We start from the raw sequence: 72,089 nt of genomic DNA on the forward strand, positions 1-72,089 counted from the left end.
AAGGAATTCAAAGAAGAAGTTCAGGTGTGGAACATCAAGAGGGATCGAACTTTCAGTTTCATTAAAAGTAATAAAACACTAGCCAGGGCCAAATGTACCCAAGTCAATAATGCTAAACAACCATGTGATTTGGAGATCTACGCATCTAAAATTGGTGACGAGGGTGGATATGTATAGATCAGAACGTTTAGATCTTGACACAAATGCCCTTATGCTCATAGAAATAGCTTTGTGAAGTCAGATTATATTGCTTCAAAGTATTTAGAAAGGTTTAGGATGAACCCTAAACTGGATGCTAAAAATTTCAACAAGCAAGTGATGCATGAAAATAGGTTTTTCCTGTCCAAAGTTCAAGGCTATTGGGAAAGAAAGAAAACATTGACAATAGTAAGGGGGTCAAATTCAAGTCAGTATGGTCAATTGCATGATTATGCAATTGAAATTCAAAGAAGCAACCCAGGAAGCATTGTTGTTATTAAACTGGAGGATAACTTTTGTTATCCAAATACTAGACAAGGCAGGCAGGTTTCAATGAATGTATGTCTGTTTCAGTGGGGTTAAAGAGGATTATATAAGAGCATGTAGGCCATGGTTTGGATGGAACCTTTTTAACGGAACAATATGTAAGGTTAATGCTTACAGTTGTTGGGATAGATCCAAATAATAGAATATATCCGATAGCATATGCTATGACATAGGGTGAGAATACAGATTCATGGTGCTGGTTTTTATCTCACTTAAAGTAAGACCTTAGAATTGTGGATGATTACAACTGGACCTGTAAGTAACCTGGGTAGTTTTGATATGATCGACTAAGTTTAGTTAGGTCCTGTATGTATTTGATCTTTGTGTTTAAGTGTGTAGGAACTTAGGAACACAAGAAGTTGAGCGGAAGACGCAGCTAGAGAAAAGGATGACACAAGAAGGGTGTTGACGGGCTCCGTGCATCTGAAGGAAGAAGTGCTACAGAAGAGTACACCAGCGGACGAGAAGGACGCACGCGGTGGTCCGAGGGACAAGAAGTTGGGAAGGAAGGCTGCTTAGGTGTTGGTTAATTTAAAATAGTATTGTTTAAGGAATCAATATTATTCTAAATTTAGAGTCTTGACCAAAGTTTTTTTTTTGTGATTCTTAGGATGACTTTCAACCCACTGACCATTATTCTGAAAGAGAATAGACTTACTGTTCCCAACTATATAGATTGGAAAAGAAACCTGAATATTGTCTTCACTGCTGAAAGCTATAAGTTTGTACTGTCAGAGGTATGCCCAAACACCTAATGGTGACTCTACCCCAGAGGAGATTGAGTATCATAAGAAATGGGTAAAAGCAGATGAGATGGCGCGGTGCTACATTTTAGCTTCGATGTCAAATGTATTGCAACATCAGCATCAAGATTTACCAACTGCTTATGATATAATGAACAATCTTAAAGAACTCTTTGGGCACCAGAGTCGGACTGCTAGGCAAGAGGCAATGAGAAAGTTAATGACAACCACCATGTCGGAGGGGACACCCGTAAGGGATCATATCCTCAAAATGATGGCTTATCTAAATGAAATACAAGTCCTTGGAGGTGAAATCGATGGGGAAACTCAGGTCGATATAATTCTCCAAACGCTACCCAGAAGTTTTGAGCAGTTCCGCCTGAACTATAACATGAATAAAAGGGAGTATACATTGGCGGAACTTCTGACAGAACTACAGGCAGCAGAAGGTATATTTTGTCACAGTTCTCAGATTCACTATGCTGAAAATGGTTCTACTTCTAAGTCAAAAGGCAAGAAGAAGAAGAACAGGTCTTTTCAGCAAAGAAGGTGAATAAACCTCAGGGTACAGGACAAAAAGCTGGAATGAAGAAGCCGAAGAGCAAATACTTCATCTGCAAGCAGTCAGGACATTGGAAGGTGGACTGTCCTCGTAGGAATCAGAACAATAAAGGTATATCTCATTCTCTAGTAGTTGAAACATGTTTAGCGGTGTTATCTACCAGCACCTGGTGTGTAGATACAGGAGTCACTGATCATGTCTGCAACTCTTTGCAGGGGTTCCAAGAAACCCGACGACTATTTGAAGGAGAAATAACCGTCTACATGGGTAATGCTACAAAGTGGCGGCTATTGCAGTGGGAGACGTCTACTTATCTTTTGATAGAAATAGATGTTTGGTTTTAAGAAATTGTCTTTATGTACCCAGTTTTAGAAAGAATTTAATTTCAGTTTCTAAACTGTATTTGGATGGATATTCTGTTTCTTTCAGTAACAATGTAGTTATAAAGAGAAATAGAGTTATTATCTGTTCTGGTGCATTGGTTGACAATTTATATACATTAAATCCAATTTCTCCCACAATGCAAAATATAGAAATTAATAACACATTTTATAACTCTAATAAGAGAAAAGAACCTTCGGAAATGAACCAAACGTATCTTTGGCATCTAAGGCTTAGTCATATTAACTTAAATAGGATTCAAAGGCTTATAGCCGATGGACTCTTAGGTTCATTAGAGTTGGAAAACTTTCCAACCTGTGAATCTTGCTTGGAAAGTAAAATGACCAAGAGACCTTTTAAGGTCAAGGGGTATAGAGCCAAAGATGCGTTAGAACTGGTTCATTATGATTTGTGTGGTTCTATGTCTATCCAGGCAAGAGGTGGTTATGAATACTTTGTCTCTTTTATAGATGACTATTCGAGATATGGGTACATTTACTTGATGCGCCGCAAGTCTGAATGCTTTGATAAATTCAAAGAGTACAAGGTTGATGTGGAGAAACGTCATGATAAAAGTATCAAGACACTACGGTTTGATCTGTTAGAGTGTATACTAAAAGTCTAGCTTTTGGTATAAACATTTATCTAGAAATAAGAATCACATTGGTCAAATGTCTACATTTATGATAAATGTAGTTGCTCAATTAATTTATATTGTAGATAACATGGTGTGTGGTGTCACATACAGAAGATCATGTTATCAGTTCTTTATAAATTATAAACAGTAGCTCACGACCAAGATGGAAAGGAACAAACCATTGGAAGGTCGTAGTGTAATTAGGTATTAGTTTATCTTAACTATATAATTACACTAGTACACTTAGAGTGTATTGAGTAGGACCATTTGAGGTCGTTCCTTTTATACTGACTTTATAAAGGAACAAAGACCTCAGTTATTATGGAAGTGTGTGCTCTTAATCCTAATATAATAACAATCACATATATTTGATATTTATTTCTTTAATTTATCAATGGGTGAGATTTAGTTCGATGAATCAATAAGCCCGATAAGTTGGGAAATGATATCACTTATAGTGTGTGTTGTTGATTATAGAAGGAAACTGTGTCCTAGTAATCTAGGTTGAGAATGTCCTCAAGAGGAGCTCATAAGGATTGTCATGTTAAACCCTGCAGGTGGACTTAGTCCGACATGACGATAAGGTTGAGTGATACTACTCTTGGACTAAGATATTAATTAAATGAGTTCTCAGTAACTCGCTTAATTAATGGACATTTGACATCTTAAACACAGGGAGACTAACACACTCATAATAAGAAGGAGCCCAAAATGTAATTTGGGATTGGTGCGGTAGTTCAATAATAGTTCTTTAGTGGAATGAATTATTATTGATGGAATTAAGTTGTGTGTTCGGGGCGAACACGGGATGCTTAATTTTATCGGGAGACCAAAACCAATTCCTCCTCTTGGTCCCTATCGTAGCCTCTTGTATATAGAGAGTTATACCCACTACATACCCACCTTCTTACCCAACCAATAGGGGCCGGCCAAGCTAAGCTTGAAGCTCAAGCTTAGGGTCGGCCAAGCCTAAAGGTTGGCCTTAAGGTGGCCGGCCAATAGCTTAGAGCCCAAGCTTAGGTGGCCGGCCACATCATATTAAAAAGGATTTTTTATTAAAATTATTTCTTATGTGGATATCATAGTTTTAAAAGAGAGTTTAAAAATTAAATCTTTCCTTTTAAAGCTTTCTACAAAAGATTAAGAAAAGATTTGAAATCTTTCCTTATTTGTAGATTGAAAGGAGATTTTATTTTTAAGAAAAACTTTCCTTTTTAACCATGATAATAATTTAAAAGAGAAGTTTAAAAATTAAATATTCTCTTCTACAAAAGATTAAGAAAAGATTTGATATCTTTCCTTATTTGTAGATTAAAAGAGATTTTAATTTTTTAGAGATAACTTTCTTTTTATCCACATGTTTAAAAGAAAGATTTTAATTTATTAAATTTCCTTTTTATTAACCACCATGAAGGGAAAAATTATTTGAGAAATTTTTATAAATTTCTGAAAGCAAATTAGGAAGTTTTAATTCTTGTGTGAATTAAAATTTCCTTGATTAAAGGGATTAAGGTGGCCGGCCATTACAAATAGAAAAGAAAATTTATTTTTAATTAAATAAAATTTCCTTTTTAATGGAAAAAGAATTAAGGAAGTTTTTTATTAAATTTTCCTTATTTGCCAAGACCAAGGATTATAAAAGAGGGGGTAGAGGAGGCTTCAAGGAGCAGAACTCTATTATTCTTCTCCTCTCTTTTCCTCCTTGGTGGCCGACCCTAGCTTCTTCCTCTTCTCTTCTTCTTATGGCCGGCGGTAACCTCTCTTGGAGCTCTTGATGGTGGCCGGTTCTAGCTAGGAGAAGAAGGAGAGAAAGGTGGTTTTGTTTCTTGCATCCCTTGGAGCTTGGTGGTGGTGGCCGGACCTCTACTTCTCTTGGAGAATTATGGTGGCCGAAACTTGCAAGGAAGAAGAAGGTGCTTGGTGGTTCTCATCTCGGAAGATCGTTGCCCACACAACGTCCGAGGTTAGAAGAGGAATACGGTAGAAGATCAAGAAGTCTTTTTAGAAGGTATAACTAGTAATTTTTCCTTTCCGCATCATGCTAGTTATTTATGGAAATAATACCAAATACGAGAGGCTTACGATTCTAGTATCTCGAATATGTTTTTCGAAGTTGTGTTCTTTTATTTTTCTTTTCCTTGTGATTTGATTGTTCTTTTTGGTTGACCTAAAGTTATTTTAGGAAATTAAATATTAACTTTCCATAAAAGGTTTTGTCTAGTCGGTGGTGGTTGTTCCTATATCCAAGAAGGCCATGTGTCTCGCCACGTCAGTACTCGGAACCAATTATGGAAATTAATATTTAATGGAATTAATAACTTAGGTGATTTGGATCAAACGTGTTAAGTTCCGCAGGAGATCCAAGTCTAAACCTTAAAGAACAAATAGATTAAGTTTTGGATCAAACGTGTTAAGTTCCGCAGGCGATCCAAAATTTAATTTAAAAGAACACATGGTAGCTAGGAAAAGGTTCAGACCTTTGTACAAAATTTTTGTACAGTGGAACCTCTAGGTTTTCCGAGTAGCAACCAACATGATCGTGGTGGCGAATACCTATTTGGAGAGTTTACGAATTACTTATCAGAGGCTGAGATTCAATCCCAATTGTTTGCACCTGGTACACCCCAACAGAATGATGTAGCAAAACGAAGGAATATGACTCTTATGGAAATGGTTAGATCGATGATGAGTTATTCAGAATTACCAAATTCATTTTGGGGATATGCTTTGGAAACAGCAGTGTACATTCTGAATATGCTACCTTCTAAAACAGTTCCTTCTACTCCTATGGAATTATGGAATGGACGTAAGCCTAGTCTAAATCATATCCAGATATGGGGTAGTCCAGTACATGTGCTGAAGGGAGATACTGATAAGTTGGAATCACGTATAGAAGTGTGTCTGTTTGTGGGATATCCTAAGGGAATGAAAGGTGGTTTGTTTTACAATCCTAAAAATCAGAAGATCATTGTTAGCACTAATGCTCGATTTTTAGAAGAAGATTATGTAATGAACCATAAGCCCATGAGTGAAATTGTTCTAGAAAAAATAAGAGATGACATGTCTACTTTAGTACCAACAGTACAAGATAAAGTACCACAAGAAACTGCAACACGTGTCACACATGATACACAACCACATACAGTGTCTCGTCGTAGTGGGAGGGTTGTAAGGTAACCTGAAAGATTCATGTTTTTGGGAGAGTCTTCAGACTTGATCCCGGGTAAACATAAACCTGATCCCCGAACATATGACCAAGCACTCCAAGATATAGATGCAGTATCTTGGCAAAAGGCAATGAATTCTGAAATAGAGTCTATGCACTCTAATAAGGTCTGGGAGCTTGTAGAACCACCTGATGGTGTAAAAGCCGTTGGATGCAAGTGGATCTACAAAAGGAAAAGAGGGACAGACGGGAAGGTAGAAACCTTCAAAGCAAGGCTTGTTGCGAAAGGGTATACTCAGAAAGAGAGAATTGATTATGAGGAGACTTTTTCGCCGGTAGCTATGTTTAAGTCTATCCGGATACTCTTATCCATTGCTGCTCATATGGATTATGAGATTTGATAAATGGATGTCAAGACAGCTTTCCTTAACGGAAGTCTTGAAGAAAACATCCATATGAAGCAACTAGAGGGATTCATTGAAAAAGGCAAAGAGCATCTAGTATGCAAGCTGAATTGGTCCATTTATGGACTGAAGCAAGCTTAAGATCTTGGAACATCCGGTTTAACGAAGTAATCCAGTCATATGGATTTATTCAGTGTCCGGATAAGTCTTGTGTATACAAGAAGTGTAATGGAAACGTGGTGGTATTTCTTGTACTATATGTAGATGACATTTTGTTAATTGGCAATAATGTCAAAGTGTTATTAGACGTAAGGGTATGGTTGTCCAAATAATTTGATATGAAGGACTTAGGAGAATGTGCACACATTCTTGGGATCAAAGTCATATGAGATCGCAAGAAAAAGATGTTGTACCTATCTTAAGCTTCATATATAGATACAATCCTTACTCGTTTTAGCATGCAGAACTCCAAGAAAGGTTTCTTACCTTTTAGGCATGGAGTAGCTTTATCTAAAGAGATGTCTCCGAAGACATCAAAAGAGATAGAGGACATGAAGGCAGTTCCTTATGCTTCGGCTGTGGGAAGCCTAATATATACAATGCTGTGTATGAGACCTGATATCTGTTTTACCGTGGGCATGGTTAGCAGATATCAGAGTAATCCTGGACAAGGACATTGGACTGCTGTAAAGCATATATTGAAGTACCTGAGAAGGACTAGAGATTATATGCTAGTTTACCAAGTAGACGATTTGCTCCCTGTGGGTTACACAGATTTAGATTTCCAATCAGATAGGGACAACAGTAAGTCTACATCAGGCTATGTGTTTACTTTAGGAGGTGAAGCCATTGCATGGAGGAGTGTTAAGCAGAAATGCGTTTCAGACTCAACCATGGAAGCTGAGTATGTGGCAGCCTCTGAGGCAGCCAAAGAAGCTGTATGGCTCAGGAACTTCCTAATGAACTTAGATGTGATTCCTGGTTTGCCCAAAATCATCACAATTTATTGTGATAATAGTGGTGCAGTTGCAAACTCAAAGGAACCACGAGCCCATAAGGCAAGTAAACATATAGAGTGCAAGTACCACCTGATACGAGACATCGTCAAACGAGGAGAAGTTGTTGTCGCCAATATTGCATCAGCAGATAGCCTGGCAGATCCTTTCACTAAGGCCCTTCCGGTAAAAGCTTTTGATCGGCATGTGGAGGGGATGTGAATCAGATGTATGGCAGCAGATATGACTGTTAGAGTGTATACTAAAAGCCTAGCTTTTGGTATAAATATTTATCTAGAAATAAGAATCACATTGGTCAAATGTCTACATTTGTGATAAATGTAGTTGTTCAATTAATTTATATTGTAGATAACATGGTGTGTGGTGTCACACACAGAGGATCATGTTATCAGTACCTTATAAATTATAAACAGTAGCTCACGACCAAGATGGAAAGGAACAAACCATTTGAAGGTCGTAGTGTAATTAGGTATTAGTTTATCTTAACTATATAATTACACTAGTACACTTAGAGTGTATTGAGTAGGACCATTAGAGGTCGTTTCTTTTATACTGACTTTATAAAGAAACAAAGACCTCAGTTATTATGGAAGTGTGTGCTCTTAATCCTAATATAATAACAAGCACATATATTTGATATTTATTTCTTTAATTTGTCAATGGGTGAGATTTAGTTCGATGAATCAATAAGCCCAATAAGTTGGGAAATGATATCACTTATAGTGTGTGTTGTTGATTATAGAAGGATATTGTGTCCTAGAGATACTAGGTTGAGAATGTCCCCAAGAGGAGCTCAAAAGGATTGTCATGTTAAACCCTGCAGGTGGTCCGACATGACGATGAAGTTGAGTGGTACTACTCTTGGAGCTAGATATTAATTAAGTGAGTTGTCAGTAACTTACTTAATTAGTGGACATTTGTTATCTTAAACACAGGGAGACTAACACACTCATAATAAGAAGGAGCCCAAAAATGTAATTTGGGATTGGTGCGGTAGTTCAATAATAATTCTCTAGTGGAATGAAATATTATTGATAAAATTAAGTTGTGTGTTCGGGGCGAACACGGGATGCTTAATTTTATCGGGAGACCAAAACCAATTCCTCCTCTCGGTCCCTATCGTAGCCTCTTAATTATAGAGTACTATACCCACCTATACCCACCTTCTTACCCATTCTATAGGGGGCCAGCCAAGCTAGCTTGGAGACCAAGCTAGGGTCGGCCATGTTTTGGTTCATGGGTTAAAACCCCTCTTACAAATGATTGATTTTGTATACGTCCACACTAACGTGGCATACAAAATTAACGGTGTTTGAGATAATTTTATTTGTCATAAAGTTACGTTGACAAGATAGTTAATGGGTAAAACCCTCCTCTTACAAATGTTGATTTTGTATACGTCCACACTAACGTGGCATGCAAAATTCACGGTGTTTTGAGGTGTTGGTAAATTTAAATAGTATTGTTAGAGGAATCAATATTATTTTAAATTTAGAAGTCTTGACCAAATATTTGATTAAAGATAGACCAACTATTAATTTTATTCGTCATAAAGTAAGGTTGACGAGATAATAAAATTAAATGATAAAATTTCCTCTTTGAATTTGTATACGTCCACACTAACGTGGCATACAAAATTCATGGAGATTTTTAAGGAGTTGGTCTTAACCAAATATTTTTGTGATTCTTAGGATGATGGTCAATCCCTAGCTGATATACTTTAGGATAGACTTAGTGGTCCCAATTATAATTGATTGGAAATAGGATTTGGACATTAAGGTAGACTGTCCTCTTAGAACTAAGAACAATATAGGTGTATTTTATTCATTAGTTGAAACATGTTTAGTGGTGTTATCTACCAGAACCTGGAGTGTAGATACAGATGCCATTAATCATGTCCGCAATTCATTGCAGGGTTCCAGGAAACCCGACAACTAAATGAAAATAAAAACACCGTCCACATGGGCACTGTTGTAAAAGTGGCAGCTGTTGCAGTGGGAGATGTTTATCTTTTGATAAAAATAAAACATGGATTTTTGAGTAATTGTCTTTACGCACCAAGTTTAGAAAGAACTAGTTTTCAGTTTCTAAACTATTCAAAGAACATGATATTCTGCCTCTTTTAATAACAAAGTTGTTATTAAAAAAAGAGGGAAGTTATCTGTTCTAGTACGTTGGTTGGCAATTTATAAATCCAATAACTCTCACGATGCAACAAATGGAAATTAGTAACACATCTTCTAACTTTAAGAGAAAGTAACATTCGGAAATGAACCAATTATATCTTTGGCATCTAAGGCTAGGTTATATTAACTTGAGTATGATTCATTGGTAGCTGATGAACTTTTTGGGTTCATTAGTAGTGGAAATCTTTCCAACCTACGAGTCTTACTTGGAAGGAAAAATAACCAAGAAGCTTTCAAGTCTAAGGGGTATGGAGTCAAAGATATGTTGAAATTGGTTCATTCTGATTTGTGTGATCCTATGACTATCCAAGCAAGAGGTTGTTTCAAATATTTCATCTATTTTATAGACAACTATTTGATATATGGATACATTTACTTGATGTGCCACAAGTCTAAGTGCTTTGATTAGTTCAAAGAGTATGAGGCTGATGTGGAGAAATGTCAAGGTAAAAGTATCAAGACACTACGGTGAGATCGTAGTGGCAAGTACCTCTTGGGAGAATTTAGGAGTCACTTATCAGAAGTAGGGATTCAATCCCAACTAACTACACCTAGGTATATCCCAATAGAATGGTGTAGAAAAAGGAAGGTATAGGACTCTTATGGAAATAAGTAGATTGATGATGAGTTATTTAGAAAATTACCAAATTCATTTTAAGGATATACTCTGGAAACGGAAGTGAACATAGTACCTTCCAAAGTCAGAACTCTCTACTCATATAGAATTGCTGAATAGGTGTAAGCCTATTTTGAAGCATATTCGGATTCGGGTAGTCCAGCACATATGCTGAAGAGAGACAATGATAAGTTGGACAGGAATTCACTTGTTTGTGGGTTATCCTAGAGAAATGAAAGTAGGTTTATAGTCTTAAAAATCAGAAGGTTATTGTTAGCATCAATGACCGATTTTTAGAAAAGGACTATGTAATAAACCTCATGCCCATAAGAAAATTTGTTCTTAAGGAAATAATAAAAGACATGTCTAATCTAGTACCAACTGTACAAGATGAGATACCACAAGGAAACTGCAACACGTATCACAAATGATACACAATTGCAGAAAGTGCCTCATCGTAGTGGGAGGGTTGTTAGGCAACCTAAAAAGATTTATGTTTTGGGAGAATTTTTGGACTCGATCCCTGGAGGACATGAACCTGATCTCCGGACATATGACGAAGCACTCCAAGATAAAGATGCAATATCTTGGCAAAGAGTAATGAATAATAGAATTAGAATATATGTATTCTAATAAAAACTGGAAGCTTATAGAACCACCAAATGGTATAAAAGCCTTTGGGTGTAAAAAGGTCTATATTAGGAAAAGAGGGATAGACAGGAAGGTAGAAATTTTCAAAGCAAGGCTAGATGAAAAAGGAAACTTTTTTACTGGTAGTCATGCTTAAGTCTATCCGGATTCTTTTATCTATTTGGCAAGTGGATGTCAAGACAACATTCCTTAATGGAAGTCTTGAAGAAAACATCCATATAAAGCAACCAGAAGGGTTCATTGCAAAGGGCTAAGAGCATCTTGTGTGCAAGCTCAATCAGTCTATGGACTGAGGCAAAGCTTCAAGGTCTTGGAACATCCGGTTTATCAAAGTAATCCAGACCTATGGATTTATTGAGTAAACGGATAAGTCTTGTGTATACAAAAGGTGTGATGGAAACGTGGTGGTATTTCTTGTACTATACGTAGATAACATTTTTGGTAGTTAGAAACAATATCAAAATGTTGTCAGAAGTAAAGGTATGGTTGTCCAAATAATTCGATATAAAGGACTTGGGAGAATGTATATATTTTTGAGATCAAAATAATAAGGGATCGAAAGAAAAAATATATTTTACTTATCTCAAGCTTGATACATCAGAAAATCCTTGCTCGTTTTAAGCATACAAAACTCCTCGAAAGGTTTCTTACTTTTTAAGCATGGAGTGACTTTATCTAAAGATATGTCTCTGTAGACATCAAAGGAGATAAAGGAAATAAAGACAGTTCTTTATGCTACGGCTGTTGGAAGCCTAATGTATTTTATGCACGAGATCAGAAATCTGTTTTGCCAAGGGCATAGTTAGCAGATATCAAAGTAACCCTGGACAAGGACAGTGGACTGCAGTAAAGCATATATTGTAGTACCTTAGAGGCACTAGAGATTATATGCTAGCTTACAAGGCAGTTAATTTAGTCCTTGTGGGTTGCATGGATTTTTGACTTCCAATCGGATAGGGACAATAATAAGTCAACCTCGGGGTTTTGTGTTTACTTTAGGAGGTAAAGTCATAACTATGGAAAAGTGATAAGCATAGGTGTTTTTCTGGACTCCACCATAGAAGCGTAGTATATGGCAAGCCTCTGAGGTAGCCATAAAAGCTGAATGACTCAATAACCTCAAGATAGACTTAGATATGATTTCTGGTTTGTCCAAAAAATATTACAATTTATTGTAATAATGTTGGTGCAGTAGCAAACTCGAAGAAACCATAAGTCTATAAGGCAAGTAAACACAATAGAGCGCAAGTACCACCCAATACGAGGAATCATATAAACGAGGAGAAGTTGTTGCCGCCTAGATTGCATCAGGTGATGACCTATAGATCCTTTCACTAAGGTCCTTAAGGCAAGAGCTTTTGATGGGCATGTTGAAGGGATGAGAATCAGATGTATGGCAGCAAATATGGCAGCTTAGTCTTTTAGTATAAGTGGGAGATTGTTAGAGTTTATACTAAAAGCCTAGCTTTTGGTATAAACATTTATCTAGAAATAAGAATCACATTGGTCAAATGTCTACATTTGTGATAAATATAGTTGTTCAATTAATTTATATTGTAGATAACATGGTGTGTGGTGTCACACACAGAGGATCATGTTATCAGTACCTTATAAATTATAAACAGTAGCTCACGACCAAGATGGAAAGGAACAAACCATTTGAAGGTCGTAGTGTAATTAGGTATTAGTTTATCTTAACTATATAATTACACTAGTACACTTAGAGTGTATTGAGTAGGACCATTAGAGGTCGTTTCTTTTATACTGACTTTATAAAGAAACAAAGACCTCAGTTATTATGGAAGTGTGTGCTCTTAATCCTAATATAATAACAAGCACATATATTTGATATTTATTTCTTTAATTTGTCAATGGGTGAGATTTAGTTCGATGAATCAATAAGCCCGATAAGTTGGGAAATGATATCACTTATAGTGTGTGTTGTTGATTATAGAAGGAAACTGTGTCCTAGAGATACTAGGTTGAGAATGTTCCCAAGAGGAGCTCAAAAGGATTGTCATGTTAAACCCTGCAGGTGGACTTAGTCCGACATGACGATGAAGTTGAGTGGTACTACTCTTGGAGTTAGATATTAATTAAGTGAGTTGTCAGTAACTTACTTAATTAGTGGACATTTGTTATCTTAAACACAGGGAGACTAACACACTCATAATAAGAAGGAGCCCAAAAATGTAATTTGGGATTGGTGCGGTAGTTCAATAATAATTCTCTAGTGGAATGAATTATTATTGATAAAATTAAGTTGTGTGTTCGGGGCGAACACGAGATGCTTAATTTTATCGGGAGACCAAAACCAATTCCTCCTCTCGGTCCTATCGTAGCCTCTTAATTATAGAGTACTATACCCACCTATACCCACCTTCTTACCCATCCTATAGGGGGCCGGCCAAGCTAGCTTGGAGACCAAGCTAGGGCCGACCATGTTTTGGTTCATGGGTGAATTTATGTGGCCGGCCCTAGCTTGAACTCAAGCTTAGGTGGCCGGCCCTATTAAAATAAAAAGGAATTTTATTTTTTAAAATTTTTCTCATGTGAATAACATGATTTAAAAGAGAGTTTAAAAATTTAAATCTTTCCTTTTATAAGATTCTACAAAAGATTAAGAGAAGAGTTAAATATCTTTTCTTATTTGTAGATTAAAAGGTTGATTTTAATTTTGGTAAAAACTTTCCTTTTAATCATGTTCATGATTTAAAAGAGAGTTTAAAAATTAAATACCTCTTTTATAAAGCTTCTACAAGGATTAAGAAAAGATTAGATTATCTTTCCTTATTTGTAGATTGGAAGAGATTTTAATTTTTAAAGATAACTTTCTTTTTATCCACATGTTTAAAAGAAATATTTTAATTTATAAAATTTCCTTTTTATTGACCATCATGAAGGGAAAATTATTAGAGAAATTTTTTATAAAATTTCTGGAAACAAATTAGGAAAGTTTTAATTCTTGATTGAATTAAATTTCCTTTGCTTGGTTTAAAGTGGCCGGCCACATTGTTGTTGAGAAAAAAAATATTTTTAATTAAATAAATTTTCCTTATCAATGGCAAAAGAATTAAGGAAATTTTTATTTAAATTTCCTTATTTGCCAAGGCCAAGGATTATAAAAGAGAGGGTAGAGGTGCCTTCATGGCTAACAACTCTATTATTTTTCCTCTATCTTTTTCTTCCTTGGTGTGGCCGGCCATCCTCTCCTCCTTTCTTCTCTTTGATGGCTGAACCTCATCCTTCTTGTGGATACTCATATGGTGGTCGGATCAAGTTTAGAGAAGAAGAAGAAGAAGGAGAGAAAGAAAGCTTTGTTTCTAGCATCCCTTGGAGCATGGTGGTGGTGGCCGAACCTCTTCATCCTAGAAGAAGTTTTGATGGCCGAAACTTGCAAGGAAGAAGAAGGTGCTTGGTGGTTCTCATCTCGGAAGATCGTTGCCCACACAACGTCCGAGGTTAGAAGAGGAATACGGTAGAAGATCAAGAGGTTTTTCTAAAAGGTATAACTAGTAATTTTTCTTTCCGCATCATACTAGTTATTTTTGGAAATAATACCAAATACAAGAGGCATACGATTCTAGAGTTTCGAATTTGTTTTCGATATAGTGTTCTTTTGTTTTTCTTTTCCTTGTGATTTGATTGTTCTTTTCGGTTAACCTAAAGTTATTTTAGGAAATTAAATATTATCTTTCCATAAAAGGTTTTGTCTAGTCGGTGGTGGTTGCTCCCATATCCAAGAAGGCCATGTGCCTCGCCACGTCAGTACTGGGAACCGATTATGGAAATTAATATTTAATGGAATTAATAACTTAAGGTGACTTGGGTCGAACGTGTTAAGTTCCACAGGAGATCCAAGTCAAAACCTAAAAGAACAAATAGATTAAGTTTTGGATCAAACGTGTTAAGTTCCGCAGGCGATCCAAAATTTAATTTAAAAGAACACATGGTAGCTAGGAAAAGGTTCAGTCCTTTGTACAAAATTTTTGTACAGTAGAACCTCTAGGCTTTCCGAGTAGCAACCAACAATGACAGCTTAGTCTTTTAGTATAAGTGGGAGATTGCTAGAGTGTATACTAAAAGCCTAGCTTTTGTAAACATTTATTTATGAAATAAAAGAATCATATTGGTCAAATGTCTATATTTTATTTATTAAGTGTAGTTGTTCAATTAATTTATATTGTAGATAACATGGTGTGTGGTGTCACACATAGAAGATCATGTTATCAGTTCTTTATAAATTATAAATAGTTGCTCACGACTAAGATGGAAAGGAACAAACCATTGGAATAGTCGTAGTGTAATTAGGTATTAGTTTATCTTGACTAATAAATTATACTAGTACACTCTAAGTGTATTGAGTAGGAACATTTTAGGTAAGTTCTTTTTATACTGACTTAATAAAAGAACTAGACCTTAGTTATTATGGAAGAGTGTGCTCTTAATCCTAATATTATAACAAGCACATATATTTAGTATTTATTTCTTTAACTTATTAAAGGATGAGATTTAGCTTGATAAATCAATAGGCCCGATAAGTTGGGAAATGATATTATTTATAGTGTGTGTTGTTGATTATAGAAGGAAACTGTGTCCTAGTAAATCTAGATTGATAATGCCCCCAAGAGGAGCTCATAAGGATTGTCATGTTAAACCCTGCAGGTAGACTTAGTCCGACATGACAATGAGGTTGAGTGGTACTACTCTTGGACTTAGATATTAATTAAGTGAGTTGTCAGTAACTTACTTAATTAGTGGACATTCATTATCTTAAACACAGGGAGACTAACACATTCATGATAAGAAGGAGCCCATAAGGTAATTTGGGATTGATGCGGTAGTGCAATAATAACTCTCTAGTGGAATGAGTTATTATTGATGAACTTGGGTTGTGTATTCGGGGCGAACACGGGATACTCAAGCTCATCGGAAGGCCAAAACCAATTTCTCCTCTAGGTCCCTGTCGTAGCATCATTAAAGTCTCAAGTCCATCCAATGAAAGCCCATCTTGGTGTTCAAGAAGGGTCGGCCCAAGGCTTGGTGACCAAGCCAAGGGCCGACCATGAATTCCTTCAAGATGGCCGACCTTTGCTTTGTGCAAAGGGGCTGGTCACAATAATTCAAATATAAGGGGGTGTTTTGAATTTTTTAAAATCTTCTCTTTGTAGAAAACTACAAGTTTTAAAAGAGAGTTTTAAAATATAAAACTTTCCTTATTTGAATTAGGCCACATGGTTTAAAAGAAAGTTTAAAAGTTTTAAAACTTTCCTTTTTAACCATCCTCGTGGTTTTAGAGAAAAGGAAGAGAAGTTTTAAATTTTAAATATTTTAATTTTGTAACCATGGTTAAAAAGGGAAATTTTAGTAGAGAAGTTTTAAATTTTAAAACTTGGTTTTAATTTTTTAAAACTTTCCCTTTTTAACATTCACAATAGGAAAGAGAGCTTGTAAAATTTTATAAGAGGATTTCTTCTTATAAAATTTTATAAAAATTATTTTTCCCTCCTTGATGATGTGGTCGGCCACCCTTGCTTGGTACCCAAGCAAGGGGCCGGCCAATCAAAGATTAAATCAAATCATGATTGATGATTGATTCAATCAAGAGGAAAGAAAAGGAAAAATTAAAAAGGAAAAGAAATAACAAGAAGAAGATTTTAATTTTTTGTAAAAAGTCTTCCCTTATTTGCCATGGGTAAGTAATATAAAAGAATGGGAGGGGAGACATCATGAGATAACAATTCTTATTCTCTTGGTGGAGACTCTTCTTGTGGCCGGCCCCTTTCCTCTTCTCTTTCCCCTTGCTCTCTTTTGTTCTTTGTGTTGGTGGTGGTCGAATATTGAAGAAGAAGAAGGCTTTGGGTGGTGTTCATCTTGGAGGATCGTCGCCCACACGACGTCCAAGGCGAGGTGTGGAATATGGCAGAAGATCTCGAGGTTATTAGCATATAAAGAGAAGGTATAACTAGTAATATTCTTCCGCATAATGTTAGTTATTTTTCTTTGTATGAATTCCAAACACAAGAGGCAATAGATTCTAGTTATTCGGATTTGTTATTCAAATTTATGTTTTTTTTAAATATTTTTTTCGAATTTGTGATTCGATTGTTCCTTTTGGTTAAACCTAGAGTTATATAAGGAAATTAAATATTAGCTTTCCTTAAAAGGCTTTGTCTAGGAAGTGGTGGTTGCTCCCATATCCAAGAAGGTCTAGTGCCTCGCCATGTTTAACCTGGAAGCTAATTTTAGAAATTAATATTTAATTGAATTTATAACGTAGGTGGATTTGGATCAATAGTGTTAAGTTCCGCTTGCGATCCAAGTCTAAACCATTAAGAACAAATAAGTTAAATTTGGAATCAATAATGTTAAGTTCCGTTTGCGATTCCTAATTTAACTTCTAAAGAACACAATAAGTTATTTAGAAAAGGTTCGACACTTGTATAAAATTTGTACACACTGGAACCGGTACGATCTTCCTAGGACTAACCAACACTAAACTCTATCAGGAAAACTGGCTGGCTCGACCTGGTCTGGAAGACTAGCTAGACCTGGCTTGGAAGACTAGTTGGACCTAGCCTAGAAGACTGGCAGATCAGAAGATCAGATGCTCTGCTCTGCCAGGAAGATTGGTTGGACCCGGCTTGAAAAAAAAAAAGGTAGATCCGCTATCTTAGCGGCCCCCCTAGTATCGGCCCTTGGACCCGGCTTGAAAGATTGGTGGGTCTGATGCTCTGCTCTACCAGGAAGACTGGCTAGCTCAATCCGACTTGGCGGGTTGGCCATGGGAAGGCTAGCCGGTCAACCCAGTCGTCAAGAGATGGTCATTGACCTCTTTTGACTTTGACCCAACTCATCCTGCCATTTTGACCTTCTTTATCCTCATGACAGCTTTAATACTCGTTGCATTAAACATTTTACAAGGAAATACATTCGAGATTAATTTTATAGTTAATAATACGCAATATACAAAAGGATATTATTTGATTGATGGGATATATCCAGAATGTGCTTCTTTTGTGAAGAGCTTTCCATGCCCCCAGGATCCCAAGAGGAAAATATTTAAAGAATGACAAGATGCCATGAGAAAGGGTGTCGAGTGAACATTTAGGGTGCTCTAATCTCAATGGGCAATGATAAGAGGTCTAGGACGTTTTTGGTGCAAGGACAATTTGAAGGACATCATGTATGCATGTATTATTTTGCATAACATGATTATTGAGAATGAGGAAAATGCAGTAGTTAATTGGTCGAATGATGAAGGAAATCCTCCATCACAAATATTTCAAGACTCTACCTGAGAATTTCAAGAATACTTTCGGAGAAATCGTAAGCTACGTGATAATCCATTATATTATTAATTTCGAGCCAACTTAATTGAGCATATATGAACACACTTAATTTGGGAGAAAAAATTATTAATTATAATATATTTAATTATCTTACCTTACGTTATCTTTAAATTATTTGTAAGTAAGTCTGAGATTCTTAAAACAGTTATTGAGAGTTTTCTTATAGTGAAAAAATATATAATTTTTTTTTATTTTTGATGTCATACAGAGGTGACAACGAAAGGAGTAGCCAACAAGAGTGAATGCTCTTAGGTCTAGTTGGCCTCAGCACAATAGGCTTTTAATATTAACCCGCATGCGTGTATATATCTAAGCCTTTTAATTAAAATTAAAAATCATGCGCAAATATATATCAAAATTAAAAAATTATAAAAAATATAAAAACATTTTAAAGATTCTAAAAAATTTGATTTTTAAAATTAAAAATATTAATTAAATGTAATACAATTTAATTAAATAATATTAAATTTTAAAAATTATGGGGTGAGATTTACAGACAATATGGATAGCAAATTTAAAATTTATTTATAGAATTATAATTTCAATATTTAATTTACTTTTAAATATTAATTTTATTTTTTTAAATTGACATCCGGTCCCGATGATGTAATCCTATAAAAATTTTCCATTACTATTAAAATAAATTGAAAAGTATTCATCGAGATCTATCTAGATGAGAAAAAAAAATTTCTATAACATACTGTACATAAAATTAGTGGATTTAATTATTACACTGTTACTGCAGGTGAATATTAACTTTGTAATTCTTATAGACATGATTATCACATCTTCACATTTAAATTAAAAAACAATATTTGTGATCCAAATCTTTTAATCTTCCGTATGAGTTTAAGTACCTTCCTTGAAAGGCTTAAGAACAAGGTAATCTTATCTTATATTTAGAATGGTGAATCTGAATTTGAAACGATTGATTTAATCCTATATAAATTTTTCATCGACAATGAGAATAAATCAAAAAAATATATATGAAAATCTATTATGATAATTAATATTTTTAGATCCGCTATCCATTAAAAAAAATCTCAATAATATACTGTAGCTGAGTATATCTTATCTTAAAGCATCTACAATGGAGTGTTAAATGAGTGTTAAGGTTTAGGGTATAACATCCATTTAACACTCCTTCTCCATTGTGAGTGAGCATTGTAATGCCCACTCACAAGAGAGAGGAGAGAGAGTGTTTAAATGTTAAAACACCCTCTCTCTTAATTTTTTAATATTTTCTTTTTTGTTTAAATTATAAAATTTTTAATATTATTTAAAAAACTAATAAAAGGGATGAATAAGTGGATAGTGGGGTTCATATTAATGTTAAAAGAGATGTGAGTGAAAGAGATATATTGTTATAATGAGTATGTGGTAGTGGACTCCATATCTTTTGATGAGATGGTGGATGTTATATCGCATTAATGTTGTGGTTGCTCTTATATAATTATGAGATGAGATGAATCAGTGGGAGGTTGATAATGTTTGACAAATCAATTTTATTGGGTAATCATATCACTCCTGTAAAATTAAATCCATTTCATTTAATATACTTTTAATTTCTAATATTTTATTATAAAATTTTAAATTCTAAGTGAGCAACATTAATTTGACCAAGAATCAAATAAATCACTCAAGAAATAACACATTGAAAGAAAATATCACCTCATTAGAGACTGTGACAAATGAACATATAATAATACTTAACTATATTAACTCTAAGATAAACTTTGATGATGTATTTATCAAACCCTTTCCTGAAGCAATTTAGTCCTCTAAGACGGAAACTTGATATGTGATTTGTGGATTAGGATAATCATACTAGAATTACATGATGATATAAATTAGATCTATACCTCATAAAGAGGGAGCTCGATATAGAGGGTTCGGGGAGCTCAAAACATTGAAGAGCAGAACTCAGAGATGAGAGTGGCGAGCTCGAAGAGCCCATCTCATTCATGCAGTGGGTGACAATAAATTTCCATGTGTTAAAAAGTGTTGGCGCACGGACCAAGCGGAAAGATGTTAGTAACCTATCATTCATGCAGTGGGTGATACATGCAGTGGGTGATACATGACTTTTCACATAAAAATTATCGTAATAAATGGAGCACATCTCTGTATACAGATAGTCATATTTACAGATTACATACACACACACTAATGAGCAGAACACTAGTCGTTATATAGTGACATTACGTTTACATTTTAAATTGATGGAGCCTAAATTTAAGCTGCGCTCGAACCCAGATCTTAAATTGACCCCATGGCGTACAGTTGCATTCATCCGCGTGACGGTAGCAGGGACGGGCGCGTGCGTGGGACCCAGCTATTCCCATTTCCCACCGTTTCCTCGGCTTCGCCCACCGATCCCCCTTCCGTTGTCGCTGGTTTCGTTGAACAGGCCAAGCCCGCAGGAATTGATCCTTGCAAGAAGCTCGGTCCACCTCGAGTATGGTTTAGTCGGACCGTTGGCGGAACAAAACTACGACCGTTGGCGGAACAAAACTAAAGGCGTCAAATGCCGGAGAAGGATCTATGGAACGGAAACAGCGTGCCTCGTTGCCACGATCGAGCGAAGGCATAAAAAGAGGGCATCGCCCTCTCTTTCCTCGTCTTCGCCTATCTCTGATCTCCTTCACTTCCTCCTCCGGTATCACAGATTAGCAAAGAAAGGATGCCTTCCACGCACCTTCTCCTGGAAGAGCCCATCAGGATGGCCTCCATCCTCGAGCCCTCCAAGCCGGTAAGTCGACGTTGATTTTCAAGCTGCCATTGATGGTGTCGACGGCTATAGAGGTTACTGGTATTCGTGATTTTCCTGCTGATCAGAATGTGAAATGTGGTTTTTTGTCCGCGCAGACTTTCTTCCCTGCCATGACCAAGATCGTCGGGACACTTGGCTCCAAATCGCGGTCGGTGGAGGTGATCTCCGCGTGCCTCAAGGCTGGAATGTCGGGTAAGATCCGTCTTAGCATCCCAGTTTCGGTTGTTGTTTGATGTTATGTTCGGCGAGAACATGTAAGGTTTAATTTCCCGAGTCTGATGAGGTCTTCTTTTTGCAGTGGCTTGTTTTGACTTCTCACAGGGGGACACCGACTATCACCAGGAAACGCTGGACAATCTCAAGGTCGCTATTAGAAGCACCAAAAAGTTGTGCGCTGTAAGTCTCCCTTCTTTGACATTGTAACTTTTCTTTTCTTAATCGACTAACGGTGATTTTGCTACTTGCACAATTAATTGGACTTCACTTGGCTGTCAGTTTTCATCCTTTTCTATCTTCGTTTCTACCGTTTCTCTTTCTTCTGGATTAAATAAAGCATCATTTTTCTGGCCTTCAAAACTTACTGCGGCCTCGTAGCAACTTATGCCTCCGTCAACCCCGGAGGTGGAATTACATTGGAGTACGCTAGGTCGTAGGTCTTTCCATGGCTTTTCAAAAGCTATGAGAAGTACATTAGCGCCCTATCACAATTTCAAAGGAATCTATATGCCCAAGCTTGTCTTGTTTCAATTTGGACGAATTTCAGTTTGAAAATTTAAACTCTATTGGTTTGCTTAGTTTGAAAATTCCCAAATAAATGCATAAATCAAACCATCCTCATCCCTTAATCACTGCCGCTCACTTCTTGACTGACACAAACTTTTTGTTATATGTTGTTAAGTGCCTTACCTTGGAGAAAAAAATTGATTCTGTCACTGCCATTACCTGTCTGCATGAGAAATATAAGTTTTTGTTTTCTCTGTCAACAAGTCTATATGAAGAATTCACATCCAATCGACTATTTTTTTCCCTATAATACACCTGTTTGTAACGTGGTGTAAAGAACAAGGTATTTCTTAAATGCAGGTCATGTTGGATACGGTGGGCCCAGAATTGCAGGTTGTAAATAAAAGTGAGAAAGCCATTTCACTTGAAGTTGATGGTTGTGTTGTTTTGACACCAGATCAGGAGAAGGAAGCCTCACCTCAGCTTCTGCCAGTTAACTTCAGTGGGTTACCAAAGGTAGGAATTTTCTTATTCATGCAGTGTTCACATTTCTTGAAATGCTGCTCCCATCTAACTTTGCGTTGTGTGCACATACTTGTCTAACATGCAGACCTGCAAGTTTATAGAATTCGACAGAAATTAAATTCTTTGTATTTTGTACACCTTTACCTAGAACCTGCTATAATGATTCTGGATCTCATATTCTTGATTATGACAGAGATTGATTTAATCTTTGAGAAGTTAATAACAACTAGGACTTGTGGTATGAATAAAGGAATGAATATATTAGAATCTATATTAAAATTATTGACAAAAATATAAGATGTGTATCATCTTGCCTGGCTTCTTTGAGGTATATGAAGATCTAAGAATCTATATTAAAATATCAATGAAATTATAAGATGTGTATATATCTTGCTTGCTTCCTTGGTTTATACCATGCAGAAATCTGTCTCCGCCCTTTATATGTAGGACACTTGCAGTTTGAACTCCATAATTGTGTCTTTAAGAAGTAAATTTATGGTTTTTGCAGGCTGTGAAACCAGGTGACACAATATTTATTGGTCAGTACTTGTTCACTGGAAGTGAAACAACTTCTCTTTGGTTGGAGGTATGACCTTTAAGAAGTATATGATCTAATTCTTTCATTTACAATGAGCCAAGACAACTCATTTTCTGAAGGAACCAAGGTTGTAACCTTGTGTGAGAATGGTGAGAGGTACACATGAGGAAATCATAGCATCCAAACATAGGACCAAAAATATCCCAAAATTTAATATAAAAATGTTGACAATTATATTTGGCATTTATAATTATTATATGTATCAATCTCAATAATTAGTATTCTTTTTTAGCTAACATTTCAAACTTTGGCATACCTTAAAATTTAATTGAAATGATCAGATAGTAAACATATAAGCAATGCAATCTAATTGTTAAGATGCAATATTGTTATGCACCAATTAGTAACTTCATGATGGCAAAATTGTAACGGATTCATCTAATTGGAAGTTTAAAAGACGTATTGTGTAACTGAAAGTACTCCATAAATGGTATAATATGAAAAACAAGATCTAATTTTTGCCATGAACCTAGGGGCCCACCCTTATCCAAGGAGGGAAAATATCCCTCTTGCTGTGACAATGTCTCTCCCTGATAACATCCACACACTTCATCTATATGCAACACCATATAAAATCTATAAAGAATCAACCATAGCCCCCAGGGCGTAGCGCAGACGGTGGGCGCATGGTATCTCTGGCGTAATGGCCAGGGGTCGATTTTCAGGAACTGACGACCTGGGGTTTACCCCGCCATGCGCCTATGGCCTGTGTACCTGCATGAACCTCCCTCCATATCCGTGGGGCCGGCACTAGGGGGGCCGCTAAGGTAGCGGATCTATTTTTTTTTTTATAAAGAATCAACCATAGAGTGAAATATGGCAATGCCTATATCATGAACCATTACCATAATTTAAAACAACTCCAAGTTCAAGATAAAGACAACAACTCCAAGTTCAAGATAAAGACAACAATCCAAGGTTCAAAATTTTGAGTCATGTCGGAGTTTGGGTCTTTAATTAGAACAATACTCTTTTGGTATCGTGTCAACGTTTCGATGCATAGTGCCATTCATGGATTGAAGGTTGAAGGAGATACAACCTAGGAATGAGACATTGTTTGTGTCAAGTGGTATTGAGTTTTGGTAATTTACCGAAACAATACATTTTGATCGTTTCACCTAACATAGTATGAGATTTCAAACTATTCAGCAACCTACACATGAAAATAAAACATGAGATAAAATATCTCTCTTTGGCATAGATTAAAATCTTGAGCAATTTCGCTTGATACGGGCGAAACATCTTGTTTCGCCCATGGATTGGCACCGGCACAACGCCGGCACGTCACGACAGACGTGTCGCACTGTCTAGATGCGTCAGACGAGTCTAAAGAAATATTCAGACACATCGCGCGAGCCCGAAGAAATATTCGGACGCATCGCACGAGCCCGAAGAAATATTCGGACGCATCGCGCGAGCCCGAAGAAATATTCGGATGCATCGCGCAAGCCCAGTGATGAGTCCAGTGACGAGGGGATGATTTTTAACTTAATTTTAATCAACTCCTAGCTATGATTGAGATAATTTAAATAGACTTAATAAAGCCTAATAAAATTATCCCATTAATTTAATATATATATTTAAAAGAATTGTTTTATTTTCATATTTTTTATTTTAAAATATTTAGATTGAATTTTTTATTTTTAGTTAATATATTTTATATTTAAAAAATACTAAAATTATATCGGCACAATATGGTACCGAAACTGTATCATTCCGTTCTGAGATAGAAACCTTGGCACGACTCGAGATTTTAAACCATGCTCTTTGGATTAATACCAAAAGGAAAATTAAATATCTCATTACAAAGTTTTTTTTGAAAAATCTTTTACAAAACCTAAGAATCAATGTGAATCAACTTCACCTCTAATCTGCTAAACTTGAAAATTTGTAGGTTAAAAACGTGGGAGTAAGTACTTTGCCCTTATGTATGCATAGATGAAACAAGAAGGAAATTGGCTATCAAAATTATAGACACATTAAATCAACCTTTTGTAGCTTCATCATTTAGTCTTTAAATTGTACTCACGGGGGTGCCCAGTTGGCTAGAGGGTGACAGACTTGTTATAATGGGGGCAGGGATCAATTCCCGACAGACACATACTCTCGGGAAAAAATTTCTCTCATCCTCTAGCAATTTGGCAGTGGCCATAAGCTGACATTTACCTCTCTTCACATAATCTGGGGATGAGCTATGAGGGGCCCTTGGGGTGAGCATAATCACCTTTTGCTATAATCATTTAGTCTTTAAATTGCCCCACGAGCATAGCCGAATTGGTACTTGGGTGGTAGATTGCCACATGAGAGCAAGGATTGAATCTCTAGAGGAATAATCCCTTGGGGAATAAAATCCCTCCTACCTAAAGAGGTCGCTCAGTCACCGTGATGTACTCCCTTCATCTCGCTGTGGGGTCGGCGGCGAGGGCGCTTGGGGTGAGTGAGTCACCTTTGTCACATCATTTAGTCTTTAAGCACTCATCATTTTCGCCTATATCATTCTTCCATCAGACGCACTAAAAGTATCAACCTTATTAATTTGGATTAAAAGCCTCAACCTTAAGGCTAGTTGTCCCAACCCATTTTGTTTGTTCAAAATCAAAATGAACAACATGGCTATATAATCATAACTTTCATGCCATGACATTCATTCAATACATATGAAGATACCCATAGTATTTTTTTTAACAATCACTTATCAATTATGAAAATTTAGCCCTCAAAGATAATCTAATTTAGTAACATGATAACAATCAAGATCTCGATAATAATGGAACTCACTAAGAATGAAATGAATTTAGCAAGGAAGATATCATGGAAATATATACATTATTTCACTAATTTTACACATGTTACCTATGATATCTTCCTACATGATATAAAACCTATATTTCGCTTCGTCAAGTGGTTACCTATGCCATGCAATTTTTCATTGTTTCTAATGCTTAAATCACAGGATAGTAATAATTTTAACATCAGATGATAAAAAGGGCTGCTAGATTAAATTTTGAATCAACCAAGATAACAACATCTCTATGCTTATGTAAGTGCAAGAAATCAAGCAAGAGTGAATCCACCTTGATGATGATTCTAAAACCAATCAATAGCAATGAAAACACTCAGACTAGGGAAAAATTCCCCTTATACAGCAAAACTATATTATATAAGTCATTTACTCACCAAGATGTGATTTTTTTTAATGTAATTAAACATAATTTATGACAAGTAGAACTCACCAATTAATAACAAAGAAATGGATACATTTTTCTCAAATCTTTGCTATTCCTAATGACTTTAGGAACATATATCAAGGTTTCCCTAATCGCTTAATATGTAAAATGCATTATTATTTCATCTAGGGCTCGAAATCTCAAGCTATGCCAGTGTTTTGGTCTTTAAGTGGAATATCATGTCGACATTCCGATGTATGGTGCTGGTGGTTAGAGGTGGAAGAAGGAAAAATATGATAAAAAAATTAAAAAAATTATAGTTAAGGTCAATCTATGCTTTCCATCTAAAATGCTACGATTTTGACATTATCTTCTATGAAGACAAATTAAAAAAATAACAATATTATCTTAATTTTAGCATGCCAAGGGGAGATGGGAGACATTGTGTCCATGCCGAGTAATATTGAGTTTCAGTAATTTATGGGAATGATATATTTCCTATGGTATTTCAAACCATGATTCCATCCTACATGATGTAAATGTATGATATCTACTAGAACAACTCATCTATTGCATGTTTTGGCCCTTAACATATGAGAACAACTCGCTGAAGAAACTTATAGCCAGCTGCCCATTAGTAGAGATGGCCTTAAATCATCAAATTCTTATGGGAAAGTATCTCAAAATCACCCCAAATCAAAAGCTAAATCAAGGCTACTCACTAGGAGTTGAAAGAACCCAAAACAGGAGCAAAATTTAGTTGTTTGGGCGCTGACAACATGAGAAAATGACTATCTGTGACTGCATTTTTTTGCTTCTGCAAATAATCTGCAGATATCACATCAGAGAGGAGATTCTAGGTCTGATAGAGAAGGAGATTTCCAAATCAGTGACAAGAATCTAGGTTTTGTGAGGGAGAACTTGGATGGAGGTGGGGTAATGCAGAACCTGTTCTAATTCCTCAAGAGGGGATCGCACAGATCCTTCTCGTGTGCATGGGATGGGATGCACACCCCTTCCTCTCCTTATCCTATCTCACTTGATCCAACCCTACACTAATCCATAAACATAACCAAACCCCTATAGAATTGGACCTAAACCTCTTTAGTTCAACCTGGTTAAATCTAAAATTAACCAATTTAAGGCCAAAAGTTGCTTAAAAGAGCCCTAGCCACACAAGTAGGATACTTTACAGAAATCAAATTCCATTCATTGCAAAAAAAAAAGAATTTAAAATTAATAGGTAAAAATTTAGATTGTAATAGTCTTAATTAATGCAAGATTTTAATTTCTATGTAAATGTAAATTATATACCATTAAATTCTAAATTCCTACTTGAGATCTGCATCATCTAGAGAATAAGATCCTAAGGTTCAATTACAATTTGGACAACCATGAAAGGAAAAATGCTAATATTAAGTTGAACTTTAAATAATTTTCATCTTTGCAGTCCATTTACTTGCTTTCTTATATGATATTCCAACGCATTGATACCTGCTATCTGTATATGTTTGCTCAGGTTGCCGAGTTGAAAGGGGAGGATGTGGTCTGCAGAGTTAAAAATTCTGCTACTTTGGCTGGTTCACTATTTACCCTGCATATCTCCCAAATCCGAATTGATTTGCCAACACTTACTGAAAATGATAAACATGTAAGATGAGCATCGTCATGATCCCAATACTTTGATTGTATTAATTAGAATATTAATATGCCTCCAAGCTATGAGATTTAGCAATAAGGAATTGTTTCCATCAAAAGTGCAAGTGTATAATAATCAGTAGAGTAAAAAGGGTTTGTGGTTAGTGAATGAATTTGGAAAAGAAATGCATCATTACTCAAATGGATCTCTTTTATTATCATGATGTCTTCCCAGTCAGTTGTACTCGTCACACTAAGTGAAGGATCTTTCCTCTAGCCATTAACTCCCATAATTTTTGAATTCAATTTCTCAATTTTAATAGGGCAGGTTTTCACTCATCAAATAATGTACACACTTGCTGATTTTACTAAGTATTATTGCTTGGTAACTGATAATTTTTAATTTTTTTCTTTGCCATTTGCTGTACTGCATTGGTGCCCCACAAATGTTCTGTGTGTCCACATTGTTATCATTACCAAAGTATCTGATTAAGACTTGAACTAGGGTACAATGTTTCTACAATATTATTTTATTTGATCATAGCTTGAATATTGGTAGTTCCTTCCAAAAGGATATAAAGCTGTTCATTTTACTAGTTATTCAGAGACTTTGCACTTGATTTGTCTTCCAACATTTAAAGTACAAAACAATAAACTAATAATGCTAACTTGGACTTGTACTTCATCTTTTCTCATTTCAACCATTATGACACATCTTAGCTGTTACAGAGATTCTTGTCCAATATTCCAGGTGATATGTACATGGGGTGTTTGCAATAAGATTGATTTCCTTTCACTATCTTACACAAGGAACGCGGAAGATGTTCGGCAAGTAAGGGCTTTCATATTTACTTAACTGTGCCTCTTCTTGTATTTACTCATGAGTGCATTAAAGAATGAAATTTAACTTCTTATTGTTGCTTGCTTAACTTATCTTCTGGTCAACTTTCATTATTAAAAAAACTCCAGTGTCTGATCCTCTGATGTTGAGATTGACTGCAGGCTCGGCAATTCCTGTCCGAACTAAGTGATCTTGCCCAAACTCAAATATTTGCTAAAATTGAGAATATAGAGGTTAGTCATAATAAGAAGAATTAATTGAGCATTGCCATTTAAACTCTTCAACTAATAATTGAATTGCTCATTTTGTTACAGGGCCTCACACACTTTGATGAGATTCTACAAGAAGCAGATGGCATCATTCTTTCACGTGGGAATCTTGGAATGGATCTTCCTCCTGAGAAGGTCAGGAGCTTTATATTATGTGACTAGTTGTTTTAGCTTTTGCCCTTTATTATCAACTTACTTGAGTTACTAGTTATGAGGTCGTTGTTATCCAGTTGTTATATTTGTAGTTGCCCATTTGTTCTGCAAGGTGTTAATAAAAACTGATTTGTTGGATATTTTACACAAATTTGAATTGGATGTAATAAGTAACTTTCTGTTTAGTTTCTAACTTCAGTAAGGCCTTAAGTAGTGTATATAACCACATTAAACCCCTCCAAGTCTAAAGTATTATTTCTTTCCAAATTTTTAATATTTGGCCAAAATGGTTTAATTTTAATACCATATTGTCCCAATCATTGACACATTTTGGCACACTTTAGCAAGTGCCAAGATCATAATCTTATACATACTCCCTTTGACCTAAGTTATGTATCTTCAAATATAAGTCAATAAGAAGTAGAAAGTTAATTAAATTAAACTTTTCAAAATGTTACAAAATATGACAAACATGATTATACCACAATAACACCAAAATAATAGTCGTGCATTGAATAAGAGTATTGGTTCTTGTAGCATCTTAGTAAGCTCTATCTATAATTTTTGAGGAACCAAGTTAAGTAATGCTTCGAGGATATGGCATTAGAATTGATTTATCCACATATATAGAAAACTCTTGGTTAACAACTGATAGTTGATAGTTGGACTTCAACTATTAGAATTGGAAGGAACATAGGTATAGAAATGTGTTTGCCTTTTGATTTCTTTGAGTTTGGTTCACTCTGCTGGTGATTCTCCTTTTTTCCTTCTCTCTTTTTATACAAATACATCTTCAATGATAAATAGAAAATGTAATGGTGAGTCATGCGAAAATGAATCTTACTATTTTGGGTGGTATCACTTGAGATCTAATTGGTAGCAATAAAAGTGTGCAGCATAGTCAGCATAGTGATGTTTACCATGTTGCACATTATCAATCAACTAACAATCAGAATAATACATTTTGGCCCGCTTGATTGATACTTATTGGCACTTGCAACCATTCTTTTAATAGTATCTAGTAATATTCTTTTCTTGTCTATTTGGTTTTATAACTACAATATGATTCTTGAGTATGTTACTTCTCTATTTAGTTTCAATACTTCAATTATCTTCATATTGATATGTGAGTTAGGGATTAATTTCCCATCTCTATAGTTAACTATATCATGTTTTTGGGCAACTCCAGATGGAACAGAGTGAGCTAATATCCTTTAAAGATGATTTGGTAACAATCACTATGACATTGCTTAGTTTCAATTCAACACAAGATAAATCCCATCCTTGACACAAAATTCTAATTGTTTCTAACCATTTTTTTATAATGGTTGGTTCTTAGCTCTTACAGTTTTGGTTAACCAAGGTGTATCTCTTTGTTCCTTCCCCCTTTTATGTTTTATTAAGTTTGAGATTTTTGTTGTTAAATGATAAGTTCAAACACCTAGTTTCTAACCTTTCTATTAGTCATGTGCAACACTAAGAGTAATTTGTTTATTTAGACATATTCTTTGACCTCGATACTACCACTTGGATCTGGAACCTACATGCTGATGCTTTCGATTTCGATAGTCATACCAGTGATTTGGAGGAGATCTCTCGAAAAGTATTTAGTGCTCATTTCGGTCAATTCTCCATTATCTTTCTTTGGTTGAGTGGGATGTACTTCCATGGCACCCGTTTTTCATATCATGGCTATTGTAAAGAAAGTGGATTCCCATGAAATATATTTACATGAAGAGAATGTCCTAAATACACATGCTAGAAGCATAAAAGATTCTAAAGAAAATCTAGTAGGTTAGGATCGATTAACTAGATAAGTTAAAGGGGGTTGAATATGATTGCATCTACAAATGCAAATTCTAAACTACTATTTTCTTATATATATATTTTTTTGATGAAAGGTAAATATATAATGTCACCTAAAATAATGTGTAATGACTGTGAATAACTTTTCATGTCGATGTTTAGGGATTGATATACATGTATTTGTACTTTTTTATAAGTGCTCACAATATCAATCCTTTCCCCCTCAAACAGGCTGCAGTTCCTAGCTTGCTTTACTTGATGAACCAAAGCAGACATGACTAGGTGCCGAGCTTTAGTCAAAACATGAGTCGCTCGGCACTGTTGTTCGAATACCTGAAGCATCCTCTTATACATGGACATCTCCTGGTGCATCCGGAGCCACCATCTAACTTTCCTCTAAAGAGTTTCAACCACAGGGGCATCTGAAGAAGATGTGCTCTTGTGTCTCCTGATCATTCCCACAAAAGGTGCATGCCTTCTCCATTACTTAAGGTTGTCTCTCTAGTTGGGAGTCTCCCATATGCAAGCAACCAAACAACGAATGCATGGCTTGATTGGATATAGGGCTTTGATGCCATGATGGCCCATGCCTTCTTCAGTCCTGGTTGCATGAAGAAATCATAAGCCTTGCTTACTCCTCTGACTTCCCCTACAAACCATCCTACTAATCTTTGTGCTGCCTCTGAGTGAGTATTAACCATTTTCGTATCAGCAGTAGCTTCTTGATCAATGGTGAATCCTTGCTCTTGATTTGAAATATCCATATATTAGCTCGTGCCAAGTAGTTGTGATGTATGCATTGATCCAGAGTGAGTCCTGCTTGTCTTGAATATGCCAAAGAACCTTTGATAATAGTGTCTTGTTCCAAGCTTTGAGATTCCTTAGTCCTCCCTCTTCCATGGGTGTGCATATCTCAATCTAGGAGATGGGTGGATGCTTGTTGTCCACATGAAGCTATGACACACTACATGAATATCGTCTATGATCGTGTCGTAGTGGGAGGGCTGATAACCAGAAACATTCCACTCCTTGTAAAATTGATGGGATGAGTTGTAGCTTCCCTATGTAGGAGGTGCTATTCTTTGGCCATGAGTTGATCCTGCAAATGAAAGAGTGCTAGTGGGCTATATTCAGAGTATGCAGTAGCTAATAAAATTCCCAAATATTTGAAAGGGAAGTCTCCCTCTTGAAAGCCTATCAAGTGTAGAAGATTGACCTTAGTTTGCTCATCAATCCCTGCTATGTATATCCTTGATTTCATGTGGTTGGTGAGTAATCCAGCCATGCTTGCAAAGTTGTCCAGGCACGTGGTCAAGGTCCTCACTGATGGTAGGTCTCCTCGTGCAAGGGGTAGAAGATCGTCAGTATAAGTAAGATGAGTGAGTTGCTGGGATGCACATTTAGGAATGGGTATTAAAGTCCGGCCCTGAAGCAACCTGTTGCATCATTTTGAAGAATAATTCTAATCACAAGCGAAATAGATATGGTGAGAGTGGATCTCCTTACCTTAGTCTTCTTGCTCTTGTAAAATAGCCATAGACTCCTCCATTGATGCTGACTGAGAATGATGTTGATGTAATGCACTCCACAATCCAGGATACAAATTGTATGGGAAAATCCAAGCCTTGTAGCACCTCCTGTATGCCCCAATGAACCGAGTCAAATGTCTTATGCAAATCAATTTTGAGGATACATCTGGGTGAGATCCTCTTGTGTATCTCCTGAGCAGCTCTGGGCCTAGATAGGTGTTTTCAACTATACATCTCCCTTTAACAAAAGCAGCTTGGGATGGATGTAATAATTCCCTTGCTATTTCAGCTATCCTACTTGCCAATATTTTGGAGATGACTTTATAAAAAACATTACAACAGGATATTGGCTTGAAGTTTCCCACTGTGGTAGCATGTGAAGTTTTGGGAATCAATGCTATAAGGGTGTGATTCCATTCCTTGAGGAGCTTGCCGGTCTGAAAAAATTATGATATTGCTAGTAGAAATCAGATTGGATCACACTCTAGGCCCATAAAACATAGCATCAAACCCATCCGGTCTTGGGCTTTGTCATCACCTATGTTGAACAAGGCTTGCCTAACTTCATCTTGTGTGATTGGCTTTATGAGTTGAGCACTTTGGCCTGTTGTGACTGTCTTCCCGTTACTGAAAATGGATGGTGATACTGTTGTTCTTGTGGCTGATGTTCCTAGCAAAGTTGTAGAGTGCTGGACAAATTCAGCAGTCACTACTATTGCTAATGCCTAGCAAGGTTATGTATGAGTTAGTGCAACAGAATAAAAACAAACATAATGCAAGCATACCACAATCTCTAATAAGGCATTTATATGGTTTAGAATCCTCGTTCCTACTCCACAATCTATGACTCGTTGTTGATGTAATAGGTGGTTGAGCAGCCCAAGGTGTGGCTGGAGACAACAAAGCAATAGGTTATGTCCATGTATGCACTTATGGCTGTAATGTAGTTGGATGACCACCAGAACTACCATGTGCAGATGTAATAGGCTTTAAAGGAGTAAAGACTATGGCTGGGCAATAAAAGTCGTATTTATCATTCTTCATGTTGTAAAATTACAACCATAGTTCAGAAATATATCTCTATCTCTGCCTTTGTAGATAGCAGTAATTTAAAATACACCAAGACCTCTGGGAGGGTTCAATTGGAGGTCATCACTGATCATAGTAGCTGCTTCAACACCAGCACGATGACGAGACTAGGGAAAGGAAGGCGCAGGAATTGGAGTGGTGGATTTTGGTTTTGAGGAGGGGGAGGACCCATGGGAACCTTCATGGTTTTGGAGAACTATGGGAGGAAGGTATTAAGGGAATAAACAAAACGAGGCACCGACAAGGAAGAGAGGGCCATGGGTCTTATTGCTGGGCAAAATCACAAGAGGGGAGAAAACTAATAATACGTGGGAGGCGAGGGATTAAGTTATTAATTGACATTTTTGTAAATAGGTCCATTGCTTCTTAGAAATTCATATTTATTTTTTTAATAAAAGCAATACTATAACATTTACACAATGAGAATGTTAAAAAATAAATGGTAGAAACATAAAGAAGATTTTAGAGAGATGTCCACGAAGATCTTAAGAAAGAAGCTAAAGGAAGATACTAGAATATGGACTACGAGAGTGGGATCAGACTAATACATAGCATTGGACCAACACAACCTTTATTTGAAAATTTGTGGGATGCAATAATAGGTACTCATGTTTTCCACAATAAAACTTTTTTTTAATCGAAGGCCCTCGGTTTGTCTATTTAGATTAGTGCTCTATAGGGGTTTCAGGAGGTAACTCTTCAAGAGTTATGCTTGTGAATTCATCTAAGATTTCTTGTCCTAACCTCTCGGTGAGTCATTAGAGTTGACTATGACCTTAGCCACTAGGCTGTCATCGCTACTGAGTCTGTCACGTCCCGAGGAAGTCCCTGTCCGAAGAAATTTCGGCAGCACCTCTCCTGTACGGGTGACAATTTGAAACATTTATACAAAGCCCTCAGGGCCACATATACCTCGGCCAACACGGCCAGAACAATAACAGTAATAAAAATATAACACAAAGTCATCCACGCAGTTTATATCATCAGCCCACTCGCCTGGAACAAAAATCCAAAACACAGCAGAAAAATGATAGAAAACCAAAATACATGTCATGCTAGCCGGCTAGGCTTACACCACACCACAAAACACCACTCCGGAAACAAAACCGAAACACAAGCTAGATATACAAATTACTAAAGTATAAATGGACAACAGCGAAGACAGATCTTCTGAGGTGACATGGGACCAACAGCCAGGATACTCCAAGCGACATCATAACCAACCTGGTACCTGAAAAGAGATAGTGTCCACGGGGGTGAGTTCAACAACTCAGCGAATACCAATAGACATGCCTAGTAAGATATATCTAACAGCAATAAACATGGAGTACAGCTTCCTAATCATATATAGGAAATATGCAAAACTGAAAGGTAACTGAGGAAGCTGTACTCACCAGGAACTCCTATCCAGAACAAAAGGGTCGTCAAACCAGATACACAATATACCTCCTGTATGCATGTCAAACAAATGCATCCACCAAAATGCAGCATATAAGTGCAGCAAACACAAGCAAATAAATGCAATAAATGCATATGATGCCAATGACATGGTCACCCCTGAGTCTACCATCTCACACACGATGGTGAGGCCGAGTGGGAACCATGCACTCTGGCGTCACTGCTCCCGATGAGTGACCGAATGGACGGGATCTTGTCGAGTACACACATACTCCTACCCCAAATCATAAGTGGGGAGCGTAATACTCTCATCTCCGACACCACGACGGGAGGGATCCTGACGTCTTTACCACGTCACACTACCCATGGCGGACCAGCGGAGCCAAACAAAACACGCTGCGTCACGCTACCCACGAGCGGACCAACGGAGCCAAAAACCGGCGATATGCTCTACAATAATGGAGCAGCCTATCACGCAGCATGTAATCATGCGAATGGTGCATGAAACTAAGCATGACAAGATCCTGAACCAAATCCACATATATATATGTAAAAATGTGTACCCTAGTACAAATAAGTCAAATCCACAGATCTAGGGTATACATACCCTTTATGGTATAACAACCTAGGTCCTGAACATATCCGCCTCCATAAAATATGTACCAGCAATGTACATGGATCAAAGCAAAAGGTCTAGGTACACAGATCAGGTATGATATAAAAATATAGATACACATGTCAGATAATAAAAATCCAGAGTCTAGTCCTAAACTCAATAAAGCATGGTATGTCACTTACTCTAGGAACTAAGGTACTTATGGCAATAATCACAAGGTATAAACATGGATACATAACAAGCGACAAAACAGAACATGCTATAGGTATCAAACTGTGACATACCAAAGGCAACATGATCATTGCTTGTAGCTATAAAATACTATGCATATCCAAATGACAATATCATAAAAGATAAGTCAAGAGGTACCCGCCTCCAATGTAGATCGAGCTATCAATCGCTATGTCGAAGTGTTCGTCCCGAGTCAAAGTCCTTTCATAAATCGTACCATTTAGCTAAGTTTCATTATAACAAAAATAGCTAAACCAAATCCTAATCCGATTAGAAAGTTATGGTTCAATTCTATTTGATAATCTTAGCCTTCCTTCATAGTTGATATCTTTGAACTAATCAACTAGAGATGTCAACCAATAAATAAATCTTTAACCCATAATCAAGTAGATTAAGCAAATCTTAAACCATTTCACCTTCCAATGAGGATTTTGCTTCACACAAAATCAATCCAAACTTAGCCAACTCTAAAACTAGTTCATTCATAAACATCTCATATTAGTAAGCATCAATTATCAAACATATGAGAAATTAACAAACCGAATCTCACCAAATCAGATTTGCACATCTCGGTGGATAGTTCCAGTGCAGCTGTGATGAAGTAAAACATCTCTTATCAAATCCGAGAGGAAATTGGACGATCGTCATCCAACACAATTGCCCTAACCAACACCACTTTAAAATCCAGTACCCAAATCCTTTGCTAGGTTTAATTGTTTACCTCTATAGTGGCAGGAGGCAGTAGAGCACCGCCGTGATCAGTGGAGAGGTGTTGCTAGCTGACTAATTTGCCATCAACAGCTAAGATCTAGCATTATGGTGATCGACGACATCACGATGTTCCACCACAAAGATGAAGGAAGACTTGTCCTCTGGTGGAAGAAAAATGAGGACATGGCAAAACTAGGGCACAAGTGCGCCGGCGGTGGATCGACAGAACCCTCCGAGTCGGGAACACCCTCTTCCGGCCGAAGATCACTCACACAAGGGAGACGATCCAGAGAAAGTGGCTGAAGGCGATCGGGCGAAGGGCTCGGCCGGCGGGGCTCGAGCGTCGTCGACACTTGGGCAGTGAATCAGCGTCGGCTGCAACACTAAGGGAAGAAGGGAGAACGCTCGATTTCTACCTTTTTGCCGAGGCTTTGTTCGTGTAGGAGAGGAAACCGATCGGCTTGGGGGAGAAGAGGAATAGGTGGTCGGCGCCGAGAGGAAGGGGAAGAGGTGGGATCGGCGTCGGGAGAAAAAGGAAAGAGGAGAAGAAATGGTGGCTTAGGGAAACGGCTCGCGACGAGGAGGTTAGGGCACATGCACGGGAGGAAACGGAAGAAAAAGGAATTAAAGAAAAAGAAAAGAAAATCCAACTTTTCCTCGCTTAAATGGGGTAACCCAAACAGGCTTTCCCCGGGCCCCATTTTTATCTCCGTAAACTCGTCCATACGAGCTCCGAAAAATTTCTAAAAATTTCGGAAAATTCCCTTATCATTATTCGTCATTTTTCCGGTATTTTACAGAGTCCTTTCTTTCTTCCTCAAATTTAGATTGTTTGAGAATGAGAAGGGGTTGTTTTGAAGGATAACTCCTCTTGATTGGTGGCTTGGGTTTGGGTTTGGTCTCTCTAAGCTTAGTTAGGTACAACCAAATATTTTGTTCATTGTACCTGAAGAAGTGTTTCCTCTTCCATAATAAGTAAAAAGAGATTATACAACCAGAGTCGACTAAGGATGATATGGGTAATATATATAGGAAGAACATCACTTCATATTTTATCATTATATAGACCTATCTTGATAGGGACCAAACATCTCTATGTAGTAGGAAGAGAGATCTCGTTTATCCATGCCACCTTATAAGATTTAAGTGTGGTTTGGGCGTGGCCTAAATCCTAGTAAGGACTTGTGTGGAAACTACATTCATATAATTTTCGCAATTAATAATGATCTTGCAAGGTTTATTACAACACTTTGTATAGGTACAGAAGATGCTAGTGCATCTTGGCAAATTGTTTGTAGTGGTCGTGGATAAGGTGAAATGTACTACATGAAGGTCTAGACTCTAGAGTCTCTTCCTCACAAACCTTGTCTCTCCGTGTTCATCATCATCACTACCTCGAGTTGGGAAGTATTCTACTTCATTTCACGGTTGCCTTTGGTTTCTAAGGCTTGAACTTGATGAGGGCATTTAGATGCTATGTGGCCCTTGTGAAAATAGATATAACATTCTATCATATGTGAGGGTTGAAGTTCTTAGGTTCCCTAGGGGTACTTGCTTGGTCAAGACGAGCCAATGTGTTTTCTTGATTGTGTGGATGCCCTATAAGGAGGTGCATTATTTCTCGGAGGACTCGATGGTCGAAAGGTGGAAGGACTTAAAAATTATTTGATTGGTATGACACTATGGTAAGCCTCTTTTTTCGAGGTTAGGCCAAACCTTGGCCTGTAGTTGAATTTTAGGCTTAAGGCCAATAATGAAATGGATCAAGTTTCTTTAGAGTATAGTTTAGGATTGCAACATATGTGTAAGTCTTCAAACGTATTTTGGTATTCAATTATGCTTAGGGATGATTACTTCAAGTTGATCAACATAATGTATTGTGAATTTATAAAGCATGTCAAAACATACTTGTTTATCAACTTACACTTCATTTCTAGGTTGTGATGCGCTTGACTTCTATCGCAACATAGTGTCAAACTAATCGATTAGGTTGTATTAGTTAAAGTAGTCTTCAACTTTAGTGACCCAATTGAGTTATGCATTTAGATCTAGATGACCATCAAAGTTAGGGAAAGCTTAACTAATTGGATAGTGTCAAACTCATGTCTAGGCATAAGTTGAGTATGAGTGTTCGAAATGTGATCTTTTAGAGCAAAATAATGATCACAATGTGATTGATGCTAGGTGATGGTCATAAGGCTACATGAGTCGTATGAACTACCCACTTTAGGACTCTCGTTATTCGCTAATTTGTTAATTTTTCTAGGAGAATAATCCCAAAGTCATTCTAGGTTTTTTATTCTTAATCGGAAGGGCTTAAGCTCGTCTTTCACTTACTCACCTCTTTGATAGTGTAGTATCTCATTGTTGTCAACATGGAGGTTTGATGACGACAACAACAACCAAACCCTATCCCACTAGGTGGGTTCGACTATATGGGTCATTCTACGTCATTGAGCTCTATCCCCTATTATATCATCATTTATATTTAAATAAATTTTATTTTATTATTGTTAACCAAGTTCTTTTTTGTCATCCTTTTCCTTGTTTGATGTGTACATTTGTCATAGTTTCACATCGCCTAACTGGATCATCTATTGGTCGTCTACATGCTCGTACCATCTTAAATGTGTCTCCCGGAATTTTCCCTCAATAGGTGTAATCTTGACTCTTTGTAATATTTTTATTTCTTATCTTGTCCATCCTTGTATGTTCGCATATCTGCCTTAACATTCTCATCTATGTAATTCTTATCTTCTGCTTATATGCTCGAGTCATAGCCCAACATTCAACTCTATATAACATAGCAGGTCTAGCCGCTGTTTTGTAAGAGTTTCCTTTTAGTCTTAGAGGTACTTTACAATCACAAAGAACACCTGATGCTCATCTCCATTTTAACTATCCTGCTTGTATTCTGTGTAAGACATCTCTGAATAAATCCTTGCACCCAGGAAAACTCACCCTCCCATCTATCTGCTCTCAGTTATCATGATTTACCTCCTTTGTGATGGTCCGAGGCGGGCTTACAGGAGCGCTGCAGGCGAGTGTATCGCCTTTTGCACATTGTGTAAGACATCTCTCTCAATTCTGCCATCCTTTTTCAAAAATAATCCTAAATAGTTAAAGCTCTCAGTTATGGACAACATGGAGATTTGACAAATAAAGAAAATTATAAACTAAGCAATGCAATAAATTAAGGAAACTAATAGGAAAACCAAGCAAAAAAAAAAGGATGATGTTGAATTTTTAGAAAAGAAAATGACAAATATAGTTTTTTTTGAATTGTAGAAATAGATGGTATAGACAAATGACTTGATACAAATGAGTAAATATACACAAATTAACTAAATCAGTTAAATTAAATAAAAAATTTAACGAAGGAAAGAAGTTTCCGAGTTGAGACGAGCCTCTTGCTTTTGCTGAATTTGAGCTACAAAGTCCTTAACTAAGCTGAATCTCTTTCCAAAGAAAAAAGTGATCCTTGGTTAAAATCCAAAAAGAAAGAGGTTTTTCATTATTTAACTCTTTTTGGTTTTTGATCAAATTGGATTTAATCGGTATTTGGGATTCAATCAGAGAGGAGCCGCAAAGATAGAGTTCGCTATGTAGAAGTTGTAGGATCGTCAAGGTCGCCAGGGAGTAGGGGCTAGGGGAGAGGGGTAAATAACGATTTTGAATATTAATTGGACTAGAGTTAAAAATGCAGCAGAAAATAAAATTACAAATAATGAAAGTGATAGCTAAGTGACACATGTATTTAACGTGGCTCTAAATCCCAAGGTTCCTATTTCATAGCCTGATCCGTTACGTGGATCACTCCTCATAAATAGGGGTGAGTATTCGGTTAAAACCGAATCGAATCGAACCGAATTAACCGAACTGAACGAAATCGTTTTTTTTCAAACAAACCGAACCGAAGCAATTTTTGATAAAAATCGAACCGAACCGAATTTTCAATACAACTGAACAAACCGAACCGAACAAACCGAATAAACCGATTTTTTATAAAAATTTGGTTTGACTTAATAAAAATTTGGTTCGGTCTAAAATTTATGGTGTAAAAAACCGATTTGGTTCAAAAATTTGGTCTATTCGGTTTAACCGAATAAAAAAATTCAAAACCGAACCCGAACCGAATTAACTGATTTTTTGGAGAAAAAAATAGAATTTTCGAATAAATTGAACCGAATTTTTAAAATCGGTCAGTTTGATCGGTTTATTCGATTTAACCGAACTTTTGCTCACCCCTACTCATAGATCACCACTACATTGTCTCCTTTTTGAAAAACTCTTTAGAGGTGGACAAACCTTTGTATAATTCTAAAGGGCAGCTCGGTGCACGAAGCTCTCGTCATGCAGGGTCCTGGGGAAGGATCCATTGTACGCAGCCTTACCCTGCTTTTTGCAAGAGGCTATTTCCAGGATTCAAACCTGTGACCTTTTGGTCACATGGCAACAACTTTACCGTTGCGCCAAGGCTCCCCTTCAAATAAATAATTATAATGCACAATTTGTTAAATAAGAAATATAGGTAGGCTTGAAAAGACAGTTAAATAAACAACAAATATAGTGAACTGTTGCTGCACTGCCTTACGAAGAGCTTTTTGGATGAGCACGAGTATATTTCTGAGTTGCTTTAGTTGCGAATTGATACTGAGATGTTGCGAATTGATTTCTGAAGGTTCATGCCGTAGTTTCTCTAATGCTCGTTCCTCAGTGATTATCTGATTTTCGATCATCTTAATCACCATATTTGTCTGACCGAAAGCATCCTACTCCATCTTTTTCGTCCATATTCATTATATATTCACTTTGGTTATCGTTTTTTTTGTCATGCACTCAACTTTCCATTGCTCGAATGCAGCCACATCAGCTTATCCAATTTTTATCTCTGCCACATCAGCTAATCGAGGTCTAACCTCTGTTATGTCAACATCTGACCGAGCTTTGTGCTCATTCGAGCCATGTTTGAGATTGCCGAATCTTTCTGCCGATAGAAAATTCTATCTGGTCGCTTGGGAGTCTAACTTTTCCTGCACCACAAAGTTAGTCCAAACAACATAGATAATATAAGTAATTATGTGTGAGTAACCAAGACTTGTCTTCCAAGACAAGTTCAGTTAAGAACCTCACAAACCAGTTAACCAAAAGAGAAGTTTAGTTCATTATTTATTGACCTTTACTGTGAAACTCCTATTGGTTTCTTAGTTAGGTCAGTATTTAGCTGTACAGGACTACCAACATCCTAAGTATAGATACACTCCCTCACAACCTTCTTTGCTAGAAGGTCCTCTTCTGAACTTACCTTGTCTGGTTAACCAGGACTTACCTTACCTGACGTCGGACCCTTCTGGACTTCCTCTGTTTGATGTATGATTCGTCAACCCATTTGCACTTATACCAAATGTCTGGTCTGTCGATCCTTGTATAGTGTTTGGTCTTATTGACCCACCGAGACTTCCCTACTTAGTGTGATTTCCTTGATCTACCAAGACTTCCTTTGCTTGGTGTATGGTCTCCCTAACTCACTGGGGACTTTTTTCCCCTAGCATTTGGTCACCTTAACCCATCGGGACTTTTCTTGTCAAGTTTTCTATGCTTGCATACTCAACAATATATTAGAACATCTAGTGTCTAACTTTAAACACTTTGTCATAGATAAAAATATTGATTTGATCAGCTGGTGTTGCTTGCACCAATAGAAGTCACAACTCGACTTGATTTGGTATGAGAACATTAGAGATCAACATTAATGTGGTGACAGGGTGAATGGTGAAGAATGGTTCAAGCAGTTGGGAAATGTCTAGGTGAGATGCTGTTGGGATCTTCACAGTGAAAGTGGTGGCTAGGTGGTGGGCGAAGGTGACATTAGATTAGTGGTAGAATTGGGCTTGGGTTGAGTTGGGATCTATCTATTATGGGGGTTATTATGCAGGAGGAGAGAACTTCAGGACAAGAAAGATGTGAAACTAAGTATAGATTGAATTAGGAATTCTGCCTGTAACGCTAAGTGATGTAACTCAATGGATAAACAAGATAAACAAACATCGAGAGAAAAAATCTCACAAAAAAGGCAATGTGAGAGACAATTGGAAGTTTCATTAATTGCAAGATGATTCTTACATTGACATAACACTACTTTTACAAGTTGGACTTTATGAAAACTATAAAATAGACAAATAAAAAGAATAGTAATCTTAGTTAATTGGCTAAGCTAAATAAAGCAAATAAATTAGAAAATGCAATATTCTCAGTTAATTAACTACTGATCAAAATAAAATATAATAAACATTCAAATTTGTTTTTCAACAATTGGAATTCAAAAGTCTGCCAAATCAAATCCTTCCTAATATGTATCTATTTTATTATTGTAAATTATTTTAGAAAAAACATAATTAAACTAATTTTATGTCTTTTATTTATAATTAGTAATTTAATACTCTAATTTAGGAATTCATTATTTATATCTTGTTAATAATACTAAATCTAATTATTATGAAATAGTCATATAATATAATTAGACAGATTTTGTATGATTTAGTGATGTTGATTCAAATAAAATATATAATGCATTAATTTAATAATTTATTTTTTTTATAGTTAAATACTATGTTTCAATTAGCATTTTGTAGTTTAAGAATTTAATAATTACTAAATGAATATTTTAATTGTTCTAAATCTATTATTAATAGTGTAATTATTAAATTTTCTAGTTCAATATAATTAGAATTTTTTTGTACAATTGGAATATTGTCAATAGTCTATTGTTTAATTTTTTTATATAATAATTAAGTCTAATTTAATAAAATATTGGTTATATAATTTAATATATTATTATTTAATAAAGATTATTAATAATTTGAAGAAGTTTTCCAAATATTAATTCTATCTATTAATTATTGTAGGTTGATAACATGTGTATAAATTATAACTAATATGATGATTACCTTAATAAACATATGAAATATTTGAGATAAATTGTAATATCTTTTGAAAAAGATGAAAGCAAATATAGAAATTTGTATTTTTCTAATATATACTGAAAAATTTGTTACTTTTACGATAAACTAAAATCTTACGTTACTTATTTTTCGTAAGTATAAACTATAGCTTGAAGACTTGAAAGTATGAATGGAATGGACTTCACAACTCAAATAGATTGTGGGAAGATTAGCTAGACTTCACTTAGCCTAAACATTCCTATCATTTGTCATATGGATGGAAGTCTTGTGCTTGTTGACTAGAAGATGTGCCCCTTTTTGCTTTTGTTTGGTGGAGTCAACTAATTATAAAGCTCCTTTTTAAAGAAAAATTGCCTATTTTTTTGCTAGTTACACTTTTTGAAGGAGGGATGATGTTAGATTCCCTCCCGAGTTGGAAGTAAAAATGTGTTATAATAGCATCTCGGTTCTCAGTTGGTGTTTGAGTAGCACCTTAGTTTTTGAGTGTTTGTGGCAAGTTTGGATCAAGTTTTTAGTGTTTCCAAAAGCGAAGGAGACTTTACCGAGTCATTGAAGGTGGTGGTGATGAAAATAAATCAAATATGAATGCTCGATCCAACCTTAACAAGTCAATGAAGGGGTAGTGTAAATAAAATAAACATCCTTTAACTCAGAGGGTATTGATGATGTTGGATTCCTTCATCGATTCACCAATACCATGTTTGAAGGTAGTTCCCCATATCCCAAAAGAGAAGGTAGAATCTTCTTGAGTCAGTCGATATCATAATATTCGAAACAGTCAAACTATCTTTAAAACTTAGATATAAAAGTTTATAGAAAGATATTTGATGATAGATGACACATTTGATTCTCTTTTCTTGCCATATAGTTCAGTATAATCTAAAAGGTCGGGATTTTAATTGGGTAGAAATGTCTTCCATTGTTATGGATGTTTGCTCTTATTAAATACTTCCTTGGACATGGTTTAAAATCTTGTGCTGTATTGGGTTGATGGGTGAAACATCTCGTTCCACCTGCTGACGAGCAGGCGGGACACTGGTACACATCATAGTAGATTTTGAATTTTCTTCTCTATTATTGGTGTGTTAGGGTGCCTTCTTATACCACATTACTTTGAGTGAAATTTGGAAAAATTCACCACTTCAGGTGGTAGTTAGCTATATCCCATTAATTTCATAAAGAAATGCATGCATACAAATTGAAGGATCATATCCTTTTCCTTGGTTATTGTTACAAGATCTCATTGTTAGTCTACAGTTCATTGAGCAAACGGAGAAATAAACTGTGTGGAATCTTATGGTAGGAGATTTATTTGCAGGTATTTCTGTTCCAAAAGGCAGCTGTATATAAGTGTAACATGGCTGGCAAGCCAGCAGTTGTTACTCGTGTGGTTGACAGCATGACTGACAACCTGAGACCAACTCGTGCAGAAGCAACTGATGTGGCTAATGCAATTCTTGATGGTACATTCTATTTCTTAGGAAATTATTCTTAGTTTTGTTCATGGCTTTGAGCAGCATTTTGAGCCAAGCTCGAGGCTGCATGCATTTATTGATTTATTTTATGAAGATTATCAAGAAATTTTGATGAAAGAAATTTGATTCTTTCCAGGAAGTGATGCAATACTTTTGGGTGCTGAAACCCTTCGAGGATTGTACCCTGTTGAGACTATCTCAACCGTTGGTAGAATCTGCTATGAGGTGAGCATTTCACATATTGTTTCTTATATAGGGAATTCTGTATTGTTATTAATGGCAGACTAAGAAGAAACTAAGTTAGGACAATCTGAAATCACATACCCAATCATCATTTTCATGGATGTGACGGACTTGCAGTTGTGTATGCATTGACCTTACTTCAGACAACTTATTGTATATGGTTTATTCGTGCATGTTAGGTTGGTAATGGAGCTCTACAGTTCCTGAGCTTCTTCTGAGGAAAAATGTAGCAGAATAGTTAGGAGTTAATCATGCCAATTGCATGATTGGAGTGGTATACCAGTGAGCTAATCATGAGCTGTGCTTAATAATTCCTCATCCTCTGAAGGTTCACTGAGCCACAGAGGAAACAAAACATGAACCAGCTAACTTCAGCAGTAAACCGCTTCTAGTCCAAAGAATCTCTGCTGGCCATTATGCAAATCCATAGCAGTGAGAACTGAGTTGATACATGCTTGAAGTCGTATCTCTAAAATAATGGCTGACAGGCTTTCAATGTCAACTTAATAGCTTGTCTCAGTGCAAGTTTGACTTAGTACCATGGCTCCAAAAAAAGCTTCACACTGGGCTATGCAAACAGTGTGCATCCAAGCTAGGGCAGAGGTAGTTACAGTCCAACAGATTGACTTTGATAGATGCCCAGTCCAGTCTTCCCAATTCTCCAAAGTGAATGGTTCCTTCTTGTAAGTGAGGAAGACCTCCTTCAATAGTTTCCAACCTTCCATCACCACCTTGCCAAAAATAAAGAGATGTACACAATTTTCATCGTGTTCATAGCCATCATCAATGCACAATACATAATAATATATAATCAAGCAAGATCATTCCTCCCCGGGCCAGTTGAATCTTCTTATTTTTCTTGTTATGTATCACAAACTAATCTAGAATTTTGATTCTAATAGGCATCCAAGAGCTCAAAATTATAGTTCATTACAATCAGACTTACCAAGGACTGCTGAAAATTTGTCCACTGCCAGAAGCAATTAGCAGATGCACCTTGAAGGAATCTCCACTGTTAAACTACACAAAGCTGCTATTGGAGATCAGCTAGTACAAAACTTATACCAATGTAGGTCTGGAACAAGTAAGTTTCTCCAAGAGCATCCTTCTCGTGAAAATAGTCAAATACATTTAGGAGTACAGTACTCAGGACAAGATTTCAAGCCATTCATCATGCTAAAGCAAAGCGAGGCATGAGTGCATTATCTCGAATCTGATACTCAATTGGGAAAAGTCTCAAAATTTCCAGATAGAATGCTAAGAAAAGGAGCGAGTTTGTTCTGAAATGGTCTGCAACCAACCACAGGAGAAGTAGAATGTGTAAACAATCATGCACCAGGGGAGATATGGAGGCAACCCAAATAAACCACTATCTACAAAGCAGCGCTTCATTGTAGTAACATATGATAAGACCCCAGGGCCTCCAATGTAAGTGGGACAGTATTTGAAGTCCCAAGAGGGAAGATGTTTGGTAATTGAGTGGAGTGAGATGTCCAAAATACTCCTGTCTATCATGATTAACCTTTTTAAGCACCCAAGTCTGCGTCTAGTAGACTTTAGGTGGGTACAAAATTGACGAAGTGACGTTGCAATTCAATAAAGTGAGCCAATCATTAATAGATATGAGGTCCTTTTTGCTAGAGTGCAACCTGGCAAGAGACCCTAGAAAGAATCCTGTCTCAAAGTTTATGCTTAGGTTTCTTGAGTCCCAACTGAAAATCTAGGCAATCAATGGGAAGAGGTTTAAGTTGGCACTTGAAGCTTCAAGCTAAATCCTCTCTTTTACAAGGGGCTATGCTAAATTTAAAGAAAAAAGATTTTGAATGATTGATCCAGAGCTCACTGAAGAGATTGATAGATGGTATCAGTAAGTTCAGTTCCTTGAGGCTGTATGATCAGCTTTTGAATAGAGAAAGGTGTCGTCGTCCACATACTGTAGCATCTGCACACCTAGCATAGAGTACTATCTTGCAACTTTGTCTACATGCCCAAGGAGTTCCCTCTCTATAATATCCAATTGAAAGCATCCGAAAGTAAATGAAGTGGTTTGGGGATAAGGGGTTACCCTAATTTTGTCCCTACTTATAGGGAAACCATTGTTGAACTTTTCCATTGAAAAGAACTATCGCAATTGAGATAATACTATAGAGCTCAAGCACATGAATAAGAGATCTCCAATGGACATTCTCAAATGCCTTCTCTAAATTCACTTTTGTTATCGTAATGCTTCACTCACACGATGTAGTTTCCAAAGCTATTGCGACCTTAGATAAAAGCAACTGATGATTCCTAGTTAGAAATGAAATCATCTCCTATAGGTGCATGTACAAAAACTTTGATAAAACCTGATGAGGATATGCTCAAGTGCCTTGGGCCTCGAGTGCCCCCCTTAAATTTGGCACCAATGAGATATAAAAGTAATTCAAATAGCTTAGCTGGACTTTACCTTAGAAATCATTAAAGATATGAAGTAGCTCAAATTGTGTTCTGTTGGCACAGCAAGAGGTGGTGCAACTTTGAATTTCCATCAGTTGACTGCATATCAGTCGATTGTTGTAACTCTGAATTCAATCGTACCACAACTTTGTAGTTTCAGGTTCATTAGTTGACTGCTTCTCTACATCGGTCATGATTGACACTCTGATTCGACCTATACCAAGACTGAATTTGTGTCGTTCCAAGAGATCACATGTCTTTGAGACTTTCTTTTTTGTTTAGTACAACTCAATCTCTATTTACTAGACTTTATCTTTTTCTATTATTCGGTTGACCTCAACCAACAAGGACTTTCTATGCCAAGAGATTCCATCTCTTCTAGACTTATTTGCCAAGAAGTCACCTCATGCTACAGAAACTTCATTTCTTGGTTAAAGTTTACTCCTCTAAAACTTCTTCATTTTCTAAGCATTTAGTCGTCTTTGACCTGCTTGGGCTTCTATGACCCTATACATCCAATCCTTCTAGACCTACTTGTCTTATTCTGTCTAATATTCTTTAACTTAGTAGGACTTCCACTGTCAAGCATCTAGTCCTCGTCGACCTACATGGACTTCCACTGCCAAGAATGGTTGAACTTCTTCATTTGTCAACTTCCTTGTTGGACTTTCCATTGCCAACAGCTATTAGCCAACACTTATTGGACTTCTCAATTGCTAAGTGTCTAATCTCTCTGACCCACTTGAACTTTATCCAATGTCGAATATTTGACTAATCTTGACCTACTTATCATCTCAAACTTATGCCTAACATATTGTTCAAATATCAAAACATAAAATGGTTAAGCTACTATGGGTGGATTGCACCAACAAATTCAACATTAAAATCATCTAGTTTTGGTCTTTTAGCTTCCTAGTTTTTTAATGAGAGAGAGAGAGTTTCCACCTTAGATATTGAGTGTCACTTACTTAGCTAGTAATTAACCTTGATTTGAGAAAGAGAGGATTGCACTTGCAATAGATTATTGTGTTGCCAACCTCGAAGTGACCAGAGAAATTAGGTTATAGCTCATCCTTGGGGTTCCTTTCACTTATGGGCTAATCATAAAATAGATTTTTTTCTTTTTTCCATTAGCAGTATTGTGAAAATACATAACAATATAATCTCCTTGATCCTAATGGACCTTGGCTCACTAGTGCTTGTGTCTTGCCTTTCCCAAAATAATATTGAGTCCAAGAGAACTTATTGAGCCTCTTTTTTTGTTTTTTGGATGAAGGTAAAGTGTACGTGTTAGACGCCTAAAAGGCGGAAAATTTAGGCGTCTAACATGTGTTTGTATCTTTCGAAATATCTTCTCTATGTTGGCGGCATCACCCTTGTAGAGACATCTACTCCCCACTTGCCAAAGTAAGTAAATCATACAAGACATGCCTAAATACCGAGCTTTGGTCAAAGTGCAATCACCTCGGAATCTTCAATGGAAAACCTTCAACATCCGCTTGGACGTGTCTAAATCTTACCTGATGTGTAGCTAGGCTCTGACCTTGTCCCAAAGAGCCTTCCTTACAATGCATCTGAAGTAGGTATGGTCCAGTGATTTATCCATTGGCAAAGCGGACAGATTTTGTTTTCTACATACGGTAATCTGTCTTTGGTGCGTAGCCAACCATTCACAAGGAGCCATAATGTGAATTGGTGCTTCGGCATAAGCTATGACTTCCATACAACAGTTAACCATGCCTTGATCTCCCTCCTGAGCCTAAAAAATGCATAGGCTGCAGCTGAACTGCGCTGCTGTCCGAAATGCTCATTGAGCCTCTTTAATAGAATGGGGAGATGGTGAACCTTTCAAATAGGCTTCAATCCTTGTCAAGGAGTCACTTTGATAGCATAATGCACTTTGTAGTTGATAACAATTTCAATCTTCCTTTGAGTAGATGTGGCTAGCCGAAGTGTTGGTACAAGAATCCCTTCTCGACTCTCACCAATATGCCATGACCTCATAAAAATTATCCAATAAGAAGTGTCTTTCTTCCAGAATTATCAAGAAAATCAATGGAAATTCATCACATTGAACCACCTCGAGCAGTCATGCCCTGTGAGTGATATTGCTCTTATTTAGTTTCCTGAAGCAACACCAAATCACAGCAATTAATTTTTAAATGAAAATCCATGCAATTAATTTTTAAATGAAAATCCATGCAATTAATTTTTAAATGAAAATCCATAGCAAGTTTGAAAACTTCTAATTGTAGTTTAATGTTATTATATTCAATTGGAGACCGCTGCCCCTTGACCAAGATGACATCCACTATGACATTGAGATCAAGAACTAAGCGCATATCAGAGCAAGTGTACACCTTCCAGTCACATGAATCTTGAGTCAAATTACTTCTTGTTCACTAATGGAGATAGTTGATGACAAGTGCAATAAATTGTGACTCACCTCCTCAAACATCAATTTTCCTCTCAGCCTCTAACAATGTACAAGCATTAATTTTCTTTTTTTCCTTAGTATGTTCGAGAATGGAGAGTCTACCACTTGAAGAATATTAAAATATTCTTGCACTTTGTCAGTGAGAGACACCACTCCTATGTGAGACAAAACATTGTTGTAAGTGTGGCATCTGCAAGTAGTAGCTGAATTATCTGTCATGCAACTATTGGATGTTGACTTAATCACACCCATGACCACAACAAGAGTTGGTTGGGTTCATTATGAGGATCCACTTGACAATATTGAGCATCCATTTAAATAGGGTCAAAAGCTTGGAAATAGACGAATGAGGGAGGAGAGCTGTTGAGCTCCAAAATACTACTTATTGTGGTAGAAGAACACTGAGATGTAGCGACTGTCTTGAAGGGCAGCTCTCACAAAAGATGCCAGTATTGTTAGAGTGATTCTTTGTTGGAATGCAACCCCTGGGAGCAACGTCGTTAGTTGGTAGTTTGTTAGCAAGGTGTGACTTTGGCATGCCACCAAGGGAGGGAAATGTGGAGCAAAGGACAATGCAAAGTTGAGGTATGATAGAGGGCATGGCTGGGTGTTGATGGCTCATCATGTCATTTAGGTGATGAGGATTGAAGATCAGCGATAGGTGGAGAAGGTGGCCCAGCAATAGCTCTGCCAATAGTAACACTAATTTTAATTCCCACTGTAAAAACCAAGATAAGGCTAAATCTATAATGTAGAACACATTCTTGCACTGGAAGCTCCAAGAGGAGAGATGACCAGCAATGCATTCTTCCATTCCTTGAGAATTTCTCAACCATAAACTTGCTTACTGAGAGTTTCTAGCTGAGAAAGTAGATCAGAATTCCATAGATTCATCTGTGATATGTTGCTTCTTCATCCCAAGGTCCATCTAGATCCACATCCCATTTAGGGGTGCATAGGAAAGACCAGCCAAATCTATTTGATCAACTTCTGATCTACTTTCTCAGCTAGAAACTCTCAGTAGGCAGGTTTATGATTGGCACATTCTCAAGAAATGGGAAAATCAAGGCATCGCTGGTTCTCTTCTTGGAGCTTTCAGTGCAATACCCATGAATGTGGTCTACACAATAGATTTAGCCTTATCTTGGTTTTTACAGTGGGAATTAAAATTCATGTTACTATTGGCAAAGCTATTGCTGGGCCACCTTCTCCACCTATTGCCGATCTTCAATCCTCATCACCTAAATGATATGATGAGCCTTCATGATGAACATGTAATAGGCATGTCCAAAAGAAGTTATTGTTTTTTTAGAAGAATGGAGTACAGGTAAGAGAGACTCCTACCCATAATATATATTAGTAAAAAAAAGTTTACATACCTGATTAATCCAGCAGCCTGAGCTAAGCAGATCAGCTAAAACCATAGGTACCACTTATATAACTAACTTAACACACATAACAGGAAACTACAGTGACTGAAACAAACACTTGAAATAAGACGTTGGCAAACATAGTTGCTGGACCAGGATGGAACCATGCTGGAGAGATGCTGTCAGCTTATCTTTCTCTTCTTCCTTCAATCAGTCTGGCTTTATATGAGAGCAGCAAATACTATTATGTAGAACGAAATGGATTCTTTTTTATACAAAGTTAAATGAGACCATTTGGAGCAACATTGGCCTGTTGGGAGAAATGAGGGCATCTAGGGTCTCACTACTGACTACTTATTAAAATTCCTTCATTTTTTTATCTATCATTCTCATCATTTTTGTTGGTGCTATAATCTCTTTATGTTGTTTGGTTGTTTAATAAATAATTTATTTGTAAGATTCCTTTTTGCACCTAACTTTCAATACCCTATTTCTTGTGTACATAGATTTTCTAGCTTTCTGATGAATTAGTTTGTCAAATAATTTGAATTGACCCTCTTATAATTCCATCCATCATAGCTTCTCTGTTTGTTTATTTACTCGGTGCCTTTCTTGCTGCCTTCTTCCTGTTCATTGAATTTTTTTTTTCTGTAATCATAAAATTTAACTTTGCAGGCTGAGAAGGTATTCAACCAGGATCTGTTCTTTAAGAAAACTGTGAAATATGTTGGAGAACCAATGACCCACCTAGAGTCCATTGCTTCATCAGCTGTATGCTAAACTATTCTTTCTTGTTCCTGTCATAACAAAGTTTACCCATTGAAGTATGCTTATCTCTTAAGTTATATTGAAATAATTATTTCCCCAGGTACGTGCTGCAATTAAAGTTAAGGCTTCAGTTATTTTTTGTTTCACTTCAACTGGAAGAGCTGCAAGGTTCTGTTTCCGTTAAAAATTCTGTGTTTATCTTCATTTATCCATTGTGTTCATTAGTGCATTAATGTTTTTTGTGTTTATCATGTTTTGTATAGGTTAATCGCTAAGTATAGACCTACTATGCCAGTGCTATCTGTGGTCATTCCTCGCCTTAAAACTAACCAGCTTAAGTGGAGTTTGATTGGTGCCTTCGAAGTTAGTGGACTTCTTTTCATTTTTTTTAAAAAAGAAATTATTAATACAGATTATGCCTTCAGATAGGCTATACTGATACCTGGGAATCTTATTTCTCTTTGCTATTATTAAGTTATGACTTTTTTTATACATCAGTGTTGTTTCCTTTTGAAATCTTTAATTAGTTTAATGGATGATTGGTTATTAATACTATAATTAACTCAACACTAATTGAAGTGAAAAATGTTGGCAGGCTCAACAATCTCTCATTGTCAGAGGCCTTTTTCCCTTGCTTGCTGATCCTCGCCACCCTGTAAGTATTTTTAGTCAGCTTGTACAAATTATGTTATTGTGCTTTTTTTCCCCTACTGAAACTTATAATCAAACTGGTATTCCTCCCGCGATAAGTTCTTTTTACCTGCAGGGAGGAATATTTTTCTTCTAAGGATTCCATTTCTTTATTAGATGGCTGCACAAATTTGATAGCTTATTTTTCCTAGCTTCTGGTAGCAAGTCTGACAGTTGATCATAAAACTTGCTCCATGCTATATTATAAAGGTAGTTAGGGCCGTCAAGTTATGCCAATATCAATAACACACCATGTACTTATCTACGTAAAGTATTGGTAGTTTTGCTTGTAGAGATTTGGTAATATCAATAAATTATTTGCATTATTTGGCAAGCTTTGTCTGCATATTTTTTGTTTGCAAACAACTCAACTTTTGCCTTTGTTCCTGCAGGCTGAGTCAACCAGTGCAACCAGCGAGTCGATTCTGAAGATGGCACTGGATTATGGTAAGGCCTGTGGTTTGATCAAGTCTCATGATCGTGTTGTGGTGTGTCAAAAGGTTGGGGATGCTTCTGTAGTGAAGATTATTGAGTTAGAGGATTGAAGAGGTGTTTTCCAAAGTTTAAGAGCAGGCTGAGCTATTTATAATTTTGTTTTTTTTTTTGCGTGAGCTTGCCAATTGGGCTTATTATCAATCAAACAATATCCAACTTTGTTTAATATGGTGTAACATTTGCTTGTGAGTGTCATTCATGTTTACATAAGAAAACTATCAAAAGAGAGGAAAATGAAAGGGAGTTATTGCAGTACTGATGTGTGCAACTAGAGGGGATGAATAGATGCTTGTTGATTTCTTTTGTTATTGTCTACAAAATGAATTTACATAGTAGAATAGATAAAAATAAGCTCAAAACAATAAAAAGAAATAGAAACACAAGTGACACATTGATTTATGTGGTTTGCAACTTTCAATTTCTATTCCATGATATATGATTGATAAGGTAGATCACTCCTTGCAGTACTACTGGTTTCTTCTCTGATACCCTTCGGAGGTGGAGTTGATCAAAAGCAATACAACAAGCAGACACAAATATAATAAAAATACAATGCAATATTAAAATGTTTACAACAATGGAAGTTCTTGTTCGCTTACTTGTTTCTTTCTTTCCGAGCTGAAGGCTCTAGAACACAATAATTTTCACCTTAGAACGCCAAGATCCATCTAATGAAAGCTTCTTTGGAATTAACTTTTATAAGTTTTTGATCGAGTCTAGATGACATTTATCGGTTGACTGTTGAACACCTTCAGTCGATTGCTTCACTTGCTATGTCAAAATTTGACCACTTCACTTGTAACTTTTCTTCAACGTTACAATCCCATCAATCGACTACACCGGCTAATTGATATTCATAAGTTCAATCATAATTTTTTTTATTTGATTTTATTTTAGAGTTGGTTCCCCCGCTCAATTACTAGCATATTAATCAACTATGTATAAAATTTTTAGTTTATTTTTAGCTCCCGGGTGCAATGGAAGAGTGTCTAGTTGTCATTCAGATACTTACGGTCCAATTCTAGCTATAGCGCATTTATAGAGATTTTCCTCTAAATGAAACTCGCAACTAAGGAATGCTGAGCTTCAATCACTCGCCGTGAGCACTTCCTAATTTATCCTGGAGGTCAATAGGAAATTTCCATAGGACGGATCGATCACCTCAAATTCAACATTACCTAATTTGATTCATCAGTTTTTTATATTTATTTTTAGCTCATTTTATGATTTTATGCTTAAAAATAGTATTCATTTAGTTGACTGATTCTATCCACAGCTAATTTAATATTGATACTACTCCTAATCGACTTTGATCTAAATGAGATTATTTTTCCACCTGAGTTGAATGTAACAACTAGTATATTGATAATTGTATTAGTTAACTGATACACATATTTCAATTTATCTGAGATTTTCTTATTGCGAGAGATTTCATATTTTTGGGACTTCTTGTATGTGTAGTATAGATCAACCTCCATTTATTGAGGGTTAAAGATAGTTAAAATAATTAAGAATAAGTTTAAATGACTAAAACAATCGTATGTCAATCAAAATCATAACTATCAATCAATTGTTACACTTCTCCATAACTACAATAATGGACTATTTTTTGAAATAGTTGATGTTTAATTGATAGTTTTAAATTAAAATTCTAAATACATAAGTAATTCTATAATTTTTAAAAAATTCTAAAAAAATGCATACTAACATTACTCAAATCAACTACTATCATGAAAAAAAAAATATTTTTCTAAAAAATTATATCTTATTTTAAAGAATGATATAAAGTTAGAAACTATTAGCCTTTAATATTATCAATAATAATTTCTATCAACAAATAGATTTCACAAAGATTTATCAAAATAATTTAAAAATATTTTTTAAAATTATTTTTCAACTATTACATTAAAAGATGATAACCCTCACACTGGGCCCTTTCTAGAACTACCCTACACAATCTTGAAGGGAGGTAAATCATGAGGGGTTTCACCTAGCACAGTAACCTTTTACATGGGAGGGGGCAGGTGATCAATAAGGTATTGCACACACGCTGGGGATCGACCCCGGTCGTGACTTATTGTAGCAACACCAAATGCAGGTACCAATTATGTCACAATTATTTTGCAACCATGATCTATGAGCTAAATGTACATAACTTGTACAATAGCTTTCCAATAATTGGTTAATACAAAAAAAAATGTGTTTTGTTAAACTTAGCGCATTTAGATGCATCAAATCATCACTTTGAATTTAACTCATCATCCTAACATTCCACTTGCACCTAATATCTCTCAATACACACAAGTTATCCTATGGTTCTTGTGATATGTACTAGGGTTCTTTCCTAAACTAAAGGATTACACATATCTGTCTACACATTTCTAATTTAATCATCCTACCTAGAATGTCAAATAATATCATTTGCTTTAATTATAAGGAATTAAATCAATGCATATAAATGAGCATGATATATGTCAAATACATAACTTTCAAAATAAATTCATCACATCTGAATGCATGTAGATCTTGACACGACACTCTAAAAAAACATGTATCAATTTAAAAAAAATGACTAACATGGCAAGATCATGTATGACATGATGTCATGACATATATCACAAATATATTAATCATAGTTAGCATAATTACAAAATATCTAGATCTCCAATCTAAGGCACTTCATCTAATATTATGCCAAATATAAAATTTGACATAATCAAACAAACTCCCTCGAATATACAAAAACTCTAAATTTGACACTTTAGATTCTATCATACTGTGTCAATTTTGATCAACTCAAGAACTCAAAATTTTATTGGCACGTTCTAAAACCCTCCAAGATAAGATTTAAGTTGCATTGTCAAGATATCGCTATACCTTAAAAATACCCTAAAATAACAAGTTTACTATGATTGGATTAATTACTATTCCAATCTAAGTTGTCACACCCTATACCCATCTACTGTGAAAGGATCACACTCTTAGAAACTAATACTTATTGAAACTTTTTGAGTGTACTAGATACTCATTAGGAATAATCTATCTAGAAACTTTCCTAATGATTCTTCTAGGCTTCTTAGAAGCCTTAGTTATTATGGTTTCATCAAGGTCAATACTAGGGATGATCTCCCTTACAACCTTAACTCCATTCCTAGGCCTAGAGTTTATTCCATAGTTAAATGGAACTCTATGATAGGATGACACACTAACCTTGGACTTTTATTTGTAACCTAAATCTTTCTTATCCTTAGATAATTCTTGCCTACCTAGACCTAGGTTTTGTAATTTTGACCTACTAATCTCATTTGTCATTTTTAGAGTCTTCTCCAATTGATTAAGTTTTGATCTCAAGACTTGATTTTCATTCTCTAATCCTATGTTTACTTCAAAAGAGGGAACAAGGAAGGAAAGGAATTAATTGTGGGAAAAAATCCCTAGGGAAAGGTGATGGAAAGGAAAGAAAAAAGAAAAAATAATCTCAATGGAAAGGGGTTATATGCAAGGAGACCTCGTGCATGCGAGGCCATCGGCAGCAACAGTGCGAGGTGACCTAGCGCGTGTGGAGCCATGTATAGCGACCATGAGAGGTGACCTTGTGCACGGGGTTGCCGATAGTGGGGGTCACTAACTGTGCCAAGCTACTCGAGCAAGGTCGTTGACCGTGTGGCGCGGGTCATCAACCATTGTCATACGAGGTCTAAGTTGATTTTTGAGTTGGGTTTGGGAAATTTAATTGACATAGGAGTTGAGAAGGTGGAAATTTCTTTTCGTCCGATTTGAATAGATTAAAAAATATAAAAAATGAGCCACGGATGGATTCATAAATCCATTTATCCATTTGGTTAACAAAAGAAAGGAAAATAATTCATGCCTTTTTATGAAGCAAATAGGGGAAAGTTTTCCACTATGAAAATTTTTTCACAGTTTTTATTTTTATCCTCTTAAGTCAACAAGACATAAATCTTCAATTCTTAATTTCATGTGTAGTTTTCTTAGGGTTCTTGCCTAGATCTCTCTTTATCTTCCTATCCTTAGGTAAAAAGTTCTAGATATTATCTAAATTTATCTTTAGATTTATCATACTTTGTATTTTCATGATAATAACACTAAATTTATAAAACTTATTTCTAGCGTGCTTCACATAAGGAAATTTCATCATAAAATGATACCTTAAAATTTTTTCCTAAGTTTGAGAATTCTCCCTTGTCTTTACTTGGGCACCTCTCCTTAGACATTGATTCCAATAGTGTTCTCATTGGTTGCACGAGAAAAGTACACAATGTGCTCATTTTCCTTTCGTATCATGGGTTTAGCTTCCTTTGGTTTCTTATTTTCCTTGGGTGCCGCTTGAACTTTCTTTTTTTTTGTTAGTTTAGGATATTTACTTTTATAGTGTCCTCTCATATAAATATCATCTTTATTTTTATTAATTAAAATTTTATACCTTTTAGAGTGGGGTTGACATGTGCTTCCTGCTTATCAGCTACGGATGTTGAGGTTTCCTCTTATTCTATTATCGATGGTCTATCCTCCTCCTCAATCCTTGAGGTAGAAGTTTCTTCATCTTCCATCTCAAATGTCGAGCACCTCTCAACCATTGATTCCTCTTGTGTTGACGAGCATCCCTTCTTGGGCACATCCTCCTTGTGTGTCGATAAGGGGTTCTTTGTGAAGCTTTATTAGTTTCGTCTATAATTTTTTGGCATCCTGGTACTCACCTATCATGCACAAAATATTGTTAAGGAAAATGTTTATAAACATTTTAGTTACCTTATTATTTGCCTCCGATTTTTGAACTTACTTCTCGATCTAGGGGCGGATCCAAAAATTTTATCTCGAGGGGGGGGGGGGCAAATATCTAGATATCACAAATACATATATAAAAAAAAATTAATTGATGAAGACTACCAACAAAGAGCATCTCTAGACAAATAATTCCTTTTGATTCGGGAATTTGACTGTAGATTAATGAAGGAGTCTTTGGAGGATATTTTACTAATTATAATTTATATGTAAAATTTTTAAAACATAAGAGTACTATAGTAATAGTTATAAATAATAGATTACTTTAAATATAAGGGTATTATTACTATAACTCTATTACTATAATAGTATAGTACTCTATTATTTTATATGAAAATATTTAAAGGGGGGGGGGGCATCTGCCTCCCCCCTTGCCCCTTAGTGGAGCTGCCCTTGCCTCGATCCATTTTTGTTCTTGAGGAGTCTTCTTTTGCTATCCTTTGGGACTTCAAATCCCTTAAATAAGATGAACTAATTGTTGAAATCTATCATCATGAAGTACTCTATTTGAGATCTCTAATACTTGAAATTTTCCATTCCGAACAATGGAGGTACTCGAATGTTATATCGGAATCTATCTCGGGGAATCCATTTCTCTAGTACTATGCTCCGTTGGTTGTTAGTCCAGTGAAGAGCAACCTTGTTCTGATATCACTTGTTGGTATCAGATGACTCAAGAATGAAGCTCTTTCTTCCCTTTATTACTAGGCTCTTTGGAGGGTTAGTTCAATCACAAGCTAATTGGGTTTTGATACCACTTGTTAGTACCATTGACATTGCTAGAGGGGGTGAATAGAGATTCATGATTCTTTCATAGTTCTTGATTATCGTTCTCATCTACAATGTGTTAACATACATTAGAAAATAGAGAAATAAAACACAATGTAAAACACATGTATCGCAAATCGATTTACATGTTATAAGACCCCTAACTCCTACTCCATAGCCTATTTCCTAGCGATACTCTACTAACTTTCTCCTTCTCGGACACCTTCTAGAGGAGAAGAAACCTCTTATACAACTATTCTTATACAAACAACACAAATAAAATACAAAGATAAAGATGAAAAATGAAATACAATGCAAACAACCATTTACATAAGTGTTATTTTCTTTGCTCGATGTTTGGTTGCTTTCTAAAGGTGTGGAATGCAACAATAGTTCCCCTTCAAAGTCTCCAGGAACTGACATTGAAATCCTCCACGAAACCCTTCTTTTAGAGCCTTCAAGTCGGGTTGATTTTGCCTAACAATCGATTGATAGCTTCCATTAGTTGATTGCTTCATTGAATTTGAATGTTGCAGCTATAGAATGACTCTTTCCAGCTCAGCTTTACTCACAATAGTTATTCATGACCAGCAATCGACTGGTACCTAAATAGTCGAGTCACATAGTTGAATTCAGAATATTGTGTTCGTTACAATAGTGGCAACAATTGACTATATTACACTAGTAATCGACTAATTTTCATCAATCAAATTAATCAGTTGAGTTTCAAACATTATGTTTGTTGCAACAGTTTCATCAATCGATTGCTTAAACTTAGCAATCAACCGATGTGCAACAAATCCCCTTAAACCTCTTTAACTACTGAATTTGAGATTTAGAGGTTCATCAGTCGATTGCTACTACCTAGCAGTAGATGAATACATCTATTTCAACCTTACCAAGGTTGAATTCTTACCTTGCTTAATATCAACTGATCTCAATTTACTAGGGCTTCCTTTACTTAGCTTCCGGTCAATCTTAACTTGCCAAAACTTTTTTGTCTAACATTCAATCAACCTTGATTTGTCAGGACTTTCTCATTGCTTAGCATCAAGTCAACCTTGACTTATTGAGACTATACAGTTCCCTAACATTTAGTTAATCTTAACTTGTCAGAACTTCACTGTTGCCTAATAACCCGTCGACCTTGACTCACTTAGACTTCATCATTTCCTAGCATCCAATCAATCTTGACCTGTTAGGACTTCACTACTATCAAACATCTGATCCTCCTTGACCTGTTTGAACTTCCCTTATACTAAGTGTCTAGTCAACCTTGACCCCCTTAGACTTCACGTCATATGCCAAGTGTCTAGTCCCTCCATGACCCACTTGAACTTGCCTTTACTAACTCCTTGTTAGACTTTAAACTGCAAAGTGTCTAGTTTTTCATAACCCACTTGAACTTTACCTCTTATGCTAACTCTCTATTGAAATTTTAATCGCTAAGTGTCCGATCAATCGTGACCACTTTGACTTCCCTCTTGACAACTCCCTATTGGATTTCTGATTGCTAAGTGTCTGGTCAATCATGCCCACTTGAACTTCTCTAATGTTAAGTATTCTGTCAACTTTGATCTACTTAACCTTTCTCTTGACCATCTACATCCAAATCAATTTTAGTCAACATGATCCAAAGTCTATTGCATCGACAATCTTCCTCTCCAACAAACTCTCCTTCTATTTGACGTCTCACTCTTGTTAACAAAAATATTGATCAAACATTGAAATTCAACTCGAGTTTGGTCAACCTGATAACCTTGACTAGATGTCGACTACACCAACAACTTTAGCCACATCGGCAAGTAGGCAAGGTGCTTGCCATCCTAAGCACTTTGAATCAACAATTTAGGAATTTTGACTTATCAACCAAGGTAACTAATTGAATGCTTAAGCTCTTCATAGGACTCATCATCTTGAATCTCCCATGTGATTCAACCACTTGGGGTCACCATGTAATTAACATCAAGTTCTTTAAGTCAGTTCGAAGTCATTCGCCCAAGTTGAGATATTACCCTAATAATCATGCGGTTGCCTACGACCTATAAGATGGTCCCTCCATATCCTTGTTAGGAGATTGTTGGTGCAATCGTCCTCGGATCAAAGTTGACTAGTTTGACTAACCTTGAGTGGATTCGAGATTGAGTTTTGATGTTTGAACAATATATTTAGAAAATATCTGAAAGAGGTTAAATAGGTCAAGATTGACTGGATACTTGACGATATGTGAGAGAAAAATCAAGTAGGTCGTGGAGGACCGGATACTTGACTGGTAAAATCCTAACTCGAGGGTTAGGTAAGAGTAAAGTCCTAACTGGAGGTTAGGTAAGACAAAGTCCTAACTCGAGGGTTAGGTAAGGGTAAAGTCATAATTAGAGGTTAGACAAGGTAAAAACCTAACTCGAGAGTTAGATAAGGGTAGAGTCCTAACTGGAGGATAGGTAAGGAAAAGTTATAATTGGAGGTTAGACAAGGTAAAGTCCAAATGGGTCAAGGAGGATCCCATATTGGTAAAGAAAAGTCCTAACTGCAGTTAGGCAAAATAAAGTCTAAGTCGGTTAAGGAGGACTGTACATTGGCAAGGTAAGTTCTAACTCGAGGGTTAGACAAAGGAAAATTCAAGTGGGTCAAGGAGGACTGCATGTTGGCAAAGGAAAGTCCAAGTGGGTTGGGGAGGACTAAACGTTGGTAAGGAAAAGTCTTAACTGAAGTTAGACAAGAGAAATATCCAAATGGGGTCAATGAGGACCATACTTGGTGATTGGAAGTCTAACGGAAAGTTGGCAAAGAGAAATTCCAAGTGGGTCAAAGGTTGACCAAACATTTGGCGGTCATAAATCCAATATAAAGTTGGCATGAAACGAGGAAGTTCTGATATAGTAAACTTCTGAAGCCCTTAACTTTTGACTCGAATATCGGAATGAGATGATCTTGGATGTAAAATGAAGCTTGTTTAGAGTTCTACACATTTTACTACCTACCGATCAATTAGGTAACTGATTGAGGGGGGGGGGGGGGGGGTAAATCGATTATTAAGTAATCGATTGGTTGATGAAGTGCAGTGCAGAAAGTGTCTTGATCGATTATGTAATCAATCAAGATCTTCTCCAATCGATTGAGTATTCGATTGGGAGAGTTTGTGAGCGAACAATGAACTTCTGAATTGATTAGGTGGTTGATTGAAGCTACCAATGATCATGTGATCAATTGAGAGCATTTCTTCATGACAAATACTGAGTTTCCCAATTGATTAGGAGAAACTCATGACAAATAGTGGGTTTCTTAATTGATCATATGATCTATTGAAGCAACATAATTGATTGGCTAATCGATTAAGAGAAGAAGAAAATAGCCATTGCGAGGTTTGGATGGCTAGATTTGCTCGAATATGACGTAGCAATCAATTGGGGGTAAGGCCAATCGATTGGGAATCTTAATCCATGGGATATAAAGGCATTTGAAGATTCAAATTACTTCTTCTTCTTCTTCACTCTTCACCACCGGTTCTTGGAAGACTCTGAGAGAAGTGCTGCTACATTTTTAAGTCTACAAGAGCCATTTCAAGAAACAAGAGATCAAGAAAGCAAGGTTCTCATTTGTATTGACATCTTATTTCCATGGTATTCTTGTATGTGAGCTTATATGAGGTTTCTCTTGTTTCCGGGGCATGGTGCCGCGGTAGGACATCCAAGTTGTCCCCAGGCACCCGCGGTTCGATCTCCAGCTATGGCGTATTTGCAGGAATTTTCTTCCAAATGGGGAGCGCAATCAAAGGATGCTGGGCGTCTGGGTTGGCTGCCGCGTGCGCTTCCTAATTTACCCTGGTGGCCGGTGGGAAACTTCTGTGGGACCGGGCTAGTCACCTCCAGAGATAGTCAATGAGGCTAACTGGGATTATCATTTTTATATGAGGTTTCTCCACCTCCAAATTATTTTTGAGAATGAGTGTTTTTTTATAGTGGAGTGTGTGCATTGTGTGGATCATTGAATTAGTCATCTCAAAGAGGTGGGTACCAAGTAAATTCTAGTGTTAGCAATTGCTTCAAGTTTTTTGCTGCAAATCATCATCAACGAAGCGATTGAAGCTAATTAATCCCCCCTTCTAGCTCCTAAAGTGTCTTAATAATCCTAACTCTTGATTGGCAATTGATACGAGTAATGATAGATCGACCTATCAAATGAAGAAGGAGTCAAGTTTGAGAAATATAGGAGAGGTATATAGTCGGCATAATGTATAAGATAATAAACGATAAAATAAAAGACTTTTTTGTACACGATCGGTCATGCAAAGCCCGACCGAGCATAAAGACACTTAGCCTTATAGAAGCTTTAAGTATATTACCGGTCGAGTGAAGACCGAGTGAACACCAATGTACCTTCGTGTGCTCGGTCAGGCAAAGCCCGACCGAGCGTAAAGGTACTTAGCCTTATAGGAGCTTTTAGTATATTACGGGCCGAATAAAGGCAGACCAAGCACCAATATGCTTACACGCGCTCGGTCAGGCAAAGCCCGACCGAGCGTAGAGGCACTTAGTCTTACATATAATTTTCAGTATGTTACTAGCCGAATGAAGACCGAGCGTAGAGGCACTTAGCCTTACATATAATTTTCAGTACGTTACTGGCCGAATGAAGGCCGAGCGAGTGCCGGTATGTGTATATGCGCTCGGCCAGACAAAGTCTGACCGAGCATAAAAGTACTTAGCCTTATAGAAATTTTTAGTATATTATCCGCCGAGTGCAGGCTGAGTGAGCACCAATATGCTTACACGCGCTTGGTTAGGCAAAGTCCGTCCGAGTGTAGATGCACTGCCTTACATATAGTTTTCAGTACGTTACTAGCCGAATGAAGGCTGAGCGAGTGCCAACATATGTATATGCGCTCGCCCGGACAAAATCTGACCGAGCGTAAAGGCATTAAGCCTCATGCAACTTATAGTATATTACCGTCCAAGTGAAGGCCAAGCAAACACCAGTGTGCGTATATGTGTTCAGTTGGGTAGAGCCCAACTAAGCGTAGGGGCATTCAGCCTTATAAAGCTCATAGGTATTCTCGATCGAAACATGCTTAGCAGAAGATATTCTCAAGGTATTATCAATATATACACGATCGACTTGAATGATCGGTCGAGACATGCTTAACAGAAGTATATAAATATGATAGCATGGTAAAATTGACAGGAAATGTCTTCTAGAAGCTTCTTCAGTTATAATGATGTGTTCATATGCCTACCTCATCATAAATATAAGTCACAAACAACAAAAGAGGTACATCTGGGGTAAAAAAAGATTCTTTAAAAGATTATTGCACAAAGCTTAGAAGATGACTTCTTCTCCTAATAGACTCTAACAAATTGGGGACTACTTCATGACTACGGAGGTTACATGAGATAGTATAAAAAGGGAGATCCTCTCCGTTGGTAAGGTAAGCAAGTTTTAACATCTAAACTTTATTTCAAAGTACTTCAGTTACTGTTTTTCTTCTTCTTCTTTCACTTTTGAGAGATAAACTGACTTGAGCGTTGGAGGACCTAGCTAGGGATCTCCATCCCGGTCTTAGGTCACTAACGCTTTGTTGGTTTGTCTCATTATGCGTAGAATCATGGAGAAAGATCTTCCAGATCTTTGGGAGGTCATCTTCATCAGGGATCATCATAAACTGCTGTTCATCGGAGTCAGCACACCATCTCACAGATTTCAGATAAGATCATCAATCATTGAGTAACTAACACCATGATTGAATGACAATTATGTCAGGGTGAACCATTATAACAAACAAATGGTGGTTTTGGATTTAAAGAGAATCGTAGGCACAATTTCTATAGGTAACTCTTTGATAAATATCATGATATATGAACTTTTTTTTTCTATCTCACTCTCAAATTTCTATAGATTCCTCGTTTTTCCTTCTTTGATTTATTTGCTAAGTACCTTGATTGTAGCAAAAAAAAAATATGATTATGCTCACTCTAGGTAACCTGTCTCTAATTATGTGAAGAGAAATAAATTATGAGATCAATTTATAGACGACCTTCAAGTGACTAAAGGGTAGAGGAATTTTTCCTTAAGCCATGCTGCTAAGTGCCTTTGATGACTTCAGTATTATAGGGGAGAGAGCCTTATCGAACAACTTTAATATCATCTGACATGTGTTGATCTACATAGAGTTATTGCCACTAAATTGTGTAGATTGATTGACCCAGGCAGTAGGTCCATTCGTGTTATCAGAAGAAGCTATATTATTGGTGTTCAACGGGAAGATAGATTTTGGACATATTATGTAACAATTGTTTTTAGTAGGGTCAACAAGAATAGGCCTGGGTCGGTACGGTATACCGTACCCAAAATCGAATACCGTATATCGTACCGAAAAAATCGGTATTCTAAGAAATGATATCGATATCGTACCGACATTTCGGTATACCAAAATTCGGTATATCGAAATGTCGGTACGGTATCGGTAAAATACCGTCATGCCGAAGTTATATATATATTACATATATTATATAAAAAATAATTCTCTTCTAATGAAGGGCAGTGATCATATAAGAATAAGAGTTGAGATTTCGGACCCAAATATGCAAGATTGAAGATTAAACCAGTAGCTGGTGGTCCCAGGATGGTGGCTCGCCGGAGACTCATCGAAATCTTACTAGAAATAACAAAATGCTAGCTGGAAAAATAGGGGAAGCATATAGGCTTCAATCCCTACTAAAAAATACCATAAATCCATCAAAGAAACAAAAGCTAAAACTCACCGGTAAATCGGATAAGAACTTGCGCAAGCACAGCTTTCAGAACAGAGTTTGGTGATTAGATTTCTTCAGATTCAATGAAGGGAAAAAATATTTGGGCTGGAGAAAAAGTTTCTAAGTTGCTGTGCATCTTCTCCGGCGACTACGTGCGGTGGTCGACTGTGGAAGGAGAAGAATGGTGACGTGACGTGAGCATCGGCTGCGCAAGGAGCCAAGGAGAAGAATCGCAACGTGAGCGTCGGTTGCGGAAGGAGAGAATCGCGAGTCGCGACGTGTGCGTCGGCTGCGCAAGGAGAGAACATGGTTTGGGGCCGTTTAGGGTTTGGTTTAGGCTTTAGGGGAATCTAGATTAATCATTTAATCTATAGTTACTCGATATTTCGGTATACCGAAATATTTGAAATCGTTATCGTTATCGTTACCGACAAATTTGGTACGGCATGATACTGTACCGAATTTTTCAGTATACCAAAAATTTCAATATATACGATATTTTTTCGGTACGATTTTTCGATATTTTTTTTCAGCATAAACAAGAACAAAGGAAATTGAAAAGGACAGAAATGGTTAGGGTTTTAATTTAATTGGTTTAAGGATTTATTCGATTTGGTCTTGGGTTTTATTTTTAATCAGGCTTGAGTTTTGTTTAGGCAAGGATTCCAGGTAGGAAGTTTTGCAATTGGGCATTCCAGTAGATGGGTGCCATGTTACCTGTAAAATAGGTGAAACTTTAATTTTTATGAGAATAATAATATTAATAATCGATTTAAATCACTATAAATGTTTATATCAATTTTTTATTTTTATTTTTTAAAAAATGACCTCATCTTAATTTGCGAATAAGGAGATTCTCCATCCGACCTTCCTTCCTTATTCCTTTCTACCCCTCCCAGGTCACCACCGATATGAATCCCAAAGAGGAGAAACAGGCGGCCACTTCTACTTCTCCCACTTCAACTACCAATGGTTCGCAGCAGGCGCGGCAATTGTCCTGCACCAAATGCTTTGATGCTCTGTGGTTTTGCTACTGTAATCTCCTTGCTCTTTTTCTCTCTTCCCAAAATCCTTTTTTTTTCTCTCTCCAACGCATAGATGCTTCTCGTTGGTCGCTGTAGACTCATGTCAAATATTGTAAAGGCAGAGCTCAAGGTGTGACCATAGCTTTTGAAATTTCCTTAATAATTCCTCTTCAGAAAACGTGATCGTTCTAGTACATTGTTGTATTTGGCACACTACCATAATGGATGATTTCTAGTGCCTTCCAATTATTTGCATTAATTTCTGTGTGAATCCGCTGAATCATGTGGTGAACGATATTCTCCAAGCTCTTGGACAAGCTAGCCTGCATGATGCCCTTGGGATTATCTAGATTATTGTCCATCGAACTTGGTGAGGTTGCAATGGTATTGGTTGATTGATGCCTAAGCTTAGATACTTTTTGTGAATAGTTTGTCTTCTATCTTCCGGACAAATGACATGTTGATATAAGATAACTTCTCTTCTTGTATCTTCCTAAGCTTAGATTCTTTTTGTGAATAATTTGTCTTCTATCTCCCGGACAATGACATGCTGATATAAGATAACTTCTCTTCTTGTGTCTTCCTATGTAATTGTCCGACGGGGGCCATACCATATTATGACCCATTGTTCATCATAAACTTTTACAACAATTGATTCATTGATGTCACCTAGCTATTGCTTTATAGTAGAATTAAAACATATAATAAAATTGAATTAGAATCCTACTATTTTACGAGTATAACATAGATATATCACAAAATAGATTGGAAGCCATTTTGTAACAAGTTGATGTAGATATCAACAATCTTGATTGTTTAAATGCAACAATAGTATTTATCATGTTTGTGTTAAAATATGAGGTCTTGGGGTCGAAACTCGGGCTGACCGAGCATAACCTCCCTCATGTCTTGGCCATTTGCACTAATGGCTAGTAGCCACCCGTGATTTACCTCCTCCGTGTTGGCCTAGGGACGGGTTGGCGGGGGCGCGGGGGGCGAGCGAATCGCCTTTTGCCACATGTTTGTGTTAAAATATGTGCAAAATGCTTGTTAAAAAGGATGATGAATTTGTAAGATGGGTTTATATACAATCATGAATTGTGTTATTTGGCTGAAAGTGGGTGTTTGCTAAGCTATTTTTTTTTTCGTGTGTAAATTTTATTTTAGTATCACAACGACAATGCTAAGTCCTAGTTAATTGAGGTATGTGACATGGATCTTTCATGACATAAACTATGCATTTTCTAATTCTCTATTAGAGTTGAATATTAGAGAGAAAGGGGTAAAGGGTAGAGAGCGAGTTCAATGAGTAAATTAGTCAATGTAATAAAAGAATAATTTAATTAATAGTATTCTAGGCATATTGTCATGCATATATAGTTAAATGGAGGGATATGATTATGAGCTGACCTCAAATAGTCAACACAAACAAGGCGTGATGATAATGATGATCAATTGTGATATTCTATAAATTAAATTTCATGGATTGAGTTTACATTTATGCTTTTGTTTGAAACCATTATATTCCAGCTGAAACTGTAAATGGAATTTGTATGTATGCCATAATTCTCTTAACTTTATTCAAGTCTACTATATCTTGTATGCATTCAGATAGAAATTTCTTTTTCTTTATTTTAATCCCACACTGTCTCTCGTCTTAAGAGTATGCGATTTCACCTAGGTCTGGATTTATTTAATTATATGCCAGTTTAAACTGATGGTCTAATCAAAGATTTCATTGTTTGCACTGCAGCTCCATATCACCAGATGCAACAATATTACAGATATGGCGACTTTGATACTTGCTTTAGCAAATGGAATGCACTTTTGGATTGTTTTAGCCTGAAGACAAAAAGGTTATCCGAAGTGCAGGTTCGCTATTCCTAAATACAATTGAAATCAATCATACTTCTGACTCCTGATAGTTTCTTATGCTTAGTTCAGTAGTTATATTGAAATTTTATTCCAAGGATAGATCATTTTTAGAGTTCTTTAGTATGCATGAAATTTTAACTACTGTAAATAGTCAAAGTAAATACCATTTACTTTACAGAATGAACTAAAAATTATGTGACAAAGCTTGTCATATCATAGTAACTAGTAAGGATGATTTTACTGCTTATTCTTAAATATTTTTGAATTTGTAATTGTAAAACACTTGGACAGAAACCATGTGCATGACACATAAGTAATTTGTTATGGGAGCCAGCATGTTGCAGATGAAAAGGTTAAACAATTTATTCATCAAATAGATCAACATTGTTTTTATGAAAGAGATTAACACTTATTTCAAGTTGGATCAGACAACTGTTGTTCCATCCACAGATGTACTCTTTTCCAAGGAAAACTATTTGAATCAATCAATTTTCAAATTCAATGTTATGATGAATCCATATGCTGCACTTAACAATTGGGGCAAACAATGTGCCTAGTCAACTTGATTTCCAAAGATGCAAATTCTTCAAGAAAATTGATTGAATTAATCCATGTAAAATCTTGAAGTTCTGTGTAACGATTAAGGTTCTCAAGCAATTGCTTTAGTCAACTTGATTTTGACAATCAGAAATACTTTCTTTTGCAAGTATTAATATCATGATGCCACTATATATAAAAGACTATACTTTAGAAAAATGAGGTGTGAGCTAAATAACCTAATTCAAAGTATTTTTTTTATTTGTTTATGCTTTTCTTGTTTCAATAGTCTCAATGAGATCGAATTATTATCAATATAAGGGATTCCACTCATTGTTCTCTCTCATTATGAGATTTTTGACTTCAAGTAGATTGATTGTAATGATAAATGTAACTTATAGCTAGAATTTGTTATTTCAGGAGCTTTATTATAGAATATAGAGAATGTTTGGAAGGTTGTCTTGAGATTTGGGGTTGACTTTGTGCTTTTGGATGGTTGATCAAAAAGGCAATCTAGCACGAAGCTTCTGCCAATGTAGGGTCCCGAGGAAGGGTTGAATCATATTGGGTCTATTATATACAACCTTATCATGCATTGCAAAAGACTGTTTTCGCGACTCAAACCTGTGACCACAAGGTCACATGATAATAATTTTACCGTTGTGCCAAGGCTCCCAATGTTTAGTGCAATCATGTCCTAAGTGGTTGTGCTCGACTAAGATGTTTTGATGTGTTAGGCAAATGACTTATGTTTGCATGTGATTCTAATATCTATATAAGATTAAGTTATGCAGAGACTTGGCTAGATGCACTCATGAAACTTGTGAAGCTTATGAGTTGACGAGATTGAGTTATGGTTCATGACTCAATGAGGCCAAGTTGGTGTTGCTCAATTGCTTCAAGGTCCGCTAGAGATGGGAGAAAGATGTATGAGACATTTGAGGGGTTGAAGGACGAGAAACATTAGTGGTGTTGGTGAAATCATTGAACTTGACTTGGTGTCGCCAAGTTAATGTTGGATTTATGACACAAAGATCCATTACAGAGAAGAATTACAATACATTATCACAGGACGAGGAACATCAAGGTGGCAACTTTGGTCACAAGAGATGAACTATGTAAGTAAAAGAGTGAAGGATTACATGAGGATCGAGTTGAGGGATTAGTGCATCTGAGGAATTGAAGATCCAATGGGAGATAACCACTTAGGGAAAGTGAAGTTGAAACAGCTTTGATGGGAGCCAGAAAAGATGAACTATGTAGTTGAACAAGTGAAGGATGACACGTGGAATGAGCTGAGAACTTGGTGCATATAAGGGATTGAGGACATGACTGGAGATGGCCTTGTAGGCAAAGTAAAGCTATAGGTAAATTTATAAGCGAGTTGTGAGAGTTGAGTGACTTGTATTTGGGATTTCAAGTAGTATTTTTCTTAGGCTATGACTAGACCAATAGTTTGAGTCATAGTTGTCGATCCAATCTATTAGAGGTTGATCTTAGGTGATTAGAAAGTCGACTTAAGATGGTCTACTAGTAAATAAAATATTTATGCTCAGAGTAGAATAAACTGGCAGTCAACTGACCAAATTGAGTCAGTTAAGCACTCGATTGACTGAATGAGTTCACTGCAATTGAATGATACCTTAGTAGAAGTCAGAGACAAGACTGTTGATAAGGCAGACTACAACCATCATAATGTTCACGTTTCATGTGATAATGCGGCTTAGACGATTAGAATTAAAGTGATTCAACTTAAGGAGCTGTTGCTTTATATAGCACTTGACTAAAGTATAGGTGACTCGACTAAGAGATCAATTGCCAGGTAGAAGTTTGAAATAATCGTGAAAATAGTTGATTAGAAATGGTTGAATCAACTAGCCTACTATAAAAAAAAAAGTGCAACTTATTTGAAGATAACTTAGAGGCTATAATTAGTGGACCTTATTAAGCCTAGCTAAACTCTAACATTCTTGTGCTTTCTTGTTCGATTTTATAGTATATAGCATTATAATTATCTTACTTGCTTTACTTGTATTCTTTATTCTTATTCTTATAAGACTTTTGTATAAGGTTTCTCCATCTTCATAAAGGAGAAAGCTAGTAGGATTTGGGAGTGACTCACCATAGGTCGTGAAGTAGAAATTGAGGGTTTTGAATCATGCTTGTGTTAGTACTTATGTTTTTATGTCCTTTATTTTCATTAATTTGTTTGATTTACTTTAATACGCATTTGCAAAAGTAAGATCTCTTAATTTCAGGCAAAAGTAAGATCTCTTAATTTCAGGTTAAGTGCTATCTAAATAGGGTGTAAACAAGCTAAGTTGAGCTTAGTTATGTTCAAGCTTGTTTATTTATTTATATGGAGCCTATTCAAGCTTACTTATTAAAAAATTTATCAAGTTTAAATCAAACTCAAGCTTTTTATCGAGCTAAGCTAATAGTGTTGTTATCCTTAAAAATTGGGATAAACCTTTATCTGATATATAAACCTTTCTTATATAGAGTCGACGGGCTAGGTGCATCCGAGGGACGAGGTGTTGTGGAAGAGTACACCGGTGGATGAGAAGGACGTGCGTGACATTCGAGGGATGAGAAGCCGAGGAGGAAGCCTGCTCGAGGAGAAGGCCGGAAGACGGGTCCCGTTGAGCCCAATTCCGGATGGACGAAATCACCCAGGAGATCAGAGCACTAGAAGAGCCAACGGGGAGCTGCGGAGTTGCTAGAGGCGCTCTATGCTAGAGGAGGGGGGGGGGGGGGGGGAATAGCTCGCTCGCTTCGTCGTTGTTGATCTTTTGCAGCAGAATACTCTTGAAATAAGCTCCAATGCTAATAATATGGATTTATTTGGTATTCACCTCAAGAAGAGGTGACTAATCCAAGGATCCGACCCTCACTCACTCATCCACTATAAAAACACTCCTCGGTAACTACCAAAGGCGGAGAAGCCTCGTATAAGTTCTCACGCAGACAATTCAAAAAGAAAGAAATACAAGCTAATACAATATCAAATCTTACAAGATTTACAATGAGGAAACCCTAGCTTGCTTCTCCTTCTTGTGTGGAACACCTCTTGACCTTGGAAGTGCAGCAACACTTTGCTCCAAGAAACTTCAAGAACTGGCAAGATCACCTGGGAGAATCGTGAGAAGA

General features: G+C 36.5%; 2 protein-coding genes across 2 annotated transcripts in view; both read left to right on the forward strand.

Annotated features, from left to right (window-relative positions):
* The first annotated feature begins 20,618 nt into the window (after positions 1 to 20,618).
* On the forward strand, positions 20,619 to 53,485 carry LOC121998215 (pyruvate kinase 1, cytosolic-like). Its single transcript, XM_042553011.1, has 16 exons — positions 20,619 to 20,991; positions 21,108 to 21,204; positions 21,311 to 21,408; positions 22,096 to 22,251; positions 22,769 to 22,846; positions 27,545 to 27,676; positions 28,415 to 28,495; positions 28,666 to 28,737; positions 28,819 to 28,908; positions 44,587 to 44,731; positions 44,880 to 44,968; positions 51,905 to 52,000; positions 52,098 to 52,165; positions 52,261 to 52,360; positions 52,593 to 52,652; positions 53,080 to 53,485. Exons 1-16 carry the CDS (start codon positions 20,923 to 20,925, stop codon positions 53,230 to 53,232), a joined length of 1,584 nt encoding a protein of 527 aa, XP_042408945.1. The 5' UTR covers positions 20,619 to 20,922; the 3' UTR covers positions 53,233 to 53,485.
* Positions 53,486 to 66,351: 12,866 nt separating this feature from the next.
* Positions 66,352 to 72,089, forward strand: part of LOC121998216 (uncharacterized protein C227.17c-like) — a 23,064-nt gene continuing 17,326 nt past the window's right edge. The window contains exons 1-2 of the mRNA XM_042553012.1: positions 66,352 to 66,537; positions 68,281 to 68,399. Coding sequence (XP_042408946.1) covers positions 66,414 to 66,537; positions 68,281 to 68,399 — 243 coding nt within the window. The 5' untranslated portion in view covers positions 66,352 to 66,413. The remainder of the gene's footprint in view (positions 66,538 to 68,280; positions 68,400 to 72,089) is intronic.

Source organism: Zingiber officinale, chromosome 6A (assembly GCF_018446385.1).
Source record: "Zingiber officinale cultivar Zhangliang chromosome 6A, Zo_v1.1, whole genome shotgun sequence".
Lineage (NCBI taxonomy): Eukaryota > Viridiplantae > Streptophyta > Magnoliopsida > Zingiberales > Zingiberaceae > Zingiber > Zingiber officinale.

Bases quoted from the DNA above. Each gene is read 5' to 3' on its own strand.
- LOC121998215 (XM_042553011.1), top strand. From the start codon at position 20,923: ATGCCTTCCACGCACCTTCTCCTGGAAGAGCCCATCAGGATGGCCTCC. The intron at 22,252-22,768 runs GTAGGAATTTTC...TGGTTTTTGCAG, and splicing joins ACTTCAGTGGGTTACCAAAG to GCTGTGAAACCAGGTGACAC. The intron at 28,738-28,818 runs GTTAGTCATAAT...ATTTTGTTACAG, and splicing joins CTAAAATTGAGAATATAGAG to GGCCTCACACACTTTGATGA.